The sequence below is a fragment of the Apium graveolens genome, chromosome 2 (assembly GCF_009905375.1).
Source record: "Apium graveolens cultivar Ventura chromosome 2, ASM990537v1, whole genome shotgun sequence".
NCBI classification, from domain to species: Eukaryota; Viridiplantae; Streptophyta; class Magnoliopsida; order Apiales; family Apiaceae; genus Apium; species Apium graveolens.
The window spans coordinates 315,606,665-315,678,753 of NC_133648.1; the positions used below are offsets into that span (position 1 = coordinate 315,606,665).

General features: G+C 38.4%; 3 protein-coding genes across 4 annotated transcripts; 1 reads left to right on the top strand and 2 right to left on the bottom strand.

The window, feature by feature from the left end:
- Window positions 1-19,989: 19,989 nt before the first annotated feature.
- LOC141704145 (uncharacterized) lies at window positions 19,990-21,378 on the bottom strand. Its single transcript, XM_074507463.1, has one exon. The coding sequence runs from the start codon at window positions 21,376-21,378 to the stop codon at window positions 19,990-19,992; it is 1,389 nt and encodes a 462-aa protein (XP_074363564.1).
- A 6,362-nt stretch (window positions 21,379-27,740) lies between these two features.
- Window positions 27,741-31,823, top strand: LOC141708844 (putative LRR receptor-like serine/threonine-protein kinase At2g24230). 2 transcript variants are annotated; one of them, XM_074512655.1, is made up of 4 exons: window positions 27,741-30,987; window positions 31,119-31,166; window positions 31,263-31,313; window positions 31,424-31,823. In XM_074512655.1, exon 1 carries the CDS (start codon window positions 28,354-28,356, stop codon window positions 30,910-30,912), a length of 2,559 nt encoding a protein of 852 aa, XP_074368756.1. In that variant the 5' UTR covers window positions 27,741-28,353; the 3' UTR covers window positions 30,913-30,987; window positions 31,119-31,166; window positions 31,263-31,313; window positions 31,424-31,823. The 2 variants fall into 2 exon arrangements, with proteins under 2 accessions (XP_074368756.1, XP_074368755.1); XM_074512654.1 differs by lacking the exon at window positions 31,119-31,166 and having other exon boundaries at window positions 31,256-31,313.
- Window positions 31,824-32,739: 916 nt separating this feature from the next.
- On the bottom strand, window positions 32,740-36,313 carry LOC141708845 (uncharacterized). Its single transcript, XM_074512656.1, has 5 exons — window positions 36,059-36,313; window positions 35,473-35,533; window positions 35,111-35,212; window positions 33,983-34,322; window positions 32,740-33,109 (listed from the first exon to the last, which is right to left on the bottom strand). Exons 1-5 carry the CDS (start codon window positions 36,197-36,199, stop codon window positions 33,088-33,090), a joined length of 666 nt encoding a protein of 221 aa, XP_074368757.1. The 5' UTR covers window positions 36,200-36,313; the 3' UTR covers window positions 32,740-33,087.
- Between the last annotated feature and the right edge of the window lie 35,776 nt (window positions 36,314-72,089).

The following is a 72,089-nucleotide window of genomic DNA, read 5'->3' on the forward strand; positions in this document are numbered from 1 at the left end:
TTAAAATAATAACTGATTTGTTATATTGTTTTAATTTGAACATTGAATCTGTGTAACCTGGATTATCAGTATTTGCTGATCATAAATTACTAATTCTGATTTGCTGGAATAATACTGATTAGGATCTGCTGAACCTGGTCAGGATCTGCTGACACTGACAGGATCTGCTGACACTGAAAAATCCTGATACCTAGTCAGGATTTGCTGAGTTTTCAGATCCTGATGGCTGGCTGGTCAGGATTTGCTGAGGTGTAAGATCCTGATGGCTGACTAGTCAGGATTTGCTGTAATAAATCATGATGGGTGCCTGGATCCTGATTGTTATGTTTCTGTTTTTGGAAATATTTTATTAGATACATATTAGGTCATAATATTTATTTTAATTAATGCATATCTTCAGTTACATTTTTATTTTGTATAGCATACAGACTAAAATATTTGGAAGAAAAATATACATCAATTACTCATGTATAAAACCCTACCTGATATCTCTATCTTTTTCACTCCTCCATAATATACAGATTAAATCATTAGTTTTCTGGGCGAACTGAGGTACGGGTTATTGTTGAGTGCTACGTATCTGTGGATGAAGTACTCTGTGTTGTTGTATCCTGTAAGTGATATATCTGCAACCCAACACAGCGTAAGTGGGGCAATATTCTCTTCAAGAACAGTTTAGACTTCTCGAAGGCTAGGCGCCTGAGCTGTTATTGGCTCTTTCAGATTTATTAAAGCTTCTGTTAGAGATAAGTGTTCTTATCTATCTTTGTCAATTCAGTTACTAATTAATCTTGTTATTTTGCTTTTGTATTTTGTTTCGTTGTTTGGTTTAATTTTCCTGTTCTTGTTAATCGTGATTATATATAACTGCCTCATTGTTGCGTGTAGTGTTAGTTTATTACCCAACAATCTTGAAGAGATTATTTTTTATATTGTGTAATTAGCAAGATGGTTAACGAAAAAGGTGATGTTCCTAAGACTATCGAGACTCGTCCTGGTTCTGGTGTTACTGCTACCAATGATTGGATCACGTATCGTTTTCCCCGGCCAATTGATTTCTCGTTGGCAGAAAAAGATGAAGCTCTGATTAACGGTTAAGGGTCTATGGTTAGTGGTACAGTGTGATCCTCATGTGTTAGATCATGAGAAAGTTAAATCTATTAAGTTTATGCTTTATGAGCTGAGAAGGATGAGGTGGCTAGGGCAGCCATTTTGGTTACCTTGGCGAACACCTTGTTTGATGTTTATTCATCAGATGCCTATACTGCTAAGGTCTTATGGGATAAGCTGGACCAAACCCATAATATCGATTCTCAAGGATTTGAGAAGTATTCAGTGGCTAGGTTTCTTATTTTCAAACTGGTGGATGAAAAATCCATTACTGAACAGGTTCATGAGTTTGAGATATTGGTTCATGTTTTGGGTGAGTCCGGAATGATCTTGCCTGAAAAGTTTTGAGTTATGTCTGTGATTGAAAAGCTCCCCAAGTCTTGGGAAGAGTCTGCTCTCTCCCTGAAAAGACAGAAAGGAGAGATCACTTGGACTAACTTGATGTTGGACATGTTAGTGCAGGAGCAACACAAGTCCAAACAGGGAAGTGGCCTTATTTTTAATTTTTTCAAACTTAAGATGAAGAACCACAATGCATCTTACCAATTTTTTTCAAGTACAATGCAACTCACATTATCCATGTAGCTAAAACTGATAATTCTTAGCTTGAGTAAATAATGATGGATTTGAAAAAGATGAAGCAATCATAATCATTGATAACACTTGTAAAAATTGTTAAATAAACACATTTGAGTAAATTATATATTGCCATGACCGATATTTTATTGCCAGATGTGATTTCTGGTAAGAAACCATACCTTAAGCTTCTTAAGATCTTCTTAATAGTATGTGTTTATATATATATATGATATTCTAATACAAACCATTTTATAATAGAAACTAGAAACCAAATAATTTTTTTAAAAAAATTACTTCAAAACATAACATATATGGTATGCTAATCGATCGTTGAGATATGGAAAAAAATACAGTGAAGTCGGATTTTAAAAAAAATTACCGTTTGACGGAAAAAATCAAATTAAAAATGGAGAGGAAAAGATGAGATAGAGTGTAGGAGGGTGTAGATTAGTTAGATGTTGTGCTTTTAGGGGGGGGCATTAGATTAGATTGATCTAATGGTTTAGATAAATTTCTAGTTTCTATTTTTATTTTGGTTTCTATTTAATCATTTCCCTATATATATATATATTATAATAATATGCGGGTGCAGTGTAGTTTAAACCACGGGAGAAAAGTCCCGAACCATAAATTGCACCGCACCGCGCGTTTTGAAAAAAATACAAATCACGACCGCATCACGAAAACTTTAAATTACGCGGAGCGGTGCGGTGCGGAGTGGGCGGTTTATGCGGTTTGATGAGCAAACCTAAAAATAACATACTTGTATAACATTTTTTAATTTATTACTTAAATTAACCTAAGGCCTATTATATTTTTTTTAATATTAAAGAAAATTTAAATAGACCTTGACTAAATACGTATGCACATAATTTTGATGAGTATAAAGAGCGTTTTAATGTGAATGCACGAGTGATATTATTGTAGTTATATAATTTATTTAAAAATTACAAACTATACCATTAAAAATATATTATATACTCAGATAAGCCCCTAAGTACTATTTGAGCCATTTTTCTTATTTTAAATATAAAGAAAAAATATATTATAGTACATACCATTTAACCATACAATTTTTATTTATAATGTTTATTCTCAATTAAGTACAAAATAATGTAAAAATGCACATGATCCCTCAAGGAAATGGACCTACTAAAAACCTAATCCTAACAGGAATAGTAAACGCTCCAAAATTTACAATCTACATCGGGCAAGTCTCGGTTGTCTAGTAAGCTTGATTGGAACGCAAGTAACTTAAAAGGATCATATCCGACAGATATATCGTTATTACATATACAAACGTATGTGCCATGTACTTGTACTTCTTAAAATTTCTCATACACAAATATATACCAAGAATATACAGTAGGTTAAGAGAACAAACTAAACATATTACATAGGATGACAATTTGATGTCAAATGGACTCGCTTGTCCTCCATCAGAAGACTACGCGTTCTTTTACACTTAGTGAGATTCTTGATGATGATTTGTTGCTCGAAATCGAAGACGAAGGCAATATGGTGACTAAGAAGGTTAATCACCAGCTTTATAAACCTCCTCATTGTTATGGAAATAATGGAAAGGGAAATGAGCTAAAAACTGTGATTCGAGTTTTGAATTTGAACGAAGCACATGTTAAAGCCTTTCATGGAGAAATAGAGAAAAAAGACAAGAAGAGAAAATTCATGGATTGTCATTCGAGATTGATTCAATTTTCTGTGGTAGATAACAAGATGATGATGACTACTGATTATGAATGAAGATTCGAAACTTCAAGGTTGAAGATACATGAGGGATACAAGCGATTTAAGGAGGCTAAGCAACAACGACAGATTCAAGTCATTGATTTTCATAAACTACCAATGGAGCAGCCAAAGTGCAATGCAAAGGGTAAAGGGAAAACAAGTTTGAGGCAGAAATTGATGACCATGTAATCTTTACTTCAATAAGAAATTCAAGTAACGGTTTGTAAACACAATTAACAATTAAAAATACATTATAAATCACAAATATATTTCGATATATTCACTTAAAGAGATTATTTAGTAACGAAATCATTATCAACATTTAGCCTTTCTTACGACATGGTTGTTCGTATATAAAATTTTCTACAACTTGAGTTTGGAAAAACTTTTTTCTATAAGTGCAACGGTAACATAAATAGTAATTACTCATACTGGTACATTTTTTGGCAAGGGTTACTTGTCTGATGGTTTATTTTTAGTAAATGCTAAACCTGTTTTGGGTGATTTCATTAATGATAGTGTTGCACCTTTTGTTAATTGTGTATTATCATCTGATTTGTGGCACTAACGACTTGGTCATTTAAATTTTGGTGTTCTAAAGAATATGATGAATTTAGAGTTGATTCCAAAGCATATCATTGATAAGAAATCTAAGTGCCAAGTGTGTGTAACTACTAAACAAACAAAGAAACTTTTTCATAATGTTGTTAGAGATTCAGACTTGTTAGATTTAGTTCACCCGGACATATATGAATTTGGTGGTGTGTTGACTAAGGGTCACTATAGATATTTCATTACTTTTGTAGATGATTGTATTACATAATGTTATGTTTATTTGATTCAACATAAGGATGAAGCACTAGATAAATTCATTATATATAAAAATAAAGCTGAAACGCAAACTAGGAAAGTACTTAAACGTTTGAGGTCTGATAGATGTGGCGAGTATACGAGTACCTTGTTTAATGAATTTTGTGCAATCAATGGTATATTCATGAGGTTACTCCACCATACACACCTAAGTCTAATGGGGAGGCAGAGGGAAAGAACATAACTTTTAAAGACATGATTAACAGTATGCTAATTAAATTTGGGTTGCCTAAGTACATGTGGGGAGAGGCTCTAAATACGGCTTGCCATATTTTGAATAGAGTCCCTCTGAAACATATGGAAAAGGCACTTTATGAATTATGGAGAAAGCGTAAGACGAGTTTATGTTATCTTCATGTGTGGGGGTGCCTTGCTAAGGTGCTTGTCCCTGAACACAAGAGAAAGAAACTAGGTCCGAAAACTGTTGATTGTAACTTTCTAGGCTATCTTGAAATCACTAATTCTTTGAGATTTTTAGTATTAAAATCTGAAATAAATGGTATTGTGGCGAATACGATAGTTGAGTTTTGTGATGCAACTTTCTTTGAGGAAGTGTTCCCTATAAACACTGGTATACCTTTGGGTAATTCTGAGGATGATCCCACTCACACATCAAGTTCTATTCCTCATCATGTGGAAAAGATGACAAATGTTGGGGGAGGATCCTGATAGTAGCTCTACTCCTATTGAAGTAGAGGAACCTATAAGGAGTAAGCGTGCAAAGGTAATCAAGGACTTTGGAAGTGATTTTGTCACTTATAATATCAAGGATGAGCCTTTAACTTTCCTTCAATTCGTGGATTCTTCGGAGTCAATGCATTGGAAAGGCGCTGTAAAGAGTAAAATTGACTCAATTATTTCTAACGGAACATGGGAGTTAGTTGATCTCCTTCATAGGTGTTCTACTATTGGATGTAAATGGATCTTCAAGAGAAAGCTAAAGCCTGATGGATTAATAGATAAGTACAAGGCTAGGCTAGTTTCTAAGGGATTTAGGCAAAGGGAAGGCATTGACTATTTTGACACATACTCTCTTGTTGCCCGAATGACAAAAATCGGAATGTTTATTGCATTGGCTTCCGTACATGGTCTTATCATCCATCAAATCGATGTAAAGATAACTTTTCTTCATGGTGACCTTGAAGAAAAGATTTATATGGATCAGCCTGAGGGATTTGTTGCTTCTGGTAATGAGAATAAAGTATGCGGACTAGTCAAGTCCATCTATGGCCTTAAATATGCACTTATAGACTGGCATAAAAATTTTGATGAAACTGTTTTAAACTTCAATTTTTTAGTTAGTGAAAGTGACAAGTGTGTCTACTATAAGGTTAGACTTAATGATTCTGTGATTGTGTATTTGTATGTAGATGATATTTTGTTGTTTGGAACCAATATTGAGATTATTAATGAGATAATGAGTTTATTGAAGAGGCACTTTGAAATTAAGGATATGGGTGAGGCTAGTATGATTCTTGGGATCAAGTTGACTCAGTCAACTGATGAAATAACATTGTCATAATCTCATTATATAGAAAAATCTATAGTTGAGAAGTACGGTTATTCAAATTGTAGAATCGCTAGTACACCATATGATTCAAAAATTTCCATAGTCAAGAATAGTTCAGGAGTTCCTGTGTCTCAGTTAAGGTATTCTCAAATTATTGGGAGTTTGTAATATCTTGCTAATGTGACTAGAGCAGATATTTCTTATTATATGTCTAAGTTAGCTAGATATACAAGTTGTCCAAACAAGACTCATTGGGAGGCACTGGATAGAGTTCTTAGATATCGCAAGGGAACCATTTCCCTTGCTTTGCATTATGGGATATTTCCCGGGGTACTCGAGGGGTACAGTGATACAAGTTGGATAGCTAAGAAATTTGGTTCCAATGGAGTGACTGGATATGTGTTTACCCTTGTGGGTGGAGCAGTATCCTGGAAGTCTTATAGACAGACTTTGATTACGCAGTCTACTTTTGAGGCTGAGTTGTGTGCACTTGATGCCATGGGGATGGAGGTTGAATGGCTATATGGGCTTATGTCTATGTTACATGTAGTAAGCAAGCCGCTTCCTGTAATTTTTGTTCATTGTGATAGCCGTACAAGTATCAACAAGATCAGAAGTGTGAAGTATAATGCTAAGATAAAGAGACACATCCTAGTTAGACTAAAGTCTATAAGGGGTCTTGTGTCTGATAGGATTATTGCTATAAAGTTCACAGGAACTCAAGATAATATAGTTGATCCACTGACTAAGGGGTTTGAGCATGTTGTAGTCCTTAAGTCGAGGTTGGGGATGAGACTTGTAACCCATCATGATTCATCAACAGCGAGGACCCAATACACCCGAGAGGAGATCCCTCAAAGTGTATTCAATGTGGTAATAACAAGTTGTAAGGATGAATTGGTAGTACTTCTACCATATATATTTAGATACTTATGTATCTGAGTCTATCCCCTGTAAACCATAAGAGGTACTTGAACTGCTAGTTAGCAAGAGTTTTATTAATCTCTGATGGAAACAGTTTTGGATCAGGATTTGAAAAATAATGATGGACCAAATACTGTGTCAGAATTTATAAAATCTGAATGGGATCAAGTCGTAAGAAGAGATGTTGACAGTATATCTTTGGAGATGCCCAGCTAAGCGAATGCAATTATGAGGCCGCAATTAGAGGAAAGGGTTATTAACTGAAGCATTCGACGATTAGGATTGAGACACGACCATAACGTCTCAAAGCCGTAAATCTGCACCATAGCCTTTTGACTTGTCATCTTCTATGGAGTGTGGTTACACCAAACGAATAGAGATTCAAGGTTAAACATTCCATCTATATCTGATAGCCATCGAAGTAGGGAACTTAGGAGGGTTCAAACCCGGAAGGGTATCGACTCTGAAAAGCAAGTCATGATAAAATCTGATATGCATTTATGTATGGATTTATGGGGGATTGTTAGAAAATAGAACGTTTGAGTCATATTTTAGACATGTTCTTGATGTAATTTCCTAAAACTAATTATTGGAGTTTGTTCCTTATAATGAGGACTTAAACTTTCATCTTTGGATCTAAGTCATTTTCTTAGTGTAATTCATATAGAAATTGAGGTGAAGTTAGTAGTTTCAAATGGGTTTGTGGGTTTTGTCCCACATTGATTAAGTAAAGAGGGGTGTAGTGCTTTATATAGTACCATATACAAGAGTAGTGTACCAACTACTAATGCATGTGGGTGTGCATCGTGTTATTGTGTGCTCGCGCACACACGCGCGCCTCCGCCTCGCCTCGCCACGCCATGACACGAGCCGGGTCGAAGGGCGATTTGGGCGAATATCTCGGCGTCTCGCATATGCAAGGCGACCTTGACGATGAATTTTACTGCTTGTTTAATTAAAATAATTACTGACTTGTTATATTATTTTAATCTGAATATTAAATCCGTGTAACATGGAATATCAATATTTGATGATCAAAAATTACTAACTTTGATTTGCCGGAATAATATTAATCAGTTTTTACTTAACCTGGTCAGGATCTGTTGACACTGACAAATCCTGATACCTAGTTAGGATTTGCTGAGGTGTCAGATCCTGATGGCTGGCTAGTCAGGATTTGCTGAGGTGTCAGATCCTGATGGTTGACTAGTCAGGATTTGTTGTAATAAATCCTGATGCGCGCCTGGATCCTGACTGTTACGTTTCTGTTTCTAAAAATATTTTATTAAATGCATATTAAGTTAGAATATTTGTTTTAATTAATGCTTATCTTTAGTTACGTTTTTATTTTGTATAACATACAGGCTAAAATGTTTGGAAGAAAAATATACATCAATTTCTCATGTATGAAACCCTAACTGTTATCTCTCTCTCTTTTCCTCTCCTTCATAATATACATATTATAGCATAGATTTTCTGGGCGAAGTGAGGTCCAGGTCGCTGTTGAGTGTTACGTATATATGGACGAAGTACTCTGTGTTATTGTATCCTGGAAGTGATATATCTACAACCCAACACGGCGTAAGTGGGGCAATAATCTCTTCAAGAACAGTTTAGACTTCTCGAAGGCTAGGCGCCTGAGTTGTTATTGGCTCTTTCAGATTTATTAAAACTTCTGTTAGAGATAAGTATTCTTATCTATCTTTATCAATTCAGTTACTAATTAATCTTGTTATTTTGTCTTCATATTTTGTTTCGTTATTTGATTTAATTTGCCTATTCTTATTAATCGTGATTATATATAACTGACTCATTGTTGCGTGTAGTGTTAGTTTATTACCCAACAATCTTGAAGAGATTATTTGTTATATTGTGTACTTAGCAAGATGGTTAACGAAAGTGGTGATGTTCCTAAGACTGTTGAGACTGGTTCTGGTTCTGTTTCTAGTGTTACTGCTATCATCGATTGGACCACGTATCATTTTCCCCAGAAAATTTTGATTTATCGGGTATGCATGATAAATTCAGTGGTGGAGCTTCTTTTTCTCGTTGGCAGAAAAAGATGAACATCTGGTTAACGGTTAAGGGTCTATGGCCAGTGGTACAGTATGATCCTCCTGTGTTGGATCAAGAGAAAGCTGAATCTATTAAGGCTTATATTTTATGGGTTGAGAAGGATGGGGTGGCTAGGGCATCCATTTTGGAAGCCTTGGCGAACACCTTGTTCGATGTTTATTCATCAGATGCCTATACTACTAAGGTCGTATGGGATAAGCTGGACCAAACCCATAATACTGATTCTCAAGGACTTGAGAAGTATTCTGTGGCTATGTTTCTTGACTTCAAACTGGTGGACGAAAAATCCATTACTGAACAGGTTCATGAGTTTGAGATGTTGGTTCATGCTTTAGGTGAGTCCGGAATGATCTTGCCTGAAAAATTTTGAGTTATGTCTGTGATTGAAAAGCTCCCGAAGTCTTAGGAAGAGTTTGCTCTCTCCCTGAAAAGACAGAAAGGAGAGATAACTTGGACTAACTTGATGTTGGACATCTCTGTGCAGGAGCAACACAAGTCCAAACAGGGAAGTTGCCTTATTTTTAATTTTTACAAACTTAAGAGGAAGAACCACAATGCAGCTTACTTATTTTTTTTCAAGTACAATGCAACTCACATTATCCATGTAGCTAAAATTGAAAATTCTTAGCTTAAGTAAATTATGATGAATTTGAAAAAGATGGAACAATCATGATCCTTGATAACACTTGTAAAAATTATTAAATAAACATATTTGAGTAAACTATAGTTCGCCATGACCGAGATTTTGTTGCCAATGTGATGTCCGGTAAGAAACCATACCTTGAGTTTCTTAGCATCTTCTTAATAGTGTGTGTGTATGTGTGTATATTTTATAATAATATGCGATGCGGTGCGGTTTGAACCACGGGAGCAAAGTACCGAACCGCAAACTGCACCGCACTGCGTGGTTTGAAAAAAATGCAAACTACGACCGCACCACGAAAACTTTCACGCGAAGCGGTGCGGTGCGGAGTGAGCGGTTTATCCGGTTTGATGAACAAACCTAAAAATAACATATTTGTTTAATATTTTTTAAGTAATTACTTAAATTAGCCTAAGGCCTATTATATTTTTTTTATTATTAAAGACAATTTAAATAGACCTGGAATAAATACGTATGCACATAATTTTGGTGAGTATAAAGAGCGTTTTAATGTGAATGCACGAGTGATGTTATTGTAATTATATAATTTATTTAAAAATTACGAACAATACCATTAAAAATATACTATATACTCAGATAAGCCCTTGAGGCATTTTTCTCATTTTAAATATAAAGAAAAAATATATTATAGTACAGACCATTTAACCATTCAATTTTCATTTATAATGCCTATTCTCAATTAAGTACAAAATAATGTTAAAATGCACATGATCCCTCAAGGAAACAGACATATTAAATTCCTAATCCTAACAATAATAGTAAACGCTCCAAAATTAACAATCTACATCAGGCAAGTCTCAGTTTTCTAGTAAGCTTGATTGGAACGCAAGTACTCAAAGGGATCAGATCCGACTAGGATATCGTTACTACATATACAAACGTATGTGGCATGTCCTTGTACTTCTTAAAATTTCTCATACACAAATATATATCAAGAATATACAGTATGTTAAGAGAACAAACTAGGCATATTACACAGGATATCGATTTGATGTGGAATGGACTCGTTTGTCCTCCATGAGAAGACTACGCATTCAACTTCGACACTTCTTTTACACCTTGTGAGATTCTTGATGATGATTTGTTTCTAGAAATCGAAAACGAAAATAATATGGTGATTAAGAAGGTTAATTATCAGCTTTCTAACCCTCCTCATCGTTATGAAAAAAATGGAAAGGGAAATGAGCTAAAAACTGCGATTCGAGTTTTAAATTTGAACGAAGCGCATGTTAAAGCCTTTCATGGAGAAAGAGATAAAAGAAAAGAAGAGAAAATTCATGGATTGTCATTCGAGATTGAATCAATATTACGTGGTAGATAACAAGATGATGACATCTACTGATTATGAATTAAGATTCGAAGCTTCAAGGTTGAAAATACTTTAAGGAGACTAAGCAACAACGCCCGATTCAAGTTATTGATTTTCATAAACTACCAATGGAGCGACCAAGGTGCAATACAATGGGTAAAGGAAAAACAAGTTTGAGGCAGAAATTGATGGCCATGGGGACTCGCAAAAGCAGCAAGAAGTTTCTAGCATTTTGAACACTTAGTTCGTGTAATTAGTAGGGCACTCTTTTTCCCCTTGAGCTTTTTTCCCATTAGGTTTTGCTCTTGTGGGGTTTTAACGAGGCCTTTGTTCTTTAAAAACCGTGTTTGTGCAATGATATTGTATTGGATATACGATCTTCGATTCTGTTATAGTCTATCAAAATGGTGATTTAATTAGGTTGTGTATATGGAATATGATTTGGTTAATATATTCATTAGTTTATTGCATTCATAGTTCTGGAGGAACTGATCATGTTCCTTTACTGTCTTAACATTCAAATTCTTTAATTGTGGATTCTGATCAGAAATATCTTAATTAGCCATACACAATTTTCGTAGAAGGTGTAAGGTCTACATTGTGTGTGCTGGTGAGTTGAGTTTTGATCTCCTCCTCGATAAGGCTGGTCCTCGGATTTGTACAAATTCATCTCATGAAGATACTGATAAACTCGAATGCCTTACCAGGCTTTGCTCTTATAGGCTATTGTTCTGAAGAAACCATAAACCCTGGAAATGTCGGTAGATATAAGTATTTTGCTTCCAAAAAAGTGTCTTTTTTCTTCTTTCACCTTCCACAGACCTTGATATATTTAACAAACATAATTGTATGGTATGAATTACCAGATTCAATGAAATGGGAAACTAAATCTCCCATCCAAATTATCGTCAATTGATGGAAGAAATATGCTAAACTGTAGATTAACTTTACTGCAAATTTGGAAGCTTACCAAAAAGCCAACTTGCTAAATTGCTAGCACAATAATCAGAGACAAGGCAGTGCTCTCCTTGGATGTAATATGGCATTATGCTCGTCGGTGATGCCCAGAGATGCATAAAAAACCTGAGCCCGAAAATCTGGCCCGGCCGGTTCCGGTCAAAACCTGGTCAAGCCTGGCCCGGTCAAAATTCGGCCCGGTCCAGGCCCGGGCTTAGGGCCTCGACGGGCCCTATATTTTTAGGCAAAGCCCAGCCCAGCCCAGCGTTGCCCGGTTAAAAGATCGGGCTTCGGCCCGACCTGATTAGAAGCCCGAAAAAGCCTGGTTAAAATCTAATTATTCTAATATATTTTTTTATATATTTATGAATTTACATTTACTATAATATACATAATACTTTAAACACATATATATTTACATATTCGTGATTAATAAATTATATACTTTATTGCAGGATTAATGAAAGAAGATACAGTAAGTACGCTATATATATTTGGATAACATTGATAAAACATATTATTCTATAAACATATTTATTTTTTGCCAAACTTAAATGTTTTCAACGAAATAAAGTTTACATAAAATATTCCATGCAAAATAATACATTTTTACGATGACCTAGTTGCTAACACGTGTAGTTTTCAGGATCTCTAAAAAATGTAAATTAGAAAAAAGATTGGCCCAATCCAATCCAACTCGGAAAAAAAAACCCGATAAGGCACGTCTTGAGGGCCCAAACGGGCTCTAATATTTTCAGAAAAGCCGGCTCTTCCCAGCCAGGCCCGATCAAATGCCAAAAATCCCGGCACAGTCAAATCTCCGGCTTTTTAAACCCCCGTCAAGGTCCGGCCCGGTCAAAACCTGGGTTTTTAAGCCCCGGTCAAGGCCTCGGCCGGTGGGCTCCTTATATTTGCCATACTGATTGTCCATTTGCCCAGACCATGAATTTTCACTCCCTTGCTAATTCGAAAAATTTCAGCCCTCATTCCACTTGGCATTGTACCAACATAGATTTACCTTGAAAAGTTTAATATTTAGTCTCACAAAGAAAAAAGCCATATTCAAAAACCTAGCCGCCTCCCTCCTCTCCTCTCCTCTCCTAGGGTTTGTTTATTTTCAAGTAAATCAAGGGGCTTCCACGGGTTTTCTCCGGTGGAAAGCCCCAACCCTTCATTCTCTTTTGTCCTTATTAATTTCCCTTCAATAAAAGCCAATTTTTTGGGTGTTTGTGTGTCTCTCCTTTTTGGAGTGTGTGTTTTGTCTCTCCTTTTGGAGTGCTTTGTTATGTTTTTGTTTAATTATGGTTGGGTTTATTTCGTATTGAATCGGTTGAGAACGAGTTTATTGATATTCTTGGTGATCTGCAAAGCCTGCGTCGAATCTGGAGCGGTGTTGATTATTGCAAGAGCTCACCTTTCACAACCAAAGATTGTTCATCTTTCACGTGTTTACACTTTCGACATGTCTATAGCTGGTATCCGTCATGTAGATAGCTGGGGTGTTTTCGGCATGTCTATAGCCGGTGTCCGGCAAGTAGATAGCTGTGGTGTCGTTTCTCCAATCTCAGTGATTGGTGTTTTTGAACATTGGGCTAACAATGGTTTTTATGTGATATGGTCAATTGCGATGTTGCTATTTTCAGAGATGTTGGTACAATTTGGATTGCTCGGGATGTCTTTGATTTTGTTTTTAATTTCAAGAATTTTTAAATTCTATGTGTTAAACGATCAGGAAATAAATCATCTAATTGTTTTTAGTATGATATTTGTTTTACCACCTGGTTGTATTGACAGTTAGGGGTTTGTCCCGACTGTATTATATTGAAGTTAATGAAAGTTTTCTGCATTTGTCAAAAAAGAAAAAAGCCATATTCCATACAAAGCACGATAGATGATAGCATTTATATTGTCCAAAGATCTCCCTCTCAGTTCAGGTTTGCATCGTCAATGCCACTAAAGTGAACTTGATGCTATGTGTAGGCATTCAGAAGGTGCCTCATAAGTCATAAGAAAACAGGCTTAATCCAAGATGCAGTTACCTAAAAGACATAGAGACTCTAATAAATAATGCATGGGTATGTTCAGCACATTATTCAGATACAAAACCTTTACCACTAAATTTTGCTCTTATCAGTGATAACTCGGTTTCTTCCCGTGTCTTCTCCTTTCTCACACGCGCTAGGACCCAAATTCCGTAGCGGCTGGAGTGCGGTTAACCTGCTAAGTTGGGGTCTCTGTAAAACGAAACCGGAGGGGGGTTTGTATCCCGCGACAACTCCGGTGTGAGAGTAAGAAATGGGCTTTCTTGAAGAAGAAGAAGAAGAAGAAGAAGAGGGAAGAAGGAGCTATTCAAAATATATGTGAGGGTGTGTGTTTAGGTGTGTAGCAGTCAAAAATGTTTTTCAACCCCTAAAACCCTCTTTTTGGGGCCTTTTATAGGTCCCAAGATTTAGGGTTTTTGGGGTTTGTACCTCTTCATCCTGACCTTTGATCCTTCTTGGTTGGTGATAGGTTGGACGGTCCAGATGGGCTGTGTGGTCAGGTGTCCTTTCTCCATCAGAGTTGTCTTGGGATGATTACCCGTGAATGGCTGAGATGCAATTATTCCATTTTGGGTAACATGAGACAGTTGACTCTTTTTCCTGTGCCACGTGGCACCGGGGACCACCTTGGCTTGGGCCTGGGGTGTTTTCTCTTTTGGGCCTCTGTTCCTTTATTTGGGTCTGATTACTTCTGGCCTATCATTTACCTCCCACTCCCTTATGCGGGTTTTCCCGGATGGGGGAGTAGTTTTGGAAAAAAAAATTACACCTTTGATTTGTCCCCTGACCCCGGGCTGACGTTGGGTACAAGTCTCCGGGGTGGTGTTTGGGTAGGCCCCTTGGTTCTTGGCCCTGGGAAATATTTTGTCATTTATCCTTTGATTTGTGGCCCCTAACCCCGGGGTGTTGTTGGGTACAAGTCCCTGGGGTTGTGTTTGGGTAGGCCTTTTGGTTTTTGGAACATGGAAAAATTTTGTCATTTTCCCTTGATTTGTGGCCCTTAACCCCGGGGTGTTATTGGGTACAAGTCCCCGGGGTTGTGTTTGGGTAGGCCTTTTGGTTTTTGGCACTTGGAAATTTTTTATCATTTTTCCTTCGATTTGTGGCCCCAAACCCCGGGGTGTTGTTGGGTACAAGTCCCCGGGGTTGTGTTTGGGTAGGCCTTTTGGTTTTTTGGCACTTGGAAAAATTTTGTCATTTTTCCTTCGATTTGTGGCCCCTAACCCCGGGATGTTGTTGGGTACAAGTCCCCGGGGTTGTGTTTGGGTAGGCCTTTTGGTTTTTGGCACTTCAAAAAATTTTGTCATTTTTCCTTCGATTTGTGGCCCCTAACCCCGGGGTGTTGTTGGGTACAAGTCCCCGGGGTTGTGTTTGGGTAGGCCTTTTGGTTTTTGGCACTTGGAAAAATTTTGTCATTTTTCCTTTGATTTGTGGCCCCTGACCCCGGGCTGTTGTTGGGTATAAGTCCCCGGGGTTGTGTTTGGGTAGGCCTTTTGGTTTTAGGCACTTGGAAAATTTTTGTCATTTTTCCTTTGATTTGTGGCCCCTAACCCCGGGGTGTTGTTGGGTACAAGTTCCCGGGGTAGTGTTTGGGTAGGCCTTGGTGCGGGTGTGACAGGTGGGCAGTACTTTAGCGCTTTTCCCGGGGTGTCATACGGTGGTTGAGCTTCTTGCACGAATGTATGTGTAAGTATATGTATATGCACGAAACGTTGCAGTTTTTTCCCCTTTTTTGCCTTAAAAGTCTCGCCTGTTAAATTATTACAGCGATGTAATCATTAACTGCAGCGGTTATTTTCTGGACGCTCAGGATTGTGCCACGTGTCTTCGATCAACGAACCGGATTACGGGGTAGTTGAGTGGGTTAACTCTCCCTTTGTGACTATAAATACTCCGCCCTTCTCATTTCTTTTCTCTTTACGCAACTGGAAACACAAAATCTTTCTGCCATTTTTCTTCAAGTCGAATTTGGGAGCTCCTTTGCTTTTTGAAGCCGGTTTATTCTCCTGCTTTCTTGTAAGTTCTCGAACTTGTCTTCGTTCTTCTTTTTGTTTCTTCGTGATTGTTTAGCGAGTGCTTGTAGTTTGAGCTTCTATAATGCATGTGTACCCAAGTATCTGTATTTGTTTATCTTTGTTGAGTCGAGTTTTGGTGAGTCGAACAAGTTGTTTGTTTAGATTTATAGCTTTTATTTGCGAAGAAAAAGTTGATGTTTGTAGCGAATCTGGGCTTGTGTTTTGGTATGCACATATGTGCGAATAAGGGTTTTAGTTTATGTAAAAATGGGTTTGATCTTTACTTTCGTGACTGTTCATAACATGTGTTATAGGCGTATATGTGTATGTAAAGTTTGCCTGATATAATTTGGTGTTTTGATTTTGAGGTTAACTGTTTCTGAGTAGCTTTTGTGTTTCTTTCTTTTTTTTTCTTCCCGAAATGGCATAGACTCCGGGGTTATATGGTTAGGAGGGGTAGAAAGAAACAATTAGCTAACCTGAAATATAGACCTGACCGTCCCCGCTTTGGATTTCCTGAAAATTCTTCGAGTGACTCTTTTCCGGAGCCAGAAAATATGCCTCCCCGTCGCGAAGCCATAGTTGAGGAGTTGCCTACCTTCCTGTTGAACCCCGGGCAGACTTTGGGTAGGAGGGACGGGTCCTGGATAGGCATAGACCATTATTTTGTTCAGACCCGGGAGAATAGTCCGCCCCACGACTACTATTTCAGGGACCTTACTACTGCTTATAGGCCCGGGGGCTTAGAACCTTATGATGGGGCCCGCATGGATCAACTTTTTTATAATGCCCCCGGGACCAGGTATGTTCCTGCTCCCCGTCATCCCAACCTCTCTGAGTACACCTTTGAGCAGATAGATGACGTGGTAAAGGCTATTTTTCACTTCGGGTATGATATGGAGTGGAGGTGGCCCGAGCCTCACGAGAGGGTTTATCACCGCCCTGTTGGTGGTTGGGTAGGGATTCCGTTAGAGCATCTGCATAGCATGAGACCCAACCTTCATCAGTTTACTAAGTCCCTGTGTCGTGACGTGTACGGGATACCCTTTACCCAACTAGCTCCGAACTCTGTTAAGTGGGTTTCTTGGTTCTTGGCCTGCTGCCATAAGTATCTTCCCATGTTTAAGCTTTTCCACTTCCTTTTTAAAATCAAAAATCCACCTTGCCTCCCCTTTTTGAGTTTATCGTTAATATAGATGGTTGTGGGCTCCCTTCTGATGCCAAAAAAGCTCCCGTCTTTATGTTGAACTCGCTCCGGGGCTGGCACCAGGAGTTCATCTTCGTCCGGAGCTGGGACCTGGAGTTTATGCCTTTGTATAAAACTACTTTGAAAAATTGCAGGTTCCAATCCGAGAGGCTCGGTGGAGATGCCTTGGCGAAGATGTACGACTTTGTGGTTGCTCTTGGTGCCCAGTGGACCCGGGATACATTTTTAGATAATCAAACATTGTATAATGTTGGCTGTAAGTGTTTTACATTAGTAGTTTTTCCCTTGTACTTTTCCTGATGTATATCTTTGTCTTGTTACTTTTTATAACTGATGTTCCTTGTGCATGTCTTCCCTTGCTTAATCCCTTCCATTACGCTATGTCGCAGCAGCTGGTGGAGGTAGTGGTTCCCAGACCCGGGATGCTGGTTCCTCAGGGAATAGTGTGAGGCAAAGTGTTCCCGTGGTTACTGCCCCTGGTGTCCCGGTGCCTGAGGAGGTTGAGGTAGTTGAGCTGGAAGAGGTGGAAGTTGGATCGTTGAACCCTCGTAAGAGGAAGGATGTAGCTGAGGATGCTGGTGGTTCCGAGGCTCCCCAGCGTAGGAGGGTTTCTGGGTCGGGTCCTTCTGAGGAAGAGAGCCAAAAGTTGGTGGAGGAAGATGCACTAAAGAACCTCCTGGCCCGGATGACCTTGGATGATCGCCGGAATAAAATGTTTGACAATTATGCTACCCCTGCTGACTTTGACTGCTATGCCACAGAGGATCTGGATACCTTCCTTGATCATCTTGTCCGGGATGTTTCGGAGGTAAGACTGCTCCCTTATCATTTTTATTTCTGCCCTTGCATTAGTACTTAGTCGTTTTGTTTGCAGGCCAATGCTCGGATCAGCGGCTGTTCCACTATTCTCCACAACTTTCGCATAAGGGAGACCAAGAACAAGACTGCGCTGAAGGAGCTAAGTAAGGAGAAGGAAAACTTCTCCAAGTACCGGGAGGTGAAGGAGAAGGAGTCTCGGGAGCATAAGCAAGCTGTTGCTGAGGCGGTGAAGTCTCGGGAGGCTGCGGAGCAGTTGGTTGGATCCCTCTGGGCGGAGGTGGAGAACCTGAAAAGGGAGCTTGCTGCTAGGCCTCGGGCAGAGGAGGTGCCGGAGTCTTTCCGGGGTACTCCTGCTTACTACGAGGAGCTTAACAACAAGATCTTTGAGAAGGTCAATATCTGCTGGGACGTTGCTTCTGCTTATTTGGCTGAGAATCCGGGTGGTGACATGGACGGATTCATAGAGTTGTACCTTGCCGAAGAGCTCCGCCGTGAAGAAGCCCGAGCTGTTGAGGCGGGTACTTCTGGGACGCAGCCGCCTCCGCCTCCCGAAGATGGCCGCGAGAAGACTCCTCCTCCTCCCGAGAACTGAGGAATGAAGACCCATGCTTTGTGCCTTGTAATTTTATTTTCGTAATTTGTAGTTATTTCAGACTTGGCCCTTGTGGCTTTTAGACTTCGCTTATTTGGTTTCCGTATGACTTTTATTTGGATTTGCTCCGGGGCTTGGTTTGCCTCGGGAATGTATGTGAATATATTTCCCTTTCGTATTTGGTTTTACTTTCTTTTATCGAAATTTTTCTAAGTACACGTGGTTCATGTCACGGTCCCTGGGAAGGGGTTTAAAATTTTAACTGAATGAAATTTTCTAAGTACACATGGTTTGTGTAATGGTCTCCGGAAAGGGGTTAAAATTTTAACTGGATAAAATTTTCTAAAGTACACATGGTTTGTGTAATGGTCCCCGGGAAGGGGTTAAAATTTTAACTGGATAAAATTTTCTAAGTAATAAGGCGACAGTGATCGAGCAATAATAGAAAAACCTTGAGCTATGGGGTGCCCAATGTGGAGTTTTCATTTAAATCATAATAAAGCAAAAATACACTCCGGGGAAAACGTTAAAAATTACATTAAGCTGCTATAGCCTAAAAGTAGAGGAGATCCCGGAATGTGCGCCCTACCTTTACTGGTAGAATTACCTTAGGCGGGCTTCGTGCCAAGAGTTTGGGACTTCGGTCCCCCCGAGGTAGCTTAGCTTATAAGTTCCTGGCCGGAGTACTTCTTTAACCCTATAGGGGCCTTCCCAGTTGGGTTGGAGCTTTCCCTGATTGGTTGGGTCCGAGGCCTCGGTGTGTCGGAGTACCAAGTCTCCTTCTTCATATTCTCTGATTTTGGCCTTCTTCCCAAAGTAGAGTCTTGTCTTTTCTTTGTAGCCTTCCATCTTTCTTACCGCTTCGTCTCTTATCACATCTAGGAGTTCCAGGTTGGTCTTAAGTCCTTCAATGTTTGAGATCTCGTCAAAGTTGACGACCCTGTGGGAAGGGGACCCAGTTTCGATTGGTATGCGGGCTTCGATACCGTATGCAAGCTTGAAGGGGGTCTCATTCGTTCCCGTTCTAGGGGTGGTTCTGTAGGACCACAGGACTTTTGGAAGTTAATCAGGCCAAGTTTTCTTGGTTTCTTCTAGTCTTTTTTCCAGGCCCCGAAGTATGGTTCTGTTAGTTACTTCGACCTGTCCATTTCCCTGAGGGTGCGCAACCGACGCTCTTTTGTGCTTGATTCCGAGCTCTTTCAGATATGCTTCAAATTCGGACCCGACGAACTGTGGGCCATTATCGGAGATGAGGACTACAGGGATCCCAAACCTCATGACGATCGCGTCCAAGAACTTGATACAATCTTGTTGATTGATTGTCCTCATGGCTTTAGCTTCTGCCCACTTTGTCATGTAATCAATGGCTACCAGGACGTAGCGGAGGTCGCCTTTTGCTCGGGGGAAGGGGCCCATGATATCTATGCCCCACACAGTGAATGGGATAGGAGATAATACCGATGCTGGCAGGCTGGGGCTTTGTCTAGGAACATTGCTGAATTTCTGGCACTGGGGGAACTTCTTGACGTAAGCGACGGAGTCGGAGTGTATTGTGGGCCAGTAATACCCTTATCTGATGATTTTATAAGCTAGAGCTTTGGCTGCCAGGTGGTCTCCGCAGATGCCTTCATGAACCTCTCGGAGGCAATAATTGGCCTCCTCAGGGTCTACACATTTCAAGGTAGGTGCTGAAAAGATTCTTCTGTATAGCTGACCCTCTTCCAGGAAGAAACGAGCAGCTTTGTGTTTCAAGTATCTGGCCTTGTTCTGGTCTTCCGGTAGCGTCCCATCTCTTAAGTAAGCTATGTAGGGAGTCATCCAATTGTCTGGGCTCCCGATGCACAGGACCTCAGCTTGCTCTGTGCTGGGTACTTTGAGTTCTTTGAAGTACACTGAACTAACGAGGTCCGAGGCATTCTGCACGAGCTTGGACAGCTCATCAGCTTTGGAGTTCTCTTCTCTGTTGATCTGAAATATGGTGATGTCGGGAGTGGCTTCCAAGATGTTCCGTACCATTGTCTGGTACTGCGCCAGTGTCGGATCTTTCGCGATATATTCTCCGCTGGTTTGCTTGACCACGATCTGAGAATCGCTGTAGACGGTCATCTTTGAAATACCAAGAGATTTTTCCAATTTGAGCCCGACAATGAGTGCTTCATATTCAGCCTGATTATTCGTTGCCTTGAAAGCAAAAGTTATCGCCTGTTGAATGGTAAAGCCCTCCGGGCTAATAAGGATGAGGCCCGCTCCAGACCTTTCGTCCATGGATGATCCGTCAACATAGAGCTTCCAGGGATCCGTTTCCAAGTTGGTTCCCTCCGGGGTTATCTCTTGGGGTGAGGGTAGATTCCGCTCCGGGAAGGTGCATTCCATCACGAATTTGGCTAAGGCCTGGGCCTTTATTGCCGTGTGTGGCACGAATCTGATGTTGAATTGACTTAATTCAATGGCCCAGTTAACCAACCTTCCGGAGGCATCTGGCTTGTGAATGATCTTCCTGAGTTGTTGGTCCGTGACTACTCTGATCTCTCGGCCTTGGAAGTACTGCATTAGCTTCCTGCTGGAGTGTACAAGGGCCAAGGCGAATTTTTCCAAGTTTGGGTACCGAGTCTCGGCGTCCTTGAGGACTTGGCTGACATAGTAGATGGGGCTCTGCGTTCCTCCTTCCTCCCGGACCAGTGCCGAAGAGACAGCTTTGGGGCCAGCGGCGATGTAGAGAGATAAAGGCTCTCCGGGCTTGGATTTGCAAAGCACCGGGGGGTTCATCAGGAGCCTCTTGATTTCCTCGAAAGTTGTGTGACACTCTGGGGTCCAATCCACTAACTTCTTGTTCTGGGCACCTTTTAGCAACTCGAAGAATGGGAGACATCTCTCCGCCAGCTTCGGAATAAATCTTCGCAGGGCTGCTAGGCATCCTGTCAACTTCTGGATGTCCTTCTGTGTTTGAGGTATCTTCATTTCTATGGGGCGTTGATTTTCTCCGAGTTTGCTTCTATTCCTCTTTCGCTGACCAAGAATCCCAGGAATTTACCTGAAGGTACCCCGAATGTGCATTTCTCCGGATTCAGCTTCATGTTGTACCTCCTCAGGTTGTCAAAACACTCCTTGAGGTCTTTTATGTGATCTGGGGTGGTGAGTGACTTGGAGATCATATCGTTTACATAAGATTCCATGTTCCTCCCCAACTGGCTCTTGAAAATTGTGTTCATCATTTTCTGGTAGGTGGCTCCGGCGTTGATGAGTCCGAAAGGCATCATGATGAAGGCGTAGACTGCCCTATGAGTAATAAAGGCCATTTTGGCGATGTCTTCGGGATTCATGCGAACCTGGTTGTATCACGAAAAGGAGTCCATGAAGCTAAGCATGGTGTGGACCGAAGTCGCGTCGATTAGCTGGTCAATATTTGGGAGGGGATAGGAATCTTTAGGGCACGCAGCATTGAGGCTCGTGTAGTCGACACACATTCTCCACTTTCCATTCGGCTTCTTGACTAGCACCACGTTGGCGAGCCAGTCGGGATACTTGATCTCGCAGATGATGTCGGTCCTGAGCAGATTTTCTATTTGATCGGCTTTTTCCTCGGATCTAAATCCAGGCTGTGCATTGCCATTGACTGATCGATCCCGGGCATATCTTCTGGTGCCCATGCAAATACATCCGCATATTCTCTTAACAACGAGATGAGCTCTTCCTGGAAGGATGTCTCTAGGCCTTTTCCAATTTTCAACCTCCGGGTGGGGTTCCCGGGGTCTAATTCTATCTCCACCGTCTGGGTGGCGGGTTCTACTTTGGTTATTTCTCTTATTTCCATAAATTTCTGTATTCGGGCATCGGCGTTGGTTACGCTGTATCCTGAATCCTCTATCATGTTGACGTCCAACTTTGGCCTTTTGCTGAAGTATTCACGATGTTTCTTGCGGCTTTGGCCTTTGGGTAAGGCCATCGCCCTCTTTCTGTTTTCGGGATCAGTTTCGGCCATGACTAACGCCTGTCCATAGCATTTTCCAGAAGTGCCTCGGTCCCCCTTAAGTTCTCCTACGCCTCCCGGAGTAGGAAACTTTAGCTTCAGGTGGATTGTAAACGGGATGGCCCGAAGCTTGGTGATGGTAGGTCTTCCCAGGATCATGTTATAGGAGGATGCAACACTTATCACATAGAACTTCATGATATGAGATACCTGCCGGGGTGCGGTACCAAAGACCATGGGGAGGTATATTATCCCGCGGATCGGGATCATATTGTTTTCGAATCCGTAGAGAGGGTCTTCGAGACATGGATCCATGCGGAGGTGTCCCAACTTCATCCTGTTGAGGGTATGCTCGAAAACAATGTTAGCTGAGGAATCATTATCAACCAAAATTCTTTGTACCTCATTGTCGGCGACGTCGAGAGTCACGACCAGGGCTTGGTTGTGCTCGGGATCCAGGCCTTCATAATCTGTATTGGAGAAATATATGCACTAATCTTCAGCTGGCCGGATCATCAAGATATCGCTGCCCTCATCTGGACTCCGGGGCGGGGAGGAGGTTCCCCCAAAAATCATGTTGACCACATGTTTCCCGCCACCAGAGGGTTTATCTCTGTCATCAAGTCTTCTTTGTAGGTACTGGTTCATATTGCCCTTTTTGATCTGGTCTTCAATGAACATTTCGAAAGAGAAGCAGTTCTCCATGGCGTGGCCATGATCTTCGTGGTACCCGCAATGCTTGTCTCGGGCCCTGTTCCTAGGTGGTGCCAATAGCGGCTTCGGGGGTAATAAAAGGGCTTTCCCTTGACTTCTCTCAAGATATCGGCCCGGGGCCGATTGAGCGGAGTCCATTCTGGCTCCGGTTTTGGTTCCTTCTTAGGCTTGGGCTTCCTATCATTCTTCTGGGGCCTGGAGTAGTCATCCCGTGGTGGGGTCCCCCTGGACTGCTGCACATAATTGGTTTGTCTGTCGATCATGTGTCTCTTTTCTTTCCCGTAGGCGCGACGGTGTTCCGGGGACTCATCATCATCCCGGATCCTCCTATTCATCTTCATTGAGGTGAGGAAGTCATTTTCTTTGATAAACTTTAATGCCATTGCATAGGCCGAGGCAAGGCTTTGGGGTTCTCTATGGATTAGGTCTTTCACGTAGCCTTCACATGATACTGGGTGGAGATTACGTCAGAAGATATTCATGGCTTCCTTTTCTTCAAGGTTGGAGAGCTGGTTGACTGATTCTTGAAATCTTTTGATGAACTCCGGAAGGGTTTCTCTACTTCTCTGTTGTATGGTTTCCAGGTGGCACATCTGGAGCTCGTTCATACGGTTCGCCCTGAACCTCTTGAGAAATAACTCCCAGAAGTCCTTCCAAGAGTCGATGCTCCGGGAGGAGATTTGACTGAACCATTTATGTGCCCCACCCTTTAGTGTTGAGGCGAAGAAGCGGCATTTGGTGAGGTCATTGTAGTCGTATATGTTCGAGATCTGCTCAAAGTAGTTGAGATGTTCTTCGGGGTCGGCAAGCCCGTCAAAGGAGTCGAAGTTGAAGTGCTTGAGTGTTGATTCTCTGGGGGTGGATTCCAGCTTTCTGGTGAAGGGCGTGGCCGCCGCCCCAACTTCTACGTCTCCTTCCACTTTTCTCTTGAGATCCCGGAGAGCCCGGGCCATTTGTTCCTGCTTGGATTCCTTTTCAGGTTCAGAATCCGAAGAGACATGGATTCGGCGTGCCTTCTTCTTTAGTTTGGCTTCTTCCTCTTGCACTCTCTTTTCGATGTTGGCTTTGGCCTTGGCCTCTTCTTCCTTTTGGATGCGGTCCCGGAGCGTGGCCCTCTTGATCTCGTCTTGGGCGTCCTCTGACGACCTCTTAGTCCTGCCAATTCGATCTAAGACTGAGCCCCAAGATTCTTCCGAGTGCTCTTCCTGGTCTTCGGGGCGGGTTTCAGGAGCCTTGTTCTTTTCTTTCCACAGGTCCGTAGCCGCTTGAATCTGCTCCGGGGTCATGTTTCCCCAAGGGTTTGTAGAGGTTTCAGCATACTTGTGGGCTGCCTTCTCTATGGTTAACCTCTGGTCTCCGGGCTGAAGCTGAGATGAAGCACGAGCTGTGGGGGGCTCTTCATCTATATCCTCCATCTCGTCGTCCCTGGGCGGGGCAACGGTCGGCTGAATGGTTCCGGAGATGGAGGTTTTGCTTTTTCGCGTGGTCATTAGTTTCAGAATAGATTATGGGTGATGGTACCAGGGTGCGTGACCGTTCTGGAGGAGAAAATAAGCAAAATAAGATGTAAAAAGAGAGTGGGTTTTTGTTCTTATCAGAGAGGGGGTATCTTTGGTTTTGTAGCCGTGTGGTGTAGCTGTAGGTAACACCGCATCACCGGAGGTTCTAGCCCTCCTTCTAGCACCAATGATAACTCGGTTTCTTCCCGTGTCTTCTCCTTTCTCACACGCGCTAGGTCCCAACTTCCGTAGCGGCTGGAGTGCGGTTAACCTACTAAGTTGGGGTCTCTGCAAAACAGAACCGGAGGGGGGGTTGTATCCCGCGGCAACTCCGGTGTGAGAGTAAGAAATGGGCTTTCTTGAAGAAGAAGAAGAAGAAGAAGAAGGAAGAATGAGCTATTCAAAATATATATGATGGTGTGTGTATAGGTGTGTAGCAGTCAAAAATGTTTTTCAACCCCTAAAATCCTCTTTTTGGGGCCTTTTATAGGTCCAAAGATTTAGGGTTTTTGGGGTTTGTACCTCTTCATCCTGACCTTTGATCCTTCTTGGTTGGTGATAGGTTGGACGGTCCAGATGGGCTGTGTGGTCAGGTGTCCTTTTTCCATCAGAGTTGTCTTGGGATGATTACCCGTGAATGCCTGAGATGCAATTGTTCCATTTTGGGTAACATGAGACAGTTGACTTTTTTGTCCTGTGCCACGTGGCACCGGGGACCACCCTGGCTTGGGCCTGGGGTGTTTTCTCTTTTGAGCCTCTGTTCCTTTATTTGGGTCTGATTACTTCTGTTCTATCAATCAGAGTAAAGTACCTACTCAAGTTCTGCTGAGGAAAATATGTGAAGATAATTGAAAAGAAAAGATGCACAAACTTGCCATGGCTCGAGTAAATTAAGGCAGCTGTTAGCTGGTGTATTTAGTTTATCTTCCTAATACTATTCACGAACAAAAGGAAATGCATATTTGTAGTAGTCCTGTCAAGGTGATTTCAACACCGTGTCATATCACTGCAGGAGTGCAGGTGACCGGATCTTTGCATATCGTTTGTATGTGATTATGTATCTTTAATCTTTCTAGTTCAGCTCAGTGTATTGTTTCTTCAGAGTGCTAAATGAATTGACTTGAAAATGTAGCTGAAGTTAGAAGACAAGGTTGATTCTCACCGAGTTACTTGTCATTGCAAGGAAACAGATAACAAAATGATTAACAGAAAATGAAGATTAAGACTGTGTCTAAGATTAATCTACTTGACCAAGTAATCAGTGGCCTAAGGTATGTTCATTCGAAAGTGAAGACAGTAATAGGCAGCAGTGATCGGTTTCATGTGTTGAGGAACGAGAGGTTATTTAAAAGAAGAATTGAGAGATCATAACAACAGAAAGGAAAAAAGATTAGAGTTATCTAAAAACACAAAAAGTTCTATATATTACTGGATTAATTACACAGGCAGACATAGAGCATGCTTGAAGAACTTATATCAAATGTAGGCCAATTGCTAGCAGGGATGCCTACTGATGATTGCTCCTAAAGACCACTGTCATGATTCTGCATTCTAGTATCAGATTATACAAAATTACAGAATGACACATGACACACTCATTAAACCAGAGTTGCACTCGTAATGCTTTGTACGAGTGCAACTTAATCGTCAAGTCTGTTTTACACTATTAAAACCGAATTGAATTATGTTGTATACGAACTAAATCCGAAAATGCTTTGTTTGTATCACTAACTTCAACTTCGATTCAGTTAGCAAAAAAATTCTAAATTCAAGTCTAACATAATTTTATCTTTTTTTTGATCTTATTGTCCCCTTTCTTTACTTTTCCCTGTAATAAATCAACCAAGCAGTGACAAAGTAGGTCCAAGAAGAAAGGGTCTGCTCATCTATTCTCTTTTATAATTTTGTTAACTCATGGGCTCTCTTTTGCAATGCATTAGACAACACTTCACAATTATACAAAGCATTACCTACATATTCATTGTCTTCATTTCTTTACATGGTCCCCTACTCCACCGATTTTTTATGCTTGTGGATTAATAAAAATTACAATGTTCTTCATCCTTGTGTATATAACATGCTGTCAACGAAGTATTGGTGCATTGGTTGAACTATTGTTCCCCCTTCGGGTTCGACTCAACTGTTTAGGAAAAAAAACTACTCAACTTTAAGTAGGCATCAACAAAACGTAGAAAATAGTTATGTGGGTTGGCCAAAACCAACTTAATGACAAATCATGTAGATTTTAGAGATTGCTTAGATATAATTCATATCATCATTAAGCATATATTATTAGATTTACAAACTTGTTGAGAATCTAGTATTCTTAGTCATAGGCATTTATATTAGTATTCCAATATTCTAGAATATTATATTAGTATTCTAACACTCTTACTCACCGGAAAGCTCACGGACGCCCATATGACCATCTTTGAGACATTAATTTGTCTCTTGTGGAATGTTGAGGGTGGCAGAGATTCGAACCTGAGTTTTTCGCCAGTCTAAACTCTGATAAAACCTCATCTAACAGATTGAAGGCCCTTCACTTGTCCTTTTCATGGAAGATGATCTATCTAACAAACAAAGAGATCGATTGAAAAAATTGGTCTCAAGACTCACATTCCACATTAAAATTTCTATTTCTATTAAACAATCATTTAAATTAAGTGAAATATTCAACAATGTATCTCTTCATTCACACATGAGCACACTGGTAAATGGTAATATAATGTGGAAGTAGTGTTGTTTTTTCATAGTCATGGTTTATCAAGTTGGACACACAGCACTACTTAATTAGTTCATTTGCACTTCATTCTCTTTTTAAGTTAGGTACTAGGCAATTTGTTATAGGGTCGTAACCGATTTTTAGAACACCGCATAAAATTATTCTAGACCGATTTTTATAACACCGGATAAAATGATTCTTTTCTATTTTTTTAGCATGCAAAAGTACCACTGACTTGTTTCAGACTTTTGAGCTGCATGCTACTTAGATTTTCAGATATTTTTAGCTTATTGAAAATTTAGAGGCATAATCATTAAATTCCACAACTGTTTGTGGATAAATTTCAACAACCAAGAAGACATTTGATACAAACCATGTTCATATACATATCCCACTTCTGACCACTCCACTTCACTCCCATAAATTCTTTTTATGTTCCCAATAGCCAATATTACTCAGTTACCTTTTTCATTCACTTTCCTGTTCAATTCTTCATCTTTTACATTTAGAAAAGCAACTTCTTAAAATGATAAATGAACTTGATTCAAGTTGTTTGACAAAGTGACAAAACTCTTACAGTTGGGTTGTTTTTTTTCTTGGCCTTTTCTTGATCATGCAGAGCCAAACAAGGTAAGTTCAAGAATTTTTCATTCCCCTGTGACATACACTTACTTTTGCACCCATGTTTCTTAACCTTTGGTTTTTGATAAGCCCATCATCCAATTTGTTGTTTTACTGAAAGAATTTTGGTACTTTGTGAACAGAGAGTAGTTGTCATTTTACTGAAGTATAACATATTTTTAGAAGTTTGTGTATCCATTTCTTGGCATTGTACTGGTCCATGAAGCTTGTATAAGTAATTACAGTGCCATGTTAGATGTTACCATAATAAAGACAGTAAATTATATCTCCAAATGTCTGTTTAGATATGTGTATTTTGGTTAGCAGAAGGTTTTAGTGAAGGATTGTGACAGAAAGAGAGAAGTTTTAGGTAGGTGGAACTGTGGAAGGTCTTGAATTAGTTTCAAATGTCTGTCAGTTGTTTATGTTTGAGTCTGGTAGTTGCATTGTTCTTTAGGCCTTCTATTTGTCAACAGCCTAATACAGATGGATACTTTATCTCCCAATTCTTGAAAAATATGGGAGCATCTCAAGTTTACAACTTTTCGGAACCTGTTTGTTCATGGCAAGGTGTGTTTTGCAATGCCAAACAAGAATATGTTGTCAAGTTTGTAGCTCATGGTTTGGGCCTATCTGGTTTGATATCTGATGATACCATTGGCAAACTCAAAAAGCTTCAATCTTTGGATTTAAGCAGTAATAAAATTACTGGTCTGCCTTCCGATTTCTGGAGTTTAGGGTCACTCAAGATTCTCAATCTTTCATTGAACCAAATCTCCGGGAGCCTATCAAGCAACATTGGGAATTTTGGCCTACTTGAAAGCTTGGACCTTTCTTTCAATAATTTTTCGGGATATATACCTGAAGCTATCAGCTCCCTTGCTAGTTTGCAAGTTCTTAAACTCCAGCATAATTGGTTTCAGTCCAGCATTCCTCGGGGGATTCTGAACTGCCAGTCCCTGATTTCCATTGATTTTTCAAGTAATCAGCTGAATGGCACTCTTCCTAAAGGCTTTGCTGCTGCATTTCCTAAGCTCAATTCTTTAAACCTTGCTGACAATGAGATCCATGGGCGCGGTTCAGATTTTTCAGGGATGGTATCTGTCACATTTCTTAACATTTCAAGTAATCTTTTCCAGGGCTCCGTTGTTGATGTTTTTGGGGGGCCATTAGAGGTGATTGATTTGAGCAACAATCAATTCCAAGGTCACATATCTCAGGTAAATTTCAGCTCCACCTTCAATTGGTCTCAATTAGTTTATCTCGACTTGTCTGAAAATCAGCTTAGTGGAGTGTTTTTTGAAAACCTGAACGAGGCTGAGAATCTTCAGTACCTAAATCTTGCATACAATAGGTTCTCAAAACAAAAATTCCTACAAATCGATAACTTCCCCAATTTAGAGTATTTGAACTTGTCGAAGACAAACTTAATAGGCCATCTTCCTGTTGAAATTTCAATGTTAAGTAATTTGAGAACTATTGATCTTTCCAAAAATCATCTTGGCAGTCGAATTCCTCCTTTGAGTACAAAAAGACTCCGGACCTTAGATGTCTCCTACAACAACCTTACCGGAAACATCCCTTTATCTATATTAGAGAAACTGCCTTCGATGGGGAAGTTTAACTTCTCTTACAATAACTTAACTCTTTGTGCTACTCGGTTCTCTGCCAAAACCCTGAAATCGGCTTTCATTGGGTCATCTAACGGCTGCCCAATTGCTGCAAACCCGAGCCTGTTCAAAAGGAAAAGTACAACACATAGGGGGCTAAAGCTTGCGCTGGTTTTAGCCTTCTCATTAATCTGTTTACTCGCGGGATTGCTATTTTTTGCCTTTGGTTGCAGAAGAAAAACCAGGATGTGGGCCATGAAACAATCTTTTTACAAAGAAGAACAAATTATATCAGGCCCTTTCTCGTTCCAGACCGATTCCACCACTTGGGTAGCTGATGTTAAGCAGGCAACATCAGTCCCAGTAGTGATATTTGAGAAGCCATTGTTGAATTTCACATTTGCAGATCTCTTGTCTGCAACTTCAAACTTCGATAGAGGTACCTTGTTGGCAGAAGGAAGATTTGGACCTGTTTATCGAGGCTTTTTACAAGGTGGTATTCACGTAGCTGTCAAAGTTTTAGTCCACGGATCTACAATGACAGATCATGAAGCTGCAAAAGAGCTTGAATATCTTGGCAGAATCAAACACCCTAATCTTGTTCCACTGACAGGATACTGCTTAGCCGGTGAACAAAGGATTGCGATTTATGATTATATGGAGAATGGAAACTTGCAAAATTTGCTTCATGACCTGCCACTTGGTATTCAAACTATAGAAGATTGGAGTACAGACACTTGGGAAGAAGATGATAACAATGGGATTCAAAATGTTGGGTCTGAAGGCTTGTTAACATGGAAATTTCGATACAAAATTGCACTTGGGACTGCCAGAGCATTGGCATTTCTTCACCATGGGTGCTCTCCTCCTATAATTCACAGAGATGTTAAATCCAGCAGTGTTTATCTTGATATGAACTTGGAACCGAGATTGTCTGACTTCGGATTGGCAAAGATATTTGGGCACTGTGTAGAGGATGAGATTGCTCGTGGGACTCCAGGTTACGTGCCACCTGAGTTTCTTTTGCCAGAAACTGGCTCACCTAGAGGAGCAACACCACACTCTGATGTTTATGGATTTGGCATTGTTCTCTTTGAGTTAATTACAGGGAAAAAGCCAGCTGAAGATGCTTATGAAGATAAAGAAACCACTTTAGTTAGTTGGGCGAGGGGATTAGTAAAGAAAAACCAGGGTTCAAGAGCCATTGACCCAAAAATACGCGGAACAGGACCTGAGTCTCGTTTTGTGGAGGCCTTAAAGATTGGATACTTATGCACTGCTGATCTTCCCTCTAAGAGGCCAAGCATGCAACAAGTTGTAGGACTTCTAAAGGATATTGAACCATCTCTGAACTAGGGAAAGAGTTTTCATAGCAATGTAAATTGTATCGCTTATTTTGGCAACACGAGTCCTTCATGCAGCTGCATTCAGGTGATTTTTGTTGTAGTTCTCAGATTCTATGTTGGCCTTTGGCCTGCTTTTGAATAACTTCTTGTTTAGATTAACAGTTGTATCATCGGATAATATTCCTTAGTTTTTTATAAGATAAAGTGTTGGTGCAGTGGTTGACCATGTGTCCCCTTCGGGAGTTCAAGAGTTCGACTTCTGGTGTGAGTGTGTAATTAATTATCAAAGAAAAAATATTCCTTATGTCTTATGCAAATTTTCTGCGCCTTTTTCTGTTGAAATAATATGGCAGGTTTCAGGTTCCCCGCCCCGGAAGAAAAGTAAAAAAATTATGAAATTTTCAAACAGAGGTTAGTAGCAGAAGCTAGAATGCAAAATTCTCTTGAAAATGCTAGAGAAAAACAATTATAACACCACTAGTAAGACAGAACCATAATTCTGTTTGTTTTTTGTACTTCAGATAATTTAGCACTTTCTTCCCACAGACCTACAATTAGAGGTGGTCAAACGATCGGGCCGAGCGTGCCGGGCCGAATCATCTCCGGGCCGATTAGATCAGAATTATATTCGTGAACGGATCGTTAAGAACAATGGGTCGTGCCGGTTCGTGCCGAACCATGAAAATAGAAAATCGAGAACGGACCGCGAATTGGACGAGTTGTGCGGTTAATGTGGTTGTGCGAATTATTCGCGGTTATTCGCGAATTAGCGAATAAATGAATTAGTCTGACCCTGAGCAATTGAATTGTTTATTATTAGCAGTAGCACTAGCAGAGTAGCCTAGCAGACAGCAGTTAGCAGTTAGCAAATTCACATGGTCTGTCAAATCAATCACTAATTTTATTATTTAAAATTATTATCTGGAATTTCTTTTTCTTTTTCCTTGTTCAGTTTATTACATTAACAAATTATTTTTCTATTACATTCATGAATTAGTTAAAACATGTCAGACGAATAATTCGTGTGCAAGGCGAATAGCGAATAATTCGCGTGCCAGATGAACGACTTATTCGCGGTTAAAACATGATTTCTGCTGCTTTATTCGCTAACGAATTACACGGTCCGGGCCGAGCCGATTCCGGGCCGGTTCCGGTTTCCTCAACTGCTATTCGTGTTCGGATCGTTGGATTAGACGGTTTGAGCCGAATAATTATTCGTTCATTTACGAGCCGAATTATACGAATTTTGACGAGCCGAATTACGAACGAGCCGAGCCAAACCGCTCGTTTGACCAGCTCTACCTACAATTGCATTGTAGTGGGGCTGCCATGCATGTTTCTTCTTAATTATATACTGCCACATTGGATCCCCATCCTCTACATTGATATACAACGGATCATAAACCAACCTTTATAGGATCTGGGTCCTTGATCATCGATGGATGTAACTATCTATCTGCGGATAGGATTAATACGGGAAATTGACGTGAATTCGAGGGTGCTACGCCACTCTAACTGCGCTTCAGTTTTTGGTTTCAAGGTTTTTGCCATCCGCAATAATTTTCTGCTGACAAATGAGAGATGGTTGGCCTACCAACGATGGATTGGACGTGGACTGTTATGCCACTTTCTAGCATAGTTTAATAATTAATCAATCATCAATATATACATATATATATAATTGCGGGGAAAGATAATATATTCTGTTCATAATTTATTTCCGAAGAATTAAGATAATATATTCTGTTCATAATTTATTTCCGAAGAATTAAGATAATATATTCTGTTCATAATTTATTTCCGAAGAATTAAGAAAATAAAACATTTGTGGTCAAAATGAAAAGAAAATAATGTATTGATATGAGCTAATGTGGTCGCTTCAAACAAAAGATAGGCATTGATCCCCCACACATGGAGACACCTTTACTGTAGTTAGGAAACCAAAACAAATGCAATAAACTACTATAACATAATGTTTGGTGCCTCAAAAGTATAGAAACTGTTACTTTATACTATCTGATCTTAAATTTGACAAAGCAAAGAAAATTACACCAGTCCTGTCATAAAGTTAACATTAATATTTGGCAACGAGAATACTATGATGAAGACGATTCTCTGCACAGCGGTGCATCCATTCCGGTGTTTGCAACAGCTTCAACCAAGTTAATTTGATGCCAGAGAGATGTCATAAGATACTGAAATGACATCTGCAAAAATGTACCATGAACTTGCTTGCATTAGCATGGAGAAGCAGAGTCATAGACAAAGAGATTGTCACTCCAGTAGGCAACCAAAAAATATCGCATACAACTTCATAGGAGTTAGAAATAAGATCTTCATGTATTTTATATATGTAACAAGTCATGCTTTACATATTAATAGTACTTTCAGTAGTTAAAAATTATGATAGCAATAGAAAATCAACAAGAGCTTTTAATCAAAAACAATCATAACAGAAAAGTAGCAATGACAGCAAATTATAACCATCCTGACCATAAGGATAAGTTACTGACAACATCGAGCAATTTTTAGGTGAATGCATCATTGATATTATACATGACCGTCAAGATTGTAATGGTCGTGGTTGCAAGTATGTGAGCCTAGAGAAGTGACATACTGATTATGACAGGTGATGTTTGCCCTACTGTATTTTCTATACAATTTATTATCTTTTACAGGTGAAATGTTCTTGTTTAAAGATCATCACATCCTCTTCATTCTGGTAGAATGCTAATCAACTTTGTTGGATATCATATACTGGGATACATATGATATTGGTGCGACATAGATTAGCTACCAATTATCATCAGTATTTCATGAGGTTTACAATGTGCTCGAATTGCTTTTTGTTAACTAATTTGCCTACTTAAACGCTTAAATTAAAAAATATATATATTTATAGAACTTTAAGTGAACACCAATCAGTTAGCTACACTGCTAGAGGTTCAAACTTGCACGAAACTTCACATATTGTTCCTTGACCAACGTTCGGTGACCAACTGGAAAGAAATTCATATAAAAGTAAAGGTAACTGAATCATTTCAAGGAATTATCATACAGAACGAAAAAGTAAAACATACCCCAGCAGTCCGCGACCTTGCCACACTCTGGGTGTCACTGATAGGTTGATTAAAGCACCTTGTCTCTTTACAACTAGGGGTACTGCATGACCTCGATTTGTTTGTGCTTCAGCAGCAAGCTTTGGCAGCAAAGCATCACCAAATTCCACGGTCCCAAATTTGACTATTTGATCACCAAGTTGTAAACCATCTTCTGCTGCTGGAGATGCCTCACTTATTTCATCCACCATAGCAAAGGGTCGTCCACCAGTTACATCCACATCCATCGCACTGGCACTTCTCTCAGAAATTGCAACTCCAACATTGGAAGCAGAAATACCTTGACTAGTACTAGTCATACCTACAATATGTATAAATCAGTTATTGTAGGAAGTAAACCTTTGTATAACCCTGTTGAAGACATATTTCTTGCATGCTTCTAGTGCGAGAATTAAGAGAACATCAATTTTATTGCAGAACTGCTAACAAGTATACAAACTTGGAGTTTTAAGAGCAGCAAAAAAAATTGCCTAATTTTCCCCATATGAAGACAACTCCACTAAATTAAATGTAACGTAGTGCTGAAAATTTGATTAGCCATTTCAATTTAGTTCACATGACAGAACAATGCCATTAAATTGACCCTCGTGAAAATGTAAAACGTGTACAGGAAGAATGCTGAGATAAACAACTGTGCGATGGGCAAAAGTTATCTAATTAAATCTTGCAACACATATAAAAGGAGAATACTAAAACAGTTGTTAATTAAAACAATGTAGCACTAGCAAGAACACCGAGATAACAACTTTGAGATGGGCAAAAGTTATCTAAATTAATCTTGCAAGTTGCAACACATATAAAGGAGAATACTAAAACAATGTAGCACTAGGATCTCACATTCTTTAATTAAGATTTTAGTTTAATTGTCAGTTTGACGAACTACTTTAGGGGATTTATTTATATTCACGAATCCTACTGTCTGCAATATACAGATTATTACAACAGACTACAGAGGAATAGAGGATAGATATATTCATATTATGTGTGTGCCGGTGCACTTGCTCTCTCACCCTAGTGTAACATTATTAAACACAAATAACATTTTTCCTTCTCATATCAAGTCGAATAACATGAAGTTCAGCTGCTAACCTGTGTCCCTGTGAGTAGATGCTGGAGTTAGCTTTGCAGAATGCAAAACCTGTATAGTTTGACTAATTTTCTCGGTAATCTCCTTGTAATCATTTCGCAACTCTACATACAACATAACGTGCAGGCTATTAGTGTCAGAATGAGCATTGCTGCTAGCATAAACATATGAAATTAAGAAATTCTGTACTTACTAATTGAACATAGTGTAATAGCAATTAGCAAATATACTATAGAACTTGAGAAAGAAGAAAACAATTATTTAATACAGAGTATCTAATAAAATCCGCAAATTTTGATGTTCTTGATTAAGCAATGCAGTAGGCAAAAACATTAGAGAATAGGTGTGAAACAAGTATACATACGAGCAAGTTTAATCCGGTCTGCTCTTACAACAGGGATGTCAATATCCGACCTAGGAAATCCCTGCAAATATATTCAATACATCAGTACACACTATACAATAACAGCAATTTTAAGTTTAAAGCAACTAACAGCAATTATAGCAAACAACAGGACATAACCCAAATCGACAAATTTAAAACAGATATTATATTAATTGATTCTTCTTATATTAAGTAATCATCCACTCATTTTAACTAAATGCATATAATTGTGTAGAATTCATACAAATTAAAATGGGAGAGAGGGAGAGGTGGAGAGAGACGGAGAGGGAGAGGGGGAGGAGAGAGAGAGAGAGAGGTATTACTTATCCAGGTTCTATTGTATCAATTGCTCAATTACAATAACTTTTAGGAGAGAGAGAGGGGGGGAGAGAGTGCGAGGGAGAGAGAGGGAGAGAGAGAGAGAGAGAGAGAGAGAGAGGGAGGGAGAGGGGGAGAGAGAGAGAGGGGGGGAGAGAGAGAGAGAGAGAGAGAGAGAGAGAGAGAGAGACAGAGAGAGGGAGAGGGAGAGAGAGAGAGAGAGAGGTGGAGAGAGAGAAAGAGATGCCTCGGAATCAACGAGATTGCCGGAAAGGCCAGGACCGCCGGGTTGAGTGAGACGATCAATGATGGAGTTCATCTCTAACTCAAGAGCAGATCTCGTATCCATCAGCTTCATTGCTTCAGCTTTCAAATTAGTTGCTACCATCGCTTAGCTTTCTTCTTTGATTTCAATTTCACTATATTTGTGATTCTTCTTTTTAGGGTTTATGCAAAAGGATGCTGGATAGCTTGATGAAAAATCCACTCCCCAAGTGTGTTTCTGAATGCACGTGAACTCAAAAAAAATGATAAAAAATATCTAATTTTTTAAAAAATATAACCAAAATAGTCATTTTGAAAAAATAGACCAATTTTAGATTGAAAATTTCAATTATGAGTTGAATATCTCAATTTGTATAAAATACTCGGCTGCTAGTTAGGTATTTTATATATGGGATACCTCAGTGATAGGTGGATATATCATATAAACTGAATATTAAAAGTTGGGTATCTCGTCGGTTAAGTTTGACCGATTTTAAGAAATCGGTCATTTTTGTTAATTTTATATAAAATTAACTAAATTTGTCATTCACCCCGTGAACTTGGCGTGCCAATATTTCTTTCAAAAAGATAATTTAGAGAATATTATTCTGGAAAAAGTAATAAAAACAGTTAATTGTAAATTCTAAAACTTAATTACAATTTGATTATCTCCACTATTATTGTTTGTAATTCAATTTTTAGTCTTTATAATTGCACTTCCTTAGCTTAACTTTTAATATTTTTGCACACAATTAACTTTATATATATATAACATATACTAATATTAACCCGCGAGCGATGCACGGTTATGTTTATCATTATATATTGTAAAATATAATTTTAATATATTGTTGTTGGAATTCGAACCTTATACCCCTAATATAATAATTTTACAATGCATCACGGTGATAGGGAGAAAAATAAACTCTGGTTGCACAATTAATATCGCATTAATTATGTCCGGGTTGGGCTGACAATAAAACCCATTTTAAAGGGCCTAAAACCCTAAATATTAATTAATTTCGTAATTAATTAATATGGGTAAAATCAGCTGACAAGTGGAATCCAAATAGAGATATGACTCCTTAGAGATTGACCTCCAAGAAACCCCAAAGGACAAAGAATCAATTTCCTGCATTATAGGACTCCAAAGTCCCCTCAAAATCCGAGATTTGTCCACCAAGTCTCCTAACCTTAACTTAATTCAAAGGCGTCCTATGCCTATATAAGGGATCTCACCCCACAAATCAGAACTACGTTTTTTGACTTGATCATTGGCATACAACAAGGTACATAGGCATCTTGTTAAGGCAGATTGAATCACGAAACACAAGAGCAGTCAAATCGAGTCTCGAAACTCACGAACCCTGGCAAATAAATACAACCTAGTTTTTGGGAAAGCATAAAAACAACCATGGTGAACACACGGCGCAGAAACAATGCTCATGAAGGAACACCGGCTGGGACAACTGAACCAATCTCGTCAGTAGTGGAGATAACTCCGCACTCAACCTATGCCTCTACCCAAGAAGGGACTCTAGTAGGAGCAACCGAGGCACAGCCTCAAGGGATGAATACCGCGACTCTTCAAGGGACGAATCCCCAATTTCAGCAGTTACAAGCACCTTTAAATCCTCAACCCGTTGGGTATGAATATTCAACAATTATGACCACTAACCCCCCTAACGGGATGCCCCTATATCCTGAGGTTGGAGGGAGTGGGCACTCCAACCGGAGTGAAGCACAAGGGCAGACGCCCCATTATATACGCGGTTTGGCTCTTATTCCAGAGGATCAAGAATTCTCTGGAACTTATACTGAAAGAGACTCTGAATCTTCGGATGATGATGTGGCTCCAAGAAGGAGGCGTGCTGGTAAAGAACCGATGCCTGATTCTAATCAGCGTCCTAGAAGCACCCGAGGGACGAATCCCAAAGAAGTACAGGAGAGGATCAGGGTTCATGAAGCTGAGATCCAAAGGCTGAAGCGCGACCTGGAGACGCACCTGACCCCAAGACCCCCACTTCCTCCGAGGTGGAGAGATCCTCCTCAAATTATAGACCTGGACGGTCCAATACCAAGAAGGGTTGTTGCCCCAAGGGCCGATCCAAGTGATCTAATGCCCCTAGGAGATCCCGACGATCCAACTCCACCGTTCACTGAAGAGATAATGAATGCACATATCTCAAGGAAGTTTAAGATGCCCACCATCAAATCTTATGATGGAACTGGCGACCCGGCAAATCATATCAGAACATTCTCTAAAGTATTGTTGTTGCAACCCGTGAACAATGCTATTAAGTGTTGGGCCTTCCCTCAAACTTTGTCGGGAATGGCTCAAAGATGGTACAGTCGTTTGCCACCAAATTTTATTGGGTCCTTCAGAGATCTAATTGAAGCTTTCATCAAGCAATTCATCAGTGAAAGAGTGCATGAGAAAAGTTCAGCATCTCTCATGAGCATTGTGCAAGGAGCAAAGGAGTCCTTGAGGGACTATCTGAACCGTTTCACAAAGGAGGCTTTGAAGGTCCCAGACCTTGACGACAAGGTAGCTATGATAGCACTGCAGCAGGGAACTAGGAATGAGTTTTTCAAGATATCCTTAGCCAAGTGCCCCCCTGAAAGCATGTTATAGCTCCAAGATAGGGCCGGAAAGTATATTAAGGTGGAGGAAAGTATGAGGAAGACGGTGGTGAACAACGAGCCCGTTGGTGGCAAGAAGCGAAAAACTGATCTGGAATATAATGTTAAGGACAAGTATCCTCGAACCGAGAAAGATGTTGATTTAACCTCGAAAGAAGGGAGGACCTGGACAAAAATTTGCCGAATATGCTAAGCTAAATGCTCCTATAAGTCAGATCTTGATGGAAATCAAGAAAGATAGAGATGTCCGTTTGCCCAAGCCCTTGAAGGCTGATCCTGCTAAGCTAGATATAAGCAAATATTGTAGATTTCACAAGGATGTTGGTCATGACACCGATGAGTGCCGACAACTGAAGAATGAGATTGAATTCCTCATTCGGAAAGGAAGACTGAGCAAGTATACTTGAGATGGGGGAGATAGGAATAATAATGGAAGAAGTAACTTTGATGATCGTAGGAAGGATCAGGATGATCAGGGACGAAACCCCCAACCCCGGGGGCCGGTGATAAACACCATCTTTAGGGGACCTCGGCCTCGAGGGCCAGTAATAAACACAATCTTTGGAGGACCAACTACAGATGGATTGTCTAAGAACTCAAGAAAAGCTTATACCGGAGAAGTCATGCACATAGTGAGGGAAGCTCCGAAAAGAGCCAGGACCAGAGTAGCAATGGTGTTTGATGATTTCGACTTGGAAGGGGTCAAGTTTTCTCATGATGATCCCCTAGTCATAACTCCCATAATAGGGAACAATCCGGTGAAAAGAGTCATTGTAGACAATGGAGCATCGGTAGACATCTTACTCTATGATACCTTCATAAGAATGGGTTACAATGATTCTCAATTGACCCCAACTGATATGTCAATATATGGTTTCTCTATAGTCGAGTGCCCTGTAGAAGGGATAATTAAGTTGCCTTTGACTATGGGTCAAAAACCAACGCAAGTAACATAGATGTTGAACTTTGTGGTAGTAAAGGCTGGATCAACTTATAATGCAATCATGGGAAGAACGGGAATACATGCTTTCAAGACAGTCCCCTCTTCTTACCATTCAGTGATGAAGTTTCCCACCCGAAATGGGATTGGAGAAGAGAGAGGACACCAAAAGATGGCAAGAAGTTGTTATGTAGCCTCCCTTAGGGTTGATGGAGTTGGGGGCAGGTTTTACCTATCGAATATCTGGATATTCGCGAGAATGACGAAAAAAGAGGAAGGCCGGCATAAGACTTGATTCCAATCCCTATGGTTCCCGAAGATCCCGTGAAAGTGACTTTCATTGGAACATCACTAGAGGAGCCCCTTAGAGGGAAGCTGGTGAATTTTTTACAAGAAAACAGTGATGTATTCGCATGGTCAGCAGCCGATATGCCCGGCATAGACCCAAAACTGATCACCCACAAATTGAATGTAGATCTGAATCGAAATACCGTAAAGCAAAAGTAAAGGAGTTTGGCCCCTGAGAGGCAGAAGGCAATCAAGCAAGAAGTAGAGAAGCTCTTAGAGGCTGGTTTCATTGAAGAGATACAATTACTGAAATGGTTAGCAAACCCTGTAATGGGAAAGAAGACTAATGGAAAATGGAGGATGTGCGTGGATTTCACTTATCTGGATTATGCATGCCCAAAGGATTGTTTCCCACTGCTAAGGATAGATACACTGATCGATGCGACCGCTGGTCATGAGATGCTAAGCCTTATGGATGGATTTAGTGGATACAATCAGATCAAAATGCATAAGGATGACATCCCAAAGGTATCATTTATCACTGACTTTGGTGTGTTTTGTTATCTTGTTATGGCATTTGGACTCAAGAATGCAGGAGCTACCTATCAAAGATTGGTGAATAATTTTTTTAAAGATCTTATTGGGAAAACAATAGAAGTATATGTAGATGATATGCTAGTCAAGAGTCTTGAGAAGACTGACCACATAACCCATTACCACAAAATGATGTTAAACCCTGCGAAGTGTGCTTTCGGAGTGGGATCAGGAAAGTTCTTGGGATTGATGGTCTCCAAGAGAGGAATCAAGGCAAATCCTGATAAGATAAAGGCCATTCTGGACAAGGAATCTCCAAAGATAATCAAAGATGTTCAAAAACTCACCGGAAGGGTTGCTGTTTTAGGGCGATTTATCTCCAAATCTGGAGACAAGTGCCTACCATTCTTCAAATCCCTGAAGAAAATAAAAGATTTCATATGGACTGAGGAAAGTCAAGAGGCGTTCGAAGGGTTGAAGAAATACATGGTCCAAGCCCTGTTGTTGGCCAAACCAGACCTGGACGAGATTTTGTACTTATATTTGGCCATTTTAGAAAATGCATTAAGCGTTGTATTGGTTAAAGAGGAACTTAGAGTCCAGAAACCCATATACTATGTCAGTAAGATTTTGCATGGAGCTGAGTTGAATTATTTGATTATAGAAAAGTTCGCTTTAGCCCTGGTGATGGCCTCAAGGAAATTGCGTTCTTACTTCCAAGCTCATAAAATTGAGGTGCTAACAAATCAACCTTTGAGATCATCATCTATAGTCCTAAAGCCGGTGGAAGACTGATTAAATGGGCTATTGAGTTGGGAGAATTTGACATAAAGTATAAGCCACGAACGGTGATAAAAGCCCAGGCCTTGGCTGACTTCGTGGTTGAATGTACCATCCATAACAAGAAGTCGGGGGGGCAGGAAGATACCGAACCTCAGGGTATGGAGAAAAAAGAGGATAATGAAGGAGGAGAGAACGCAGACAAGGAATTCTGGGTTCTCTATTTTGATGGAGCATCAAAAATAAATTCGAGTGGAGCAGGGCTAGTTTTACAAAGCCCCGATGGATTCTTGATTGAATATGCTATGAAGTTAGATTTTCCAACTACAAATAATGAAGCCGAGTATGAAGCTTTGATAGCCGGCCTTGGCCTAGCAGGAACATTAAGGGTTAAGAACTTGAAAGTATGTGGAGATTCTAAGCTGGTGGTATCCCAGGTCAAGGGGGAGTTTGAGGCACGAGATGAAACCATGGCAAAGTATGTACGCCTAGTGAGGGCCGTAATGACCCAGTTTGACGAATCCCATGTTGAACACATTCCAAGAGAAGAAAATACTAAGGCCGATGCGTTATCTAAATTTGCCTCATCAGAAACAGAAGAAAGCTCTGGGAGCGTGTGCTTTCGTATTTTAAAACACAGAGCATAGACGTCAAGTTAATTGCCCCCATAGGACTTGAAGGGTCATGGATAGATCCTATTAAGGCTCATATACAAACCGGATGGCTTCCTAGTGATATTGTGGAAGCAAGAAAGTTGACTGTGCGAGCCCTGAGATATTCTCTGATTGATGGGATTATTTATAAAAGGTATTTTGTAGTTCCTTATTTAATATGTCTCAGGCCGGATGAGGCTCGAATTACTTTAGAGGAAGTGCATGAGGGTATATGTGGCCAACACTTGGGGGCAGGGCCTTGGCCCACAAAATTACTCGCTTAGGCTTCTATTGGCCAGAAATGATGGTTGATGCCAAAGAATATGTTTAAGAAATGTGATTGTTGTCAGAAGCATGCCCCTGTAGTAAGGCAACCTCCCGAAATGCTGACTTCCATAAACTCCCCAATCCCATTTGCTATATGGGGAATGGATATTCTCGGGCCTTTCCCAATGACTACTGCTCAAAGGAAATTCTTGATTGTGGCGATTGACTACTTTACCAAATGATTGAAGCCAAGCCCTTGGCAAAGATTACGACTAAGCAAGTCTCTCAGTTATTGTGGGAGAATATTATATGTAGGTACGGAATTCCCCGAATCTTGGTGACCGACAACGAAACACGGTTCAATAATGAAGAGTTCATAAAGTATTGTAAAGAGAACGAAATTGACTTGAGGTTCACTTCTGTTGCTCACCCTCAAGCCAATGGGCAAGCAGAGGTTGCAAATCGTATCACTCTAGATGGGTTAGAGAAGAGGATTGAAAATCCAGAAATAATTGGGTGGATGAAGTACTGCCAATACTTTGGGCTTACAGAACTACATGTAGAGTTACTACAGGAGTAACACCATTCATGCTAGCATATGGGGCAGAAGCGGTCGTTCCAGTGAAGATATCTCATTCATCTCCAAGGATCCAATCATATAATGCTAAAGAAAATGAAGAGGGGCAAAGATTAGCCCTGAACTTGATAGATGAAGTACGAGATGCAGCGCATGCAAAGATCGTATTATATCAGAAAAAAACCTCCTTTTACTACAACCTGAGGGTGAAGGAGGGGTTATTCAAGCAGGGAGATTTGGTCCTAAGGAAGGTGGAAGCTTCTGGAGTGGGACAAAAAGGAAAGCTCGCCACAAATTGGGAAGGGCCATACATGATTAAGAGCGTTCAAGGAAGAGGATCTTACAAATTGGAGACCATGGATGGAGAAGAAGTACCTCGAACTTGGCATGCTCAAAACCTGAAGGTTTACTACATATAGCTCGTACTTACTATGGTAGTAACAAGGTTCAAAAGCACCTTGAAGCTTTGCTTGCTTATGGTTCTATATCTCAGTTTTAGTAGGATTTATATTTTAGTTGGTGACTATCAGGGGCAAACCCATCCTATGTAAGGTTTTGAAAGCCAAGTTATGTTTCAGAATAAAGGATATTCTAGACTTTGAAAAAGCAGAGTATATTATTGAGTTAAATTATTTTAAACTTTGGAAGACCAAGTCTTATTCCCATTATTCAATGCATGAATCCTAGAACTGTTTAGTTCTGGTTGGTAATCTATTTCCTTGAAAGTATAAACTCCAAAGGTACTTAGAAAATTAAAGGGAAACAGCTAAATAAGGCAAGGAAAATGACATAAATAGACCCCGAGTGGTAATAAGTTCAAGATACAACAAGTTAATACATAAATCTGGAAATAGATAAAAATCTACTCATCCCTAGCAGGATCATCCTTATCCTTTGTTGGATATATTTGAGATGTCTTGTCTAATATGTTTCATGTTTAGTTTTCAGATCTTAACTAACAGGAAATATCAGTTCTTATTGAAATCAAGACTTACTGGAAGTCAGGACTTAAGGATATCATGACTTAGATTATCAGAAGATAATATCAGAAGATGGATATCAGAACTTAAGTACTGGAGGACTAACAGTTAAGGAAGGAAGTTGATTTACAGGAAAGAAGATCGAAACTAATACGGAATAAGATATGCATGGAAAGAGTTCGAGGACTAGAAGAATTATATAAGATATCTGGTTGATATATTTTAGGAGACATAATTATATTCCATATCAACTAGAAGTTATCTTGTAACTGTGTGTCTATATAAACACAGACATAGGTTTACTCTATATGAGTTACGATCATCGAGAAGATTATATATTGTAACCTAGCAGCTCTCGTGATATTTGTTCATCACTGAGAGAGGACAGTTCCATTGTAACAGAGTTTGTTATAATGAATACATCTTTTTTCTATTACTTGTGCTTTAAATCAATTTGATTGTATTCTACACTGTATTCAACCCCCTTCTACAGTGTTGTGTGACCTAACAAGTGGTATCAGAGCTAATCTGTTAACACACATACAGTAGAGATCCAAAACAATCATGTCTGAAGAAGCAGAAAATCCAACCAAGCCCGTTATAACTGAAGAAACTCCAAAGACTCAAACCCATAGTCGATATGAGACTATCAGGGTTCCCATGCTGAGACCGTCTGAGTATCCCATATGAAAAGTGAAGATGGCTATGTTTCTGGAAGTTACAGATCCAGAATACCTTGACAGAATTTATGAAGGACCGCATAAGCCAACCAAGCTCTCTATTGTAGTTGCAGATCAGCCAGCAAAGACCATACCAAAGGAGAAAAGTGAATACATAGCTGAAGATATCTCATCTATTACCAAGAATGCAAAGGTAAGACATTTGATGTATAGTGTCATTGATAATGTCATGTCAAATAGGGTAATTCAATGCAAGACTGCAAAGGAGATATGGGATGCTTTGGAGACAAGGTGTCAGGGAACTGATGCAATCAAGAAAAATAGGAGGACTATACTCACTCAAGAGTACGAGCACTTTGACTCAAAAAGTGATGAGTCATTAACTGACTTGTTGTGAATATGTTGTGTACTTGATGATCACTTAAACAAAATGTCTAAGTAGATTTTACTTAGTGAAATTATGTAGCTCTCGACGGATAAGAATTATAGTCCCGACGGATAACTCATTATAGTCCCGACGGATGATTAACTTATTATCCATCGAGTGAGTAGCTTATGTAACAATAAGTTTGTAGCACAGTGATGTATGCACCTTTGTATAGAATCTGTAGTAGCATATAAGTCATGTTGACTTTAACTAGATATGAAAAATAGGTTGATTAATTGTACATAAGCAATGTCTTGTAATTCTGTATAAGTGAAATGAAGTCAAGTGCCAAAATAGCTACCGACGGATGATTAACAAAGCCTTCGACGGATGATCAAATGACTATCAACGGATGTTTAACATAGCAGTCAACGGATGATCAATCATGTCATCGACGGATGATCTGAAAGTCGACGGATGATCATATCAAGAATTCAAACATCAGTTGAACAGTGAAAGCTGACACACAGCCGTCGAGTTGGATACAAACACACTGTGGAAGCCCATTAACTGGGTAATAGAGGACGAAAAGCAGCAAAGATCAAGACTGTTAGATTTTATATTTGTTCAGTCTTTTTGACTTTGTAATCTTGGTAATATATAAACCAAGAGAGTAGCAAATAGAGAAAAGACTGAGATAGCTGAGAAACACAAAAACAGAGAAATCTTTGTAAGCATAATCTTAAGCATTTCCTGTATTCTCAGCAGTTCCATCTGTAAGCAGCTGTGAGCATTTCTGCACACAGAGTCCTCTCGATATATTATATATATATATCTCTGGTGGAATTGTTTAAATCCACCAGAAAGTTTTTAAAGACTCTTATTTTTTTTAATTACTTATGTTTTGATTCATTCAAAGTTTACATTCCGCATTGTGCTAATCAAAACAAATATATCTATAATCGAGTTGAACATTTTTATTTCAAGAAAAAGGTTCAAGAATTCCATTCAACCCCCCTTCTGTAATTCTTGCTATATTGTTAAGGGACTAACATGACTTATATGACAGGTTTATCAAACTCTTGAATGATCTATCAATGGTGGACAAGGAATATGACATTGAAGATTCAAATCTAAAATTCCTTTTAGCTCTTCCTGAAAGTTAGGATTTGAAGGCTACTATTATAAGAGATAATTATGCTCTTGATGAAACTACTCTTGATGAAATTTATGGAATGCTCAAGACTCATGAACTTGAGATGGATCAAAGAAGCAAGAGACATGGGAGAAAGTCAAGAACAGTTGCTCTTAATGCTGAGGAGGAATCTCCCAAAGTGGATGTCTCAAAGAAAGGATAAGGAAAGGCTCTCATCATAAAGTCTGATTCAGAATCATCAAGTTCTGATGATGATGATTCAGAAACTGAAAGTCTACCTGAAGTAGATGCTGATGAAGAATTGATGAAGTTGTGTGCTCTTATGGTGAAGGGTATCACAAAGATAGCCTACAGGAAATTCAGAAGGGGAAAGAAGTTTTCCAGGAAAGGAAGAAGTTCTGATAGGAAGGGTTTCAGAAAATCTGAAGGCAAAGGAGGAAAGTCTGACAGAGGAGATTACTCAAATGTCAAATGCTACAACTGTGGTGAGAAAGGCCACATATCTCCTGACTGCAAGAAAGGAAAGAGTGACAAAGGCAAGGAACTTGTCACAAAGAAGAAAAGCTGGACAGACACCTCAGATTCTGAAGATGAGGAGAACTATGCCTTGATGGCAAATGCTGATAGCAGTTCTGATGCTGCTGAGTTAAAGGTACCTCAAACAACTTATGCCTTTCATACTGATGATATTACTGAGTTGAGATTATATCTTAAAACTATGTTTATTAGCTATATAGATCAAACTTTAACATGTGAAAGATTAACTTCTGAAAATCTTGCTTTTAAAAAGAGGAATGATTATTTAGAAAAAGAGTTAGTTATGTTCCATCAAACTCAGAAGGATAGAGATGATGCTTTCTATGTGAGAGATGAAGTGCTAAAAATGAATAAATCTCTAAAAACTGAGTTAGAAAAGGAGAGAGAGATTATCAGGACTTAGACTAGCTCTGGCAGAACAACTCAGAATATACTAAGTAGTGAGAACTAGAAAGAGGACTTAGGTTATGGATATGAGAAAAGTGAAAAAGGAACTGAACAAGTTAAGCCAATTATTGTTAAACAGACTGCTAAGATAAAGGTAAATCCTATTAAATTTGTAACTGAAACTGTAAAGTTTGATTCTGAAAAGATGAAAGATGTTGAGACAGAAGTGATAGCAGAGTCAACTTCTGACAAATTAGAACAGGATAAACCAACTAAAGTTAACATAGGCTTAATGACACAGAAGCAGCTTAAACATAAGCTGAAAAAGATTACCAGTGTAAACAAGGTAAAGGAAGCTAGGAAAAATAGGAATGGAAAGGAAGGTGTGAATAAAAGCAACAATTATATACCGTTCCTAATGTTCCTAGAAAAAAATGCTATAACTTTGGAAATTCTAACCATCTGGCTTCTTTTTACAGGAAGAATAAGAATATAAACTCCTTACCTTCTAAGTCAGGAGTTAAGAGTCATTCTGTTAGGTTTAAGCCACAAAATCCTTGTTTTCATTGTGGTAGTGTGTGGCATTCCATTTATACTTGTAAGGAATATCATAGTTTTTACTATGATTATTATCAGATAAAACTTTCTTTGAAGAAAGTTACTTTAATTTCTTCTAGTGTAAAGTATGATGCAAAGTCTGATAATGTTAATACTGATAAGAAAATTGTTAGCATAAACTCTGATGTTAAATCCGCTGCAAATGTTAACAAACTTAAAAAGGCCAAAGGATCCAAGCAAGTCTGGGTCCTTAAAACTAACCTTTAGTGGTCTTTGTGATTGCAGGGCAACAGGAAGAACATCCTAGTCCTGGACAGTAGATGTTCAGGACATATGACTGGAAATAAAACCCTGCTATCAGACTTTGTGGAGAAAGCTGACCCAGGAGTTTTTTATGGAGATGGCAACATTGGGAAAACTCTGGGATATGGCAAGATCAATATTGGGAATGTCATCATTGAATCAGTAGCTCTAGTCTCAGGACTTAAACACAATCTGTTGAGTATAAGTCAAATCTGTGACAGAGGTTATCATGTGGATTTCTTTGAAGAACACTGTGAAGTTATTAGTAATTCAACAGGCAAAGTGGTTCTGAAAGGATATAGGCATGGTAACATTTATGAAGCCAGACTTTCAACAAGTACTGATGGTTCTGCAATCTGTCTGTTGAGTAGAGTATCAATTGAAGAAAGTTGGAATTGGCACAAGAAACTCTCTCATTTAAATTTTAACAATATAAATGAGCTTGTAAAGAAAAATCTTGTGAGAGGGCTGCCACAAATAGTATTTTCTCCTGATGACCTTTCTGATTCATGTCAGAAGGCAAAACAAAGAAAATCTTCTTTCAAGAGCAAAACTGAGTCATCAATTCTTGAGCCTTATCACCTACTACATGTTGATATATTTGGTCCAGTCAATGTCATATCTATTGTAAAGAAGAAATATGTTAAGGTTATAGTGGATGAGTTCACAAGGTACCCCTGGGTGTACTACTTGCACAAGAAGACTGAAACTGCATCTACCCTAACTGATCATGTCAGACAGCTGGATAAATTGATCAAAGATTCTTTTAAAATCATAAGGAGTGATAATGACACTGAGTTCAAAAATTCAATCATGGAAAAGTTCTGCAAAGATCATGGAATCAAACAGGAATTTTCTTCACCTGGAACTCCACAGCAAAATAGAGTTGTAGAAAGAAAGAACAGGACTCTCATTGAAGCTGCACGAACAATGCTTGATGAAGCAAAGCTACCAACCTATTTTTAGGCTGAAGTTGTGCAGACTGCTTGGTTTACACAAAATACAACACTCATAAACAAGCATGGAAAAATACCATAGGAAATGGTGAAGAAGAAGAAGCCAAATCTGAAATACTTTCATGTATTTGGTTGCAAGTGTTTTGTTCTTAAGACTCATACTGAGCAGCTGTCAAAATTTAATCTAAAAGCTGATGAATGATTTTTTGTTGGATATCCACTTTCCACAAAAGCCTTCAGAGTCTACAATTTAAGAACAAGAGTTGTCATGGAATCTATCAATGTCTTTTTTGATGATAAGAAGATTACTGGACTTGAAGATTTTGATGATCATGATCAGCTGAGATTTGAGAATGAAGATTTAAATTCCGATTGTGAAAATTCTGATCATGTAAGTTCTGATGGATTAAGTTATGATGTCATTGAAACTGTGGTAACAACTCCAAAGGAAAATGCACCTGTCCAGGGGGAGCAAGCTGAAGATCCTACCACATCGCAAGACTCTCGAGAAGCATCAGGACCTGTCACTGGCTCTTCAAGTTTTGATTCATCTAGTTCTGATGAGCCAAAGTCTGATAATTCTGGAAGCTCTGATTCTTCAATTTCTGAAAAATCAAATTCATATTTTGAAGTCTCAGAGAGCATAATTACAGGGGGAGTATCTGAAAATGCTGATAAAGACAGCATGGATCATGGGGGAGGATCCAGTTCTAGAGATCAACTTCCATCTGTAAGGAAGTGGACTAAAGCACATACACCTGATTTAATCATTGGAGATCCTGAAGCAGGTGTCAGAACTAGAACTGCAACTTCAAATGAATATCTCTATCATTCTTTTATATCTCAGACTGAATCAAAAAAAGTGGAAGAAGCTCTTCAAGATGTTGATTGGGTGCAAGCAATGCAGGAAGAGTTAAATGAATTTGAAAGAAATAAAGTCTGGACCCTAGTGCCAAGACCAAAGAACGGATCAGTTGTTGGTACAAAATGGGTGTTCAGAAACAAAACTGACAGTGATGGTATAATTACAAGGAATAAAGCAAGACTGGTTGCTAAAGGTTACTCTCAGCAGGAGGGTATTGATTATGATGAAACATTTGCACCAGTTGCTAAATTAGAAGCCATAAGAATCTTTTTGGCTTATGCTGCTCACAAGAAGTTTAAAGTCTTTCAAATGGATGTGAAAAGTGCTTTTCTCAATGGAGAATTGGAAGAAGAGGTATTTGTTGAACAACCTCCAGGCTTTGTAGATCCTAAATTTCCCAATCATGTCTACAGGCTTGACAAAACACTTTATGGCCTTAAGCAAGCTCCAAGAGTATGGTATGAGACTTTAGCTCAATTCCTTCTGGAAAGTGGATTTCACAGAGGCACAATTGACAAGACTTTATTCTACCTCAACCATGGAAAGGACTTACTTTTGGTACAGATATATGTTGATGATATCATATTTGGTTCTACTAATTCCAAACTGTGTGAGAAGTATGCAAAGCTAATGCAATCAAGATATCAAATGAGTATGATGGGAGAACTCAGCTATTTTCTGGGCCTTCAAGTCAAGCAAACTGAAGAAGGCACTTTTATCTGTCAATCCAAGTATACCAGAAATTTACTGAAGAAATTTGGAATGCAAGATTGTTCAACTGCATCCACTCCCATGGCCACTGCAACCAAGTTAGATAAGGATACTGGTAAATCAGTAGATATTACTAACTACAGAGATATGATTGGCTCATTACTCTATCTAACTGCAAGTAGACCTGATATCATGTATGCTACCTGTCTTTGTGCAAGATTTCAGGCTGATCCAAGAGAACCTCACTTATTAGTTGTGAAAAGAATTTTCAAATACCTTAAGGGTACAACTGATCTAGGATTGTGGTATCCTAGGAAATCAGATTTTAAGCTAATTTGTTACTCAGATGCAGATTTTGCAGGATGCAAAATAGACAGGAAAAGCACTAGTGGAAGCTGCCAATTTCTTTGAGGCAGATTGGTTTCTTGGTTTAGCAAGAAACAAAAGTCAATTTCCACATCAACTGCAGAAGCAGAATATATTGCTGCAGGAAGCTATTGTGCACGGATTCTTTGGATGAAGAATCAGTTACTGGATTATGGGTTAGAATTTTCTAAAATCCCTATTTACTGTGATAATCAAAGTGTTATTGCTATGACAGGTAATCCAGTTCAACACTCAATGACAAAGCACATCAGCATTATGTACCATTTCATAAGGGAACATGTGGATGAAGGTACAGTGGAATTGTATTTTGTTTCAACAGATCAACAGCTAGCAGATATCTTCACAAAACCACTATGTGAAGCTACTTTTATAAGATTGGTAAATAAACTTGGAATGGTTTCAGTTTCTTTCTCTAAATCTGCTTAGTTTTTGTTCTCATGCATCAGACTTTATGATCAGTGTTTACAGACTATATTATCTATATGTAATCTGTACTTAATTTGAAAATTCTTTAAATGCTGATTATCTGATGTGGATTTATATACTCTGATAAGTGTTTTGAATGTTTTGTGACTATTCAATCCAATGAGGATAACTGTGCTAGATGCTGACCTGGTAGTCTTTAACATACTAGAAATCCCATGTTTGAATTAGTTGTTTATGTGGAAACTCATTAACACAAGCATATTCTGATATTGAGCCTAGTCAAGTTTACTTTGTGTATCTTATTACTAAGTCACAAACTAGATTCTTGTTTCTTATCTGTCAAATTATGATGTCAGTAAATCTTAAGAATGAACTACGTACTAATAAGCCTCGGTTATCAAAAGAAAAGAAAAGAAAAGAAAAGAAAAGAATAAAAGTCAGGTACTCCTTTGAGATCTAGAGTAAAAAATGTGGAAGGGAAGACCCGAGTACATTGCTGGTATTAAGTAATATGCATTAGAAAAGCAAAAAAAAAAATTTGGTGACTTTTCACACTCTATGATTACTGGAGAAATACACTGATGACAGCATAAATTCTGATAAGCAGTCGTGACTCACTTACATTGAGAAGCCACTGTAAAAAGGAATTTCAAAAGATGCATAAAATGAGCACAAACAGTTGAGATGGACTCTTGCATAAATTTGTTCTATAGTAGACATCATGACTGATGACAGATTTTAAGCATTTTTCTTAGTTATGCCTTATTTCTAAGATGTACTGAAGTTGATCAGACTTTATTCCGTATCTGATATTTTGTTGAATGCACACACTTTCACTCCAAATGAATGATGAAAATTACTATGGTGATTAAGTTGTTTTTGACAAATAGTTAAGTGTCATTTGCATAAATTCTGAGGACAAGTTCTGATGGAAGTTCTGATGATTAAACTCTGAAGAAAACAAGTCAGTATTTGTATGAAGAATCACAGAAAAAGACATTCACTATTTGAGTACAGAAGCCATGTTCTGATGAGTGTTAAAATCTGATATGAGTTAAGTTATGATATTAAATCCTGATGGAATTTTTGATGCTTACGTGGCATTTTTCTTTACTTGACTTATTTGTGGTAAAATCTGAAACAGTCATATTTAAATCAGAATAGATTTGGGTAAGTTAAAAACAGTCATAATCATTATGGGTTAGTGGTTAACGTGTTGGTTTTGAATAACTGCATGTGCACGATAATTATTGCCTATTTTACGTGCTCATTAACTCCTGTTTTAACTTTTTACTGACTGTTCATGCGTTGCCAGGTGTAAAGTGTATCCCATGCTTCAAAAATATAACTGTTGAGTGGAGAAAGTATATATGGGAGTGAAATGATTTTCGAATCTTTTATTTACTTTTCTATTTTTTATCTCTCTTATTCTCTCTTTCTCTAATATTCTCTAAAGCGGTCTTCTTTCAGGACTTTTATCAAACACTTTGCAAACACTCCCTGTCTCACTTAATTTCTTACAGAGATGGCACCAAAAGACGTGATTTTCAATGGAGCTAAGTTTGTTCCTAACAACTACTCCGCCATTCTTAGCAAGGCTAAAGCTCCATCGGAACTTCACTTCATTCAGGATTTTCTCACTAATTCTGATATTGGGTACGCTCTAACCCAACCTGATGCAGTCTCTGGAACTCAAGTGCTGGAGTTCTGGAGAAGTGGAGTATATGATGATGGTGGTGCTCAAGGGTCTCCAAGTATAATCTTTTCATCAAGGGAGGACGAGCATATCGTAACTTTGGCTACAGTATGCCAAGCACTGCAGCTTCCTGAGAACTGCGCCTATTCCACTGTTGAGGAGCCGAATCTTCAAAATATGATGGCCAGTCTGGGGTATGAAAGGACATTGACCAAGCTGGGTCAAATGAAGAGACCTTACATAAGGAGTGAATGGAGTTTCTTCTTTGACTGCATCACCAAGGCTTTTGCAAACAAATGTTCAAATTTTGATGATTTGAGGAAACAATTGAAGCACGAGTTCATGCATCTGAACCTGTGATAGTTGAAGCTGAGAATGTTACTTCTCAGAAAGAAACAGCAGCTCAAAGTTCTGATACTTTGAAAAGGAAATCTGTAAATTCTGGTGCTACTGAAGCAACTCTTTCATTGGCAAGGAGATTGAAGAAAATGAAGGCAAGGAGGTATTTGTCTAAGGCTATATCAGAAGATACTGAAGAAGCTGAGGAGGGGGATCAGAAATCTTTGATCTCACAAGAACCAATTATTATTGTAGCCCTTCCAGCTCAAGCCAAAGACACTGCTAATGACACAGTTCTAACCCCTCCTGTCTCTCCTATTAAAGCTACAGATGATGCTAAAGAATAAACTGATATTTCTGAAATAGATATTCATAATTTGAATATAACTGAAGTTCTTTATCCGGAAGCTCCATCTACATCAAAGACACCAGCTCTGGAGATAAATTCTGCTGATCGGAATTTAGATGATGTAATTCCTGAATCTCCAGTTGCTTCACACACTGTTGAACTCTCAGAATAAAATGAGTCTTCCTCAAGTTCTGATGACAGTGTTTCTGCTGAGACTCCCGTACCTATTCTGGGCAAGGAAGAATTGGTGAAGAAATTTGTTAAAAAGGAAGCACCTATTCCTTGGGAGGATACTCACAGAGGTGTTGAGTGGACCAAGAAGTGGAATGAATCAGATTTTATTCCATGTTCTAAAATTCTGACAGAGCATATTGCAAAAGCTGATGAGTTGCTCACAAATGCTGATTTCAGGACACAACTCAAGATCACAGTTTTTTCTACAAAATATCTTTACGGTCTACATACTGCTACTCATGAAAAGGTTGATACACTCAGAGAACAAACTGATAAGCTTGATCAGGTGCTCAAGATTGATAAATAGAGGTATATCAGACCTATTTCTGAAAAAGTTACAGCCATTGAGAAAACTCAAGAGAAGCAACAGGCCCAAATTGCTGAGGTTCTGGTTAATCAAGCTTTTCAGAAAACTCAAGTAGATGAAATCCAATCTTCAGTTGAACCTCTTCTTTCTCTCTTACTTCCTGATGATGCCAAAAAGGGGGAGAAGGTAGTTAAGTCCAAATGCTCACCTACTCAAGAACTGAAGAAAAAGGATGATAAATGTGATAACCAGGGAAACTCTGAAAAGAGCAGAGGTCAAAGAAAAGTTCAAGGAAAATCTTCTATTCAGAACAAGTCAAGTTCTGATGCTGTGAATGCTCAAAGACTGAAGTCAAGTGGTGATAAGCAAAGTCTGATGTCAAGTTCTGATATTCTGATTCAGTCGGGATCTGAAGACTCTCAGAAGTTCTTGCAAACTCTGAAGTTAAAGGGGAAGCAGACTACTGTTTATTACAAAGATCCTAAAATCCAGAAACTTGATGAGGAGATATCAAGAAGATTATTTCTGAAACACAATCCAGGAATGGATTTAGAAACTCTCAAGGAGGAAGAAGCTAGATTTGCTGCTGAGAAGACAAATCCTAAGTCTAAAGCTTCTGATGCAAAGAAACCTCCAAGGGCAAAGGAAAAAGGCATTGTGATCAAGGAAAAGTCAAATTCTGAAACTTCAAAGTTCAGAACTAGATCACAGATTGAGAGTAATCCCAAAGACAAAGGGAAAGGAAAAATTGATGAACCAACCAAGTCACTGAACTTGAAAACTTCTCAAGTTCTGATAAAACCAGTGTGTAAAATGGTTCAAGTATCTGATGATAATCTTGTTGAAGATGAAACTGTTCAAATTCTGAAAAGAAGAAAGATAAGTGAAGATTCTAAAACAACCTCTGACACTGCTCAAGTTGTTGTTCAGAATAAAGGACAGGAAGGTACAGAAGAAACAGTAAATTCTGATCAAGCTATCAAGTCATCGACTGCTGACAATGCTCGAGTTGATTTGAATAAATTGACAATTGCTGATAAGAAGAAGCTGTGATGGAATAAAGCTACTCCAGTTGAACCAAAATCCAATCTCATGATTAATCAACTTGCTACATTTGGGTTGAAAGCCAAGCAACCTAGAGATAGAGCTGGATTAGGTTCTAATGAAGAGAAGATTCAAACAGGAGTATATGTTACTCTAAGAGATCCTTTCATATTGACAGACAAACCATATGAACAAATCAAACAAAGGCACCTTGACAAGGTGTTGTATGCTCAAGTTGTGGTAGATGCTCATGATAAGGAGAATCTGAAAGATAAATTAATCTTATTTCTCAATGATGGAAGGTCTTATAGATTAGCTGATTCTGATATATTAAAGAAGTCTATCAGAGAACTTCAACATATTCATTATCTTCTGGAAGTAAAATCTGATGTTACAAGAAGATGGTCAGAATATATTTTGAAGGCTATAAGAGATCTATTTAGAATCTCTGGTACAAAGACTTCTCATTCCAGTCCAATGATTACTGAAGGTGATGGAAGAGAAATTCCTATGCTAAAAAATTCTGCTAAGGTGGAAGTTATTCTGAAAGGAAGATGCTAATGTTATAATGAAAACTCTTCACATCCTAAGGTTATCAGACTTGGTGATGGACTTGAAAGAACATCCATTCAAGCTCTCAGAACAGCCATTTATCAAATTGGTGACATTAAAGAAGAAGAACTGATGCAGGTCAAAGCACAGTTAGCTGAAGTTCTGAATAAAGCTGAAGATAATCTGATAAATGATTTTGTTAAGAATCATTATGGATTCAGATTGATTCAGTGATGTTGGTAAAGCTGGATGTTTTGTAAGTTGTAGTTAATAGTCTTATTAAACTCTTATTGCATTTGAACTTAAATGTTTTTGACATCATCAAATCTATTAACTTGTACATTCTTGCATAATTTACAAGTTGGGGGAGATTGTTGGATATATTTGAGATGTCATGTCTAATATGTTTCATGTTTAGTTTTCAGATCTTAACTAACAGGAAATATCAGTTCTTACTGAAATCAGGACTTACTGGAAGTCAGGACTTAAGGATATCAGGACTTAGATTATCAGAAGATAATATAGATGAATATCAGAACTTATGTACTGGAGGAATAACAGTTAAGGAAGGAAGCTGATTTACAGGAAAGAAGATCGAAACTAATACGGAATAAGATATGCATGGAAAGAGTTCGAGGACTAGAAGAATTATACTCCCTCAGTCCCTTCCAATTGTTCACATTTCTGAGAAAGTGTCCGGCACGCATTTTAAGGTGCATAAAAAGTATAGTTATGTAACTTATTTTTACAATTTTCTTTTTCTGAATAAAAGTTAAATGTTTTAATTTTTATTCAGAAAAAAAAATTGTAAAAAAAAATTACAGAACTATATTTTATATGCACCTTAAAATGCGTGTCGGACACTCTCTAAAAATGTAAACAATTGAAAGGGACGGAGGGAGTATAAGATACCTGGTTGATATATTTTAGGAGACATAATTATATTCCATATCAACTAGAAGTTATCTTGTAATTGTGTGTCTATATAAACACAGACATAGGTTTACTCTATATGAGTTACGATCATCGAGAAGATCATATATTGTAACCTATCAGCTCTCGTGATATTTGTTCATCACTGAGAGAGGATAGTTCCATTGTAACAGAGTTTGTTATATTGAATACATTTGTTTTCTGTTACTTGTGCTTTAAATTGATTTGATTGTATTCTATACTGTATTCAACCCCCTTCTACAGTGTTGTGTGACCTAACATCCTTCTCAACTTCAGGGTGCCCCTCCTCTGTATTAGCAGAAGTCTCTGCATTCTTTGTTGGGGAGGAAGGAGGAGAAGTAGTGTTAGGATCAAGGATGCGAACTTCTTGCATAGGGCAGTTAAAGAGAGCGTCCAAGTTGTCCTCAGTCTCTGGTTGCTCAGGACTAATAAAGTCCTTGGCTTCTATCAAGTTAGGGTGCTTCTCAGCCACGACCTTCCCTGCAGCATCCCAGCCTTGCGTAAACTGGATGGGAAAGAGACCCTCATCATGAATATTCATCAATTCCCTGAACTTCTGGGAGTCCATATACTCATCGATGAGTGTTTCCTTATCACTCTGGAGTTTAAACAGCTCGGCATGGGCCTTAGACAACTCATCATCTTTATTCTTCAGCTTCTTCTTGAGGACCCCGACTCTCTCTCTTTCCATTTTTCATCTCTGTTTCAAACTCATCCAAATTCCTCTTCTAAGACCTAGCCTGGTGAAGGGCCGCCTTGAAATAGGTGTTGTTTTGCACAAAGGAAGGAGGATTTAATAAGGATTTAAAATGAAAAGGAGATTGTAATTAAAGGAAAAGAGAGAAATATTACCGAAACTTGAGCTTGAGAACCCAGAAGCTCAATGGTCTCTATGTCACTCCCCGTCACAATGTCAGTAAAATCTTGAGGAGTTATGGAGTGATAGGATCGATCCTTAGCATGTTTGGTGGACCCTACCACCATGTCACTTCTTCTAAAGCCCCAGTTGGGCCTAAAAGAATGTGCCTTGAGTGGAGGATCCACTTCGCCCCCCAGTGAAACCTCTGGGACATGAGGTTTTAGGAAGGAAGGGCCATCGGGCTTACTCCTTGGATCCCTGTTAAGCTTGGCCCTTTTTGGCGGCATGATTCTCCTTCTTTAGGCCTGTTGATGTTGTTAATGGCCTCGCAAGCTGAAATAAAAAAGAGAGAAATATTAAAGTTTGCAAATAATTAAATTGCAATAAAGAAAAAGAAATAAAGAAAAAATAGATAAAGTTACCCTTATCAGTGGCCTGAGAGAGACCAACTTTCTTCAGGGAAAACTCCTCTAAAAGGGTCCAAGTGTCTGTTTGACCGTTATCCGCGATAAGGGTTTGATAAGCGGCCTCCTCATCATCAGTTAGTCTAATACTAGAAGGGCTACCATCTACTACTTTGCAAAAGGGCCTACGAAAAAAAGTGGCCCAATCGCCTCCGACCCAAGTCATCCTAACAAATTCATCTCTCCATTTTGGGTTGTTTTCAACAATGGAGTTACCATAAAAAAATGTGGGGAATTTTGGGTCTTTGACGTATTAAAACCCAGCCCGGTTGAGTTAAAGAACTATTATAGAATTGGAATATCTTCCTAAAAACGGCAATAGAAAGGGGGAAACTCATTCCTAAGACATAAAACCATAAAACAGATAATGTTCCTCCATGCATTATGAGGGAGTTGACAAGGGTTTATTTGCACATCTGCAAGGAGACGCGGGATGAATTCATGAAAAGGGAACCTAAGACCTGCAACTAGGGCTCCTGGATAAATGAAAATAGTGCCCCCCTCCCAATTACAGGTCCTATCACCAGGGGTGGCCGGAGTAATCCTAAGGTTAGGGGGGAGTTTGTACAGGGTGTTGTAATACTCTATCCTACCATTTAACTCATGGAAAGTATTAGCATGGTTGTAAGAATCTAAATCAGAAAGAGATGGATATTCATCCCCACTAGTATTAATCATGTCTATGAGAGAAGTATAAGAAGAACGTATTTGAATAGCGGTACCTCTTTTGGAAGTGTTCATCTTTGTTAGCCTAGCAAGGTCGCGATCCGCCATTGATGTTCTTGGGAAGGAGGCTTAAAACTCAGAAAATGGATGAAAGTGGTGGAGCAACGGTGTCAAATAATGTCGGAAATCGCCTTCCTAAGAGAAGAACTAGAGAGAAATTTGAGAGGGATTTGAGAGCGAAAGGTGAAATGAGAAATTCTGCCTCTCACCACACTTATATAGTAGAATTTTGGTAAATGAATCGGCAAAAGCCCATTGAAGCACGGCCCAATAAAGGGAAACCCACTAAAAAGGACGTTTCTGGGACAATCTAGAAGGTTGAAAGGAATTTGAAAGGTCTATAATCGACCAGAACTCTGGTCGAATTCTGGTTAATTAAAAAGTGGCCTTGATCGAAGTTTTATTCAACTAGAGTGGTAAAAAATCACTTAGTTCGACCAGAGTCCTGATCGATTAAAAAGTGGCCTTGATCGAAGTTTTATTCGACTAGAGTGGTAAAAAATCATTTAGTTCGACCAGAGTCCTGATCGAAGAAAAAGTGGCTTTGATCGAAGTTTCATTCGACATGGGTGTCAAGATAAATGATAGTTCGACCAGCATCCTGATCGATTCAATTAAGAATCCTAGTCGAAATCCAGTTAGACGATAGTGTCAAAATAAAGGATAGTTTGACCAGCATCCTGAAAGATTAAATTAGGAATCCCGGTCGAAATCTAGTTAGACCATAGTGTCAGAATAAAGGATAGTTCGACCAGCATCTTGATCGATTCGATTAGAAATCCTGGTAGAAATCCAGTTAGACCATAGTGTCAGAATAAAGGATAATGCGACAAGCATCATGATCGATTCAATTAGGAATCCTGATCGAAATCCAGTTAGAGCACAATGTCAAAATTAGAGAAAAATCAACCGGGATCCTGGTCGATTTCGATCAGGAATCCTGGTCGATCCAGTGTGAGTTCTGGTCAAAAAAATAAGGAAAAATTCCAGAAAAATAAGGAAAAATTCCAGAAAATAAGGAAAAATTCCAGAAGAGAAAAAATCCCAGAAATTAAGGAAAAATTCCTGGAAAATACCAGAAAACTCCTAAAAAATGGGAATAAGGTAAGAAAAATAATAGGGAGTTTCAAAAAAATACCATGAAGCCACGAACAAGGCAAATCATTGTAAATGTGTAGGTCGCTCCACACTTTACGCAGAGAATGATACCCTGTAAGGGATTAAATGAACTTAACTTCTGTAAAATCTTATATGATTTTCCAGAAGTTAGGGGGCAAATGATAAGGAGAAAAATAAACCCTGGTTGCGCAATTAATATCGCATTAATTATGCCCGGATTGGGCTGACAATAAAGCTCATTTTAAAGGGCCCAAAACCCTGAATATTAATTAATTTTGTAATTAATTAAGATGGGTAAAATCAGCTGACAAATGGAATCCAAATAGGGATATGACTCCTTGGAGATTGACCTCCAAGAAACCCCAAGGGACAAGGAATCAATTTCCTGCATTATAGGACTCCAAAGTCCACTCAAAATCAGAGACTTGTCCACCAAGTCTCCTAACCCTAACCTAATTCAAAGGCGTCCCATGCCTATATAAGGGATCTCACCCCACAAATCAGAACTATTTTTGATTTGATCATTGGCATACAGCAAGGTACGTAGGCATCTTGTTAAGGCAGATTGAGTCACGAAACACAAGAGCAGTCAAATCGAGTCTCAAAGCTCACGAAGCCTAACAATTAATACGGCCTAGTTTTTAATCCATAACACACGGTTATTTTTATCATTATATATTATAAATTTTAATTTTAATAACATGTTGCTAGTAGAAATCGATCTTATATCACTTGAATAATAATATTTAATATTATATCTAACTATTTTCATCAATTTAATCTGAAGGCTCTTAATTGAGTAATCAAAGAGCAACAATCATTTTTTTAATATTTCGTATTTAATATAATAATATGGATTGACATTTTGTTAACCAAATTAGTGCTCTATCCCGTTCAGTTGAAACATGTCCCCTTAATAAAATTTTATAATATAAAAAATAATAACTACTCATTAATAATATTCACTGCATTTTTAACTACATACAATGGATACACTAAATATTAATCGATTCCATCATTTTACCCATTTTTCATATTTTTCTCCCCTAATATAATTTTTTATTAACATATGTGCCACATATGTATGCTAATGGGCGTGATCGAGCGAGTATTATTTAAAAATAATTTAACCAAATGATACTTCTGGAATGTCCAACTAACTTTGAGATTTTTTATCGTAAAGTTTTCCTGCATCAATTCTAAGCACTACAATAACAGGAGAAACTGAAAATTGTAAAATTTTGATTTTTGAGGATGTTTTCATAGAGTAAATACTTACTGCTTCAAGCATAAATTAGTATATTCTATATTTTTCAGACTTTTAACAATGACTAAACACCTGATTAAAGTTCCAATACTTTTTTTAAAAAAATATCGACAAATTTTTGTTAAGGAATGTTCAAAAAATAAAAATTTTAAGTTATTTAAAAAATGTGATATAAACATTAGCATATATTTAACATAATATAAATTTTAGGCATTAGAGATGAGTGACACTGAAATACAGTCGGAGTGGAAATATATCGTTAATTTTTTCCTTAATTTTGAATTTATTTTGTTGATTTTTAATATTGTATATTATAATAAACATTTCGTCTTTCATATGTCGAACTTACTAAAAAATTGAATTTTACATTTTTTAAGTTTCTCTTATTCTTCGAGTATCGGTTCTTACAAATCATGTATAATAAATACATTTTTGATAAAGAATCTCAAAATGAGTTGGTAATTTTAAAAATATAATTTAGTTAAATTAAATTATCTAGAAAAAAATTAGTTAAATTATTTTTGAACAAAAATTTAGTTAAATTATATTTGAACAAAAAATTAATTAAAAAAATTGACCAAATATAATTATATGTTAAAAATAATAGATTATTTTATTAAATAATAATTTGTGCGTAAATATTTAATAATTGAGGGTACAAAACTGAAATTAAGTCAAATTTTAATCATGCACACTGATGAAACATATTATATTTACACATGATATAACATGTACAAAACCAAAATTTTACTTAAATTTATGATTGGTATCAATACATTTTCGACTCAATATTATTTCAAAATTTATAATTGGTATCACTATATTTTACATAAATTCATGATTGATATTTCATTAAAAATTAAGTAGATATTCTATTTTAACACACATTTTCTTTGACAATTTTTTATGGTTTTTGAAGTTGATATCATAACTTTCTAATTTTTACAAGCGTTGTCCTTGTACTATTAATATTTTGTATGTGGGAACTATATATAAAAAAATCCTTAAATTTAAGAATTTCAAAAAAATCACGTTTTATGTGTACATGTTCATAACTTCATATACATAAAAAATGAGATAAAATTTACGTTCTTTAAAACAGCATTTGTCGCAAATTATTACACGTTGAATCTGATTGTTTAAAAAAAAATTACATTCCATAATGTTTTTTCGTAAAAAGTAATCCAAGACTTTCTCTACCAATTGCAATTATCCATGAAAATGGTTTTTCAAAGACGCCTTCTCGATTCCAAGACCGGTACAAACCAATTTCTTGGATTGTATTAAATTACCCTCGTTTTTCAGAATAATTCTTTAATATGTGTATGGTAAATCTCATGTGTCAAGTACTATATCGTTTACTTTAACAAATTATAAAATCAAAATTATATTAATTAAGTTTGAAGTATTTTTATATATCATTATGTATGATCAAATGCATTCACTTCAAGATAAGTTGTGTGTGAATAAAATTATTGGTTAAGTTATCGTCTTGAAAGAGTTACTCACACTATTTTATATCTAATGCACTAAGCCGGAGGTATTTACGGAAATAGTCTCCCTACTTTTAGGGTAAAGACAGTAATACGTACATTTTACCCTGCTCAAATCCCGTTCCAAGCGACGGGTTGATTCAGTTTGGTTTTTAATAACTTTCAAGTAAAGAGGCAACCAAATTTGATTATGTAAATTATAAAATTGTGTCCGCAAGGGCTGGCTCCTCTTGGTCACATGTTCGAATCCCACGAGAGGAGAATTTATAATTATGCCTTCTGAACCGGTGTATGTCGCTTAAGTGCGGTTTATCTTGGTTCACGCGTTTTGCAGGCTATTGCGTGAGCCTGTGGGTAGCGGCTGCAAGTTCCCTAAGATAAAAAAAATTGTCAAAGTTATACATCGGTCTACTTTTTTGCTAATTACACATGCAGAGTCGAACTTCTGACCTCCCGCAAGCAGTACAAGAACTCAACATGTTAGATATATTTGTGATGTCATGTCTAATCAGATTTGTTTAGTTTCAGAACTTACTATCATAACTTAACTAGAAATCAGAACTTACTAAAGACAGGAAGTTATCAGAACTTAAGCCATCAGGACTTACATCAGAACTTAAGTGCGGATACACTTCAGGGATGAAAGATGGCCCAGGAGTTTCTTATGGGGATGGCGACATGGGAAAGACTCTGGGATATGGCAATATCAATCTTGGGAATGTCATAATTGAATCAGTAGCTCTTGTCTCAGGACTTAAACACAATCTGCTAAGTGTGAGTCAAATATGTGACAGAGGTTATCATGTGAATTTTTTTGAAGAACATTGTGAAGTTGTAAGTAATTCTACAGGCAAAGTGGTTCTGAAAGGTTACAACCATGGTAACATATATGAAGCCAGACTTTCAACAAATTCTGATGATTCTGCAATCTGTCTGTTAAGCAGAGCATCAATTGAAGAAAGCTGGAATTGGCACAAGAGACTCTCTCATTTAAATTTCAATAACATAAATGAGCTAGTAAAGAAAGATCTTGTGAGAGGACTGCCAAAATCAATATTTGCTCCTGATGGTCTTTGTGACTCATGTCAAAAGGCAAAACAAAGAAAATCTTCATTCAAGAGAAAAACTGAATCCGTGGGTGTATTTCTTGCACAGGAAGAATATTTCTTGCATTTGCTTATAGTGGATGAGTTCACAATATACACTTGGGTGTATTTCTTGCACAGGAAGAATGAAACTGCATCTACTCTAACTGATCATGTCAAACAGCTGGATAAGTTAGTCAAAGATTCTGTTAAAATAATAAGAAGTGATAATGGCACTAAGTTCAAGAATTCAATCATGGAAGAGTTCTGCAAAGAGCAAGGAATAAAGCAGGAATTTTCTGCACCTGGAACTCCACAGCATAATGGAGTTGTAGAAAGAAAGAACAAGACTCTTATTGAAGTTGCACGAACTATGCTTGATGAAGCAAAGCTACCAACCTATTTTTGGGCTGAAGCTGTGCAGACTGCTTATTTTACACAGAATGCTACACTCATAAACAAGCATGGAAAAACACCATATGAGATGGTGAAGAAAAAGAAGCCAAATCTGAAATACTTTCATGTATTTGGATGCAATTGTTTTGATCTTAAGACTCATCCTGAACAGTTGTCAAAATTTGTTGGATATCCACTTTCCATAAAAGCCTTCAGAGTCTACAATTTAAGAACAAGGGTTGTCATGGAATCTATCAATGTATCTTTTGAAGATAAAAAGATTACCAGACTTGAAGATTTCAATGATCATGATCAGCTGAGATTTGAAAATGAAGATGTAAATTTTGATTCTGTAAATTCTGATGACCTAAATCCTGATCCTGTAAGTTTTGACGGGTTAAATTGTGATGTCATTAAAACTGTGGTAACTGCTCCAAAGGAAAATGCACCTGTTCAGGGGGAGCAAGCTGATGATCATACCACATCTCAATACTCTCAAGAAGCATCAGAACCAGTTACTGGCTCTTCAAGTTCTGATTCATCAAGTTCTGATGAGCCAAATTCTGACAATTCTGGAAACTCTAATTCTTCAATTCCTGAAGGATCCAACTCAAATTCTGGAATCTCGGAGAGCATAAATTTAGGGGGAGCATCAGAAAATGCTGATGGAGACAATATGGATCATGGGGGAGGATCCAGTTCTAGAGATCAACTTCCATCTGCAAGGAAGTGGACTAAATCACACACACCTAACTTAATAATTGGAGATCCTAAAGCAGGTGTCAGAACTAGAACAACAATAACAAATGAATGTCTCTATCATTCCTTTCTATCTCAGACTGAACCAAAGAAAGTGAAAGAAGCTCTTCAAGATGCTGATTAGGTGCAAGCAATACGGGAAGAGTGAAATGAATTTGAAAGAAATAAAGTCTGGACCCTAGTACCAAGACCAAAGGACAGATCAATTGTTGGTACAAAATGGGTGTTCAGAAATAAAACTGACAGTGATGGCATAATTACAAGAAACAAAGCAAGGCTGGTTGCTAAAGGTTACTCTCAACAGGAGGGTATTGACTATGATGAAACATTTGCTCCAGTTACTAGATTGGAAACCATAAGAATCTTTTTGGCTTATGCTGCTCACAAGAAGTATAAAGTCTTTCAAATAGATGTGAAAAGTGCTTTTCTCAATGGAGAATTGGAAGAAGAGGTATACGTTGAACAACCGCCAGGCTTTGTAGATCCAAAATTTCCAAATCATGTCTACAGGCTTGACAAAGCACTTTATAGCCTTAAGCAAGCTCCTAGAGCATGGTATGAGACTCTGGCTCAATTCCTTCTGGAAAGTGGATTTCACAGAGGCACAATTGACAAGACTTTATTCTATCTTAACCATGAAAAGGACTTACTTTTGGTACAAATATATGTTGATGATATCATCTTTGGCTCTACAAATACAAAACTTTGTGAAAGATTTTCCAAGTTAATGCAGTCAAAATATCAAATGAGTATGATGGGAGAGTTAAGTTATTTTCTGGGACTTCAAGTCAAACAAACTGAAGAAGGTACTTTTATCAGTCAATCCAAGTACACCAGAAATCTACTCAAGAAATTTGGAATGCAAGACAGTTATACTGCATCAACTCCCATGGCCACTGCCACCACGTTAGATAAAGATACCGGAGCATCAGTAGATATTACTATCTACAGAGGTATGATAGGCTCTTTACTCTATTTAACTGCAAGTAAACCAGATATCATGTATGCTACATGTCTTTGTGCAAGATTTCAGGCTGATCCAAGAGAACCTCATCTAATAGATGTGAAAAGAAATTTCAAGTACCTCAAATGTACAACCGATCTAGAATTGTGGTATCCTAGGTAATCAAATTTTAAGCTAATAGGTTACTCAGATGCAGATTTTGCAGGATGCAAAATAAATAGGAAAATCACTAGTGGAAGCTGCCAATTTCTTGGAGGCAGATTGGTTTCTTGGTTTAGCAAGAAACAGAAGCAGAATATATTGCTACAGGAAGTTGTTGTGCACAGACTCTTTGGATGAAGAATCAGTTACTGGACTATGGGTTAGAGTTTTCTAAAATACCTATTTACTGTGATAATCAAAGTGATATTGCTATGACAGAAAATCCAGTTCAACACTCAATGACAAAGCACATCAGCATTAGGTACCATTTCATAAGGGAACATATGATGGAAGGTACAGTGGAATTGCATTTTGTTCCAACAGATCAACAACTAGCAGATATCTTCACAAAACCACTATGTGAAGCTACTTTTAAAAGACTGGTAAATGAACTTGGAATGGTTTCAGGTTCTTTCTCCAAATCTGTTTAGTTTTTGTTCTCATACATCAGACTTTATGATCAGTGTTTACAGATTTTCTTATCTCAATGTAATTTGTGCTTAAATTGTAACATATTAAACACTGCTTATTATCTGATGTGATTCTATAAACTCTGAAAGTGTTTTGAATTTTCTGTGACTATTCAATCCAATGAGGATTATCTTGTTAGATGCTGACTTAGTAGTCTTTAACAAACTATGTATCCCATATTTGAATTAGTTATTTATGTGGAAATTAATAACACAAGCAAATTCTGATTTTGATTTTAGTCAAATTTACTTCTTGTATCTTATTACTAAGTCACAAACTAGATTATTGCTTCTTATCTGTCAAATTCTGATGTCATTAAATCTTAAGGATGAACTACATGCTTGATAAGTCTCACTTATCTGAAGAAAATAAAAGAAAAGAAAAAATTAAAATCAGGTACTCTTTTGAGATCTAAAGTAAATATGTGAAAGGGAAGATCCAAGTGCATTGTTGGTATTAAGTAATATGCATTAGAAATTCAAATTAATTTTTCTTGGTGACTTTTCACATTCTCTGATTACTGGAGAAATATTCTGATAACAGCATTAATTCTGATGGTAGTTGTAACTCATTTACACTGAGAAGCCCTTGTCAAAAGAATTTCAAAAGATGCATATATAAGCACAAACAGTTGAGGTGGATTCTTGCATAACTTTATTATACAGTAGACTTCATAATTTCAGACAGATTTTAGGCATTTTTCTTAGCTATGCCTTATTTCTAAGATATACTGAAGTTTATCAGACTTTGGGTGTGTTTGGTATTGCTGTTGCAGACAGCAACAACAGCTTTTCGCTGAAAAGCAGTTAAAAAACTGTTTGGTAAAATTTAAAAGCTGTTTTTCGGAAAAGTGCTTTTGGCCTAAAAGCAGCTGTTAGAAAAAGCAAGTCCCCCCATGCTTTTAGAAAAAGCTGTTTTTCAGCTGTTGCGGGAAGCAGATGCTGATTTCACCATCAAACCTTACCAAAAGCATCATTATTTTTAATATTTTGCATCAAAACATATATGTATCAAAAAAATTACCAAACAGTCATCTGATTTTTACAACAGCACTTTTTCTAGCAGCACAACAATTTTTAACAGCAATCCCAAACAGAGCCTTTAATCTTTATCTGATCATTTGCACATACACACACTGTCACTCCATATGAATGACGAAAATTACTGTGGTGATTAAGTTGTTTCTGATAAACAGTTAAGTATTATTTACATAAATTTTGAGGACAAGTTTTGATTATGTTCTGATGATTAAACTCTGAAGAAACCAGTCAGTATTTGTGTGAAGAAACACAGAAACAGTCATTTATTTTTTGAGTATAGAAGCCATGTTCTGATGACCGTTAAATTCTGATAATAGTCAAGTTATGATGCAAATCATGATGCTTGCATGGCATTATTTATTTACTTGACTTATTTTTGGTATTTACTATAACTGTTATATTTCTCAGAAAAATAATTAGGTGAGATAAAAACATTCATAATCATTTGTTAGTGGGTTGCGTGTTGGTTTTGGTATGTGCAGGTGTGCAATAATTACTGCATGTTTACTGTGCCCACTATTGATGTTTTGACTGATTACACGCTGCCAAGTGTAAAAACTGCCGGTTCTAATTCAAAAGAGACGTTACCATGTGCAGAGTATAAATATTAGAGATAAAAGATTATACAATCTTTTACCCACTCTTTTACTCTATTCTCTCTCTCTCTCTCTCTCTCTCTCTCTCTCTCTCTCTTATTTTCTTACTCTCTTATTTTCTGACGTTTGCTTACAGGCATTTTATCAAACACTTTGCAAACACAAAATTTTCTCTTGATTTTTTAACAGAAATGGCACCAAAGGATGTTATTTTTAATGGAGCTAAGTTTGTCCCAAACAACTACTCTGTTATCTTGAACAAGGATGAAGCTCCTTCAGAACTTCACTTTGTTCAGGATTTCTTGGCTCACTGTGAGATTGGGTATGCTCTGACCCAACCTCAAGCAATCTCTGGTAAACAAGTACTGGAGTTCTGGAAAACTGGAATCAATGATGATGGAGGTGAAACTGGATCTCCAAGCATCATCTTCTCATCAGGAGAAGATGAGTATATGGTAAATGTTACTACAATGAGGCAGGCTCTTCATCTGCCTGAAAACTGCACTTACAACTCATCACCTGGAGAATCTGTTCTTCAGAACATGATGGCAAGCTTGGGATATGAGAAAATCTTGTCCAAGACTAGGACAGTTGAAGAGGCCTTACATCAGGAGGGAATAAAGCTTCTTCTTTGATTGCATCACAAAGACTTTTGCTAACAAATGCTCCAATTTCGATGTCATTCCAATCATGAGTCAACAAATAGGGTATGCACTTCTTAATCAGACTCATTTTGATTATGCATCTGTTGTGTTAGGCTATATTGGTGACAGAATGAAGGAAGATACAAATGTAGTATATTTTGCTAGGTTTTGTCAATTAATTTATAGTTATTGTTTTCCTGATAGGCCACAAGTGTTCAGTGACCTAATGGAACCTTTTAAGTTACATAAAAGGGCATTTACCGACTTGTTATCTGTTGATAACAAGAAGGAAGTACTAAGACCTCTCCAAATACCCCAATCTGTCAAACAGTTCTTAGTCAACACTATCTCAGGCACTTACACAGCCATATTCCTCGATGTAGCACCATCACAACCATCCACTACTCAACAACCACAATCTACCTCACAACCACCAACATCAGCACTTGTTGTCAGCACTTCACAGTCCAGACCCAAATCCAAAACCAAACCAACCTCTGGTACTTCTCAAAAGGTGCCATTTGTAAAATCTGACACAACCTCCAGACCCAAAACCTCAAGAGCTAAATTTGTTCCTCAATCTCCACCAAGGAGAAAGAGAAGGCTGATTCTGAGAGATGAATCAGATGAGGAAGAACATGTCCACGTTCCTGCATCAGATGTTGTGACAGAAGAAGCTGAAGAGTCAACTCTTCAGAAGGAGAAAGCAGCTGAAGCTTCTGGCATTTAGAAAAGAAAGAGGTCTTCACATTCTGATACAGATCATATCACCTCTCCATGTAAAAAATCAAAATTGAGGAAGATGAGAGCAGGTGTGCATATTGCACAAACTCAATCTGAGGATGCTGAAGATGCTGAGGAAGGGGATCAAGAATCTCTGATCTCATCAGAACCTATTGTGATTGAAGCCCTGCCAGCAGCTGAAGAAGTTCTTATTCAGGAATCTGAAATTCCTGAAGTCCACAGATCAGAACATGTACAAGAATCTGTGATTTCTCCACCTCACTCTCCAATCAAAGCTACAGATGATGTTGAAGAACAAGAGACAAGTCCTGAAATATATATTCATAATTTGAATATACCTACTGTTCTATATCTGGAAGGTCCAACTACAAAACAGTCAACTCCTGTTACTTCTCCAATTTTACAGGCTGAGATACCATCAACACCAATTCTTGATCTTGGAACTGAAGATCAGAATTTAGACAAAGCTGCAACTGCTTCAGAGTGTCCTACATCCACACACACATTGGTGTTATCTGAAGATGAGGAGATTCTAGCAAGTTCTGGAGAGTCAGCTCCAGTAAACACTCCAGTGCCTACAGGAAAGGAGGCATTATTCCAGTTTAAGGAAGAGGCTGCTCCAGTTCCATGGGAGGAAACCTTTAGAGGGGCTGAGTGGATGCATAAATGGAATGATACTGATTTTATTCCCAGCCCACATGTTCTGACAGAACATGTTTCAAAAGCTGGTGATTTTCTGACAAGTTCTGACTTCAAGCATCAACTAAAGGTCACTGCTCTCAGTACAAGAACTCTACAAGGTCAACACTCCAAGACTCATGCAAAGGTTGATAAACTTCAGGAAACAGCTGATAAGCTAGCCATGATGCAAGATCTGGACAAGAAGAGGTTTATCAGACCAATTCAAGAAAAAGTGGATGCTATTGAGCTTGTTCAAGCCAAGCAGCAGGCCCAACTGGATGAGGTATTACAAAATCAAGCTGCTCAACAGACTCAGTTAAATGAGATCCAATCTTCAGTGGAACTCCTTCTTTCTCTACTCCTGACAGATGATGCCAAAAAGGGGGAGAAGGTAGTCAAGTCCAAATGCTCACCAAGCCAAACACTGAAGAAAAAGGATGATCATGGAGATTACCAGGGAAACTCTGAAAAGAGTAGAGGTCAAAGTCAAGGGAAGCAACTGAGCAGAATTCCCACTCAACAGACAAGTTCTCATCAGAGAATATTCGGTAGCAAGAACTCTGATAGATCTGCTATGCAAGGGAGGAATAAGGAAGGAAAGAAGCCAATAGATCATGATGTTCCTTTGTTGATCACAAATGTTGATACTTCAAATACTGATGATCAAGTTCTGACAAATACTTCTGATGTGATAGTCCAAGCTGGAAGCCAAGAGTCACATAAGTTTTTGCACACTTTGAAATTCAAAGGAAAGGAAGCAACATTCTTCTACAAAGATTCCAAAATTCAATCTGTTGATGAAGAATTGGCCAAGAGACTATTCCCTAAGGATAATCCAGGAGTGGATTTAGAGGAATTAAGAGAAGAAGAGGCTAAATTTGCTGGTGAGAAGAGCAAACCCAAGTCAAAAGCTTCTGATGCTAAAAAGCCACCAAGGCCAAAAGAAAAGGGGATTGTGATAAGAGAAAGATCTACCACAGAGATTCCTAGATCAAGGACTAGATCTCAAACTATTATTGATCCCAAAGACAAGGGAAAAGGAAAAGTTTGGGAGACAGTCAAGAAACAGAAGATGGAGATTCCTCAAATTCTGATGGATCCTGTGTGCAAGATGGTTCAAGTCTTTGATGATGCTGCTGCTGAAGATGAAACAGTTGAAACTCTGAAGAGAAAGAGGATGATAGAAGAATCTATGACAACCTCTGACATAGCTCAAGTTGTTCAGATTGAAGAAGTTCAGAACTTAATAAATCCTGAAGATATTTCAGAATAATAAGCTACAAATGAAACTAAAAATCATGACCAATTCATCAAGACATCAACCTCTGACACTACTCAAGTTGACATAGACAGCTTAACATTAGAAGACAAGAAGAAGCTGATATGGAACAAGTCTATTCCAGTTCAGCCTAAGACAAATCAGATGTTGAATCAACTTGCAACATTTGGGGTAAAAGCCAAGCAAGCTAGAGACACTTCTGGATTAGGTTCTGACAGAGAGAAATTCCATACGGAGATAGAAGTTGATATTAGAGATTCATTCATATTGACTGACAAGCCATATGAAGAGATCACACAGAAGCACCTTGACAAAATGCTTTCTGCTTAAGTAGTGATGGATACTCATGATGGTTATGAAGAAAAAGAGAAATTGATCTTATTTCTGATTGATGGCAGAACTTATAGATTATCTTACTCTGATGTGCTAAAGAAATCTGTCAAAGAGCTCTAATATATTCATTATCTACTGGAGGTTCTGATGTTACCAGGAAATGGTCAGAATATATTCTGAAGACAATAAGAGATTTACTCAGAATTTCTGGTGCAAGAATGACAGAGTATACTCCAATGATGACTGAGGATGATGGAAGAGAAATTCCTATGAGGGAGAATTCTGCTAAGGTAGAAGTAATTATGAAAGGAAGATGCTTATGCTATAATGAAGATTCTACACATCCAAGGGTAATCAGACTGGGAGATGGACTTGAAAGAAATCCAATTTTTGCACTCAGAGCTGCCATATATCAGATTGGTG

Coding starts and splice junctions, on each gene's coding strand:
- LOC141704145 (XM_074507463.1), bottom strand. CDS start 21,378: ATGAAGATACCTCAAACACAGAAGGACATCCAGAAGTTGACAGGATGC.
- LOC141708844 (XM_074512655.1), top strand. CDS start 28,354: ATGTCTGTCAGTTGTTTATGTTTGAGTCTGGTAGTTGCATTGTTCTTT.
- LOC141708845 (XM_074512656.1), bottom strand. CDS start 36,199: ATGGTAGCAACTAATTTGAAAGCTGAAGCAATGAAGCTGATGGATACG. Junction 35,213..35,472: donor AGACCGGATTAAACTTGCTC/GTATGTATACTT, acceptor TGTTGTATGTAG/AGTTGCGAAATGATTACAAG. Junction 33,110..33,982: donor CAAGGTCGCGGACTGCTGGG/GTATGTTTTACT, acceptor ACATTTTTGCAG/ATGTCATTTCAGTATCTTAT.